The sequence below is a fragment of the Suncus etruscus genome, chromosome 12, assembly GCF_024139225.1.
Source record: "Suncus etruscus isolate mSunEtr1 chromosome 12, mSunEtr1.pri.cur, whole genome shotgun sequence".
In the NCBI taxonomy this organism is placed as follows: Eukaryota; Metazoa; Chordata; class Mammalia; order Eulipotyphla; family Soricidae; genus Suncus; species Suncus etruscus.
The window spans coordinates 59,636,840-59,708,928 of record NC_064859.1 but is presented as its reverse complement, the minus strand read 5'-3'; the positions used below and the strand labels follow the sequence as shown (position 1 = coordinate 59,708,928).

At 38.3% G+C, this 72,089-nt stretch overlaps 2 non-coding genes across 2 annotated transcripts; both read right to left on the bottom strand.

Moving 5' to 3' along the window:
• Positions 1 to 38,127: 38,127 nt before the first annotated feature.
• On the bottom strand, positions 38,128 to 38,341 carry LOC126024982 (small nucleolar RNA U3). The gene has a single exon (XR_007501042.1). It is a non-coding gene; the product is annotated as a small nucleolar RNA U3 (small nucleolar RNA).
• A 16,809-nt stretch (positions 38,342 to 55,150) lies between these two features.
• LOC126025228 (U6 spliceosomal RNA) lies at positions 55,151 to 55,255 on the bottom strand. The gene has a single exon (XR_007501270.1). It is a non-coding gene; the product is annotated as a U6 spliceosomal RNA (small nuclear RNA).
• Positions 55,256 to 72,089: the final 16,834 nt, after the last annotated feature.

Sequence of the window (72,089 nt, the reverse complement as noted above, 5' to 3'; positions counted from 1 at the left end):
ATAGACTCGGTGCTGTGGAAGATGAGATACATAACAATTCCATACAGCAGGAGAGATTGGACAAAAAACTTAAAGCAAATGAACAGACAATGGAAAAATTAGTCAAAGAATGGGAACAGACGAAAATAGAAGTCTATGATAAGATCAACAGAAACAACTTAAGAATCATTGGAGTCCCAGAGACCCAGGAAGAAAATTTCCAGGAAGAATCAATGGTCAAGAACATCATTAAAGAGAAACTTCCAGAGCTAAAGAAAATATGTGATCAAATCCTGCATGCCCGAAGAGTACCAACCAAAAGAGACCCCAGAAAAACCACCCCAAGACACATCCTAGTCACAATGACAAATCCCACAGATAGAGACAGAATTCTGAAAACAGCAAGATCAAAAGGGGAAATCATGTTCAAGCAAGCTTCCCTGAGATTTACAGCAGACCTGTCACCAGAAACGCTCAATGCCAGAAAGCAGTGGTGGGATATTGTGACAAGACTGAATGAAATGAATGCTTCACCCAGAATACTATACCCAGCAAAACTCACTTTCCGGTTTGATGGAAGAATACATGGTTTCACAGACAAAAAACAGCTCAGAAACTTCACAGACACAAAACCAGTCTTAAGAGAAAAACTGAAAGACCTAATCTAAGACAAGACTACCCAAAAGACACACCAAATTTTGAAATAAAGATGGCGTTAAATCCCAGGACAATTCTTTCTCTCAACGTCAATGGACTAAATGCACCAGTTAAGAGACACAGAGTGGCTAAATGGATCAAAAAACTCAATCCAACCTTCTGCTGCCTACAAGAAACGCACCTGAATAGTCAGAACAAACATAGACTCAAAATAAAAGGCTGGAGAAAAGTTATCCAAGCAAACAACACCCATAAAAAAGCTGGAGTGGCCATACTAATATCAGATAATGCAAACTTTATACTCAGGAAGGTTGTAAGGGACAAAGACGGACATTTTATATTAATCAAGGGGTACGTAGAGCAGGAAGAATTCACTCTCCTAAACATATATGCACCGAATGAGGGGCCAGTAAAATATTTAATACAACTGTTGACAAATCTGAAAAATAATATCAACAACAACACAATAATTGTGGGGGACCTTAACACGGCTTTGTCAACACTGGACAGGTCAACCAGACTGAAACCCAACAAGAATATACTAGACCTGAGGAGAGAAATGGAAGAAAGAGGCCTAGTGGATATATATAGGACACTCCATCCCCAGAAACCTGGATACACATTCTTCTCCAATGTACATGGGACATTCTCCAGGATAGACTACATGCTGGCACATAAAACATATCTCCATAATATCAAGAGGATAGAAATTTTGCAGACTACCTTTGCTGACCACAAGGCTCTGAAATTATTTGTGAACTCCAAAGGGACTCAGAAGAAACACTTTAACACCTGGAAGTTAAACAGCCTCATGCTCAATAACCAGTGGGTCCGAGATGAAATCAAGGAGGAAATAAAAAGGTTCCTGGAAACAAATGACAATCAAGACACAAACTCTCAGAACTTATGGGACACAGCAAAAGCAGTACTGAGAGGAAAATTTATAGCTTTGCAAGCACACATCAGGAAGGAAGAAGGAGCTTACCTGAGTAGCTTAATGACACAGCTAATAGAACTAGAAAATGCTCAACAAAAGGACCCAAGAATAGGAAGACAGAAGGAAATAACAAAGCTGAGAGCAGAAATCAACGAAGTGGAAACTCAAAAAACAATCCGAAAGATCAACGAAAGCAGAAGTTGGTTCTTTGAAAAAATAAACAAGATTGATAGACCACTGGCAAACCTAACAACAGAAAGAGAGAGAGAGAAACTTGATAACTCGTATCAGGAATGAAAAAGGAGAGATCACTACTGATATGACAGAGATTCAAAGGGTAATCAGAAACTACTTTGAAAAACTCTACGCCACTAAAAATGAGAACCTGGAAGAAATGGATAAATTCTTGGACTCTTATAATCTTCCACGGTTGAAGGAAGAGGATGTAGCATATCTAAACACCCCCATCACCATTGATGAAATTAAAACAGTAATCAAATGTCTGCCGAAAAACAAAAGCCCAGGTCCAGATGGATTCACTAATGAATTCTATCAAACTTTCCAAGAGGAACTACTGCCAATCTTGGCAAGACTCTTTCATGAAATTGAACAAACAGAAACACTTCCAAATAGCTTTTATGAAGCCAACATCACCTTGATACCTAAACCAGACAGAGACGCTACCAAAAAAGAAAATTACAGACCAATATCACTGATGAATGCAGATGCAAAGATCCTCAACAAAATCCTGGCAAATAGGATTCAATGCCTCGTTAAGAAGATCATCCACTACGATCAAGTAGGTTTCATCCCAGGAATGCAAGGCTGGTTTAACATCCGTAAATCTATCAACATAATACACAACATCAATAACAAGAAAAATAAAAACCACATGATCATATCAATAGATGCAGAGAAAGCATTTGATAAGGTCCAACACCCATTCTTGATCAAAACTCTCAGCAAGATGGGAATGGAGGGAACCTTTCTCAATATAGTGAAGGCCATCTACCACAAGCCAGTGGCAAATATTATCCTCAATGGAGAAAAACTGAAAGCCTTCCCTCTAAATTCTGGCACAAGACAAGGCTGTCCTCTCTCACCACTCCTATTCAACATAGCACTGGAAGTACTTGCTATAGCGATTAGGCAAGAAAAGGATATCAAGGGAATCCAGATAGGAAAGGAAGAAGTCAAGCTCTCACTGTTTGCAGATGACATGATACTCTACTTAGAAAACCCTAAAGACTCTATCAAAAAGCTTCTAGAAACAATAGACTCATATAGCAAGGTGGCAGGCTACAAAATTAACACACAAAAATCAATGGCCTTTCTATATACCAATAGTAATAAGGATGAAATGGACATTAAGAAAACAACCCCATTCACAATAGTACCACACAAACTCAAATATCTTGGAATCAACTTGACTAAATATGTGAAGGACCTATACAAAGAAAACTATAAAACTCTGCTCCAAGAAATAAGAGAGGACACACGGAAATGAAACACATACCCTGCTCATGGATTGGCAGGATTAACATCATCAAAATGTCAATACTCCCCAAGGCATTATACAGATTTAATGCCATCCCTCTAAAGATACCCATGACATTCTTCAAAGAAGTGGATCAGACACTTTTGAAATTCATTTGGAACAATAAACACCCTCGAATAGCTAAAGCAATCATTGGGAAAAAGAATATGGGAGGAATTACTTTTCCCAACTTTAAACTGTACTACAAAGCAACAGTTATCAAAACAGCATGGTATTGGAATAAGGATAGGTCCTCAGATCAGTGGAATAGGCTTGAATACTCAGAAAATGTTCCCCAGAGATACAACCATCTAATTTTTGATAAAGGAGCAGGAAATCCTAAATGGAGCAGGGAAAGCCTCTTCAACAAGTGGTGTTGGCACAATTGGATAGCCACTTGCAAAAAATTAAACTTAGACCCCCAGCTAACATCATGTACAAAGGTAAAATCCCAATGGATTAAAGACCTCGATATCAGCCCCAAAACCATAAGATATATAGAACAGCACATAGGCAAAACACTCCAGGACATTACAGGCATCTTCAAGGAGGAAACTGCACTCTCCAAGCAAGTGAAAGCAGAGATTAACAGATGGGAATATATTAAGCTGAGAAGCTTCTGCACCTCAAAGGAAATAGTGCCCAGGATACAAGAGCCACCCACTGAGTGGGAGAAACTATTCACCCAATACCCATCAGATAAGGGGCTAATCTCCAAAATATACAAGGCACTGACAGAACTTTACAAGAAAAAAACATCTAACCCCATCAAAAAATGGGGAGAAGAAATGAACAGACACTTTGACAAAGAAGAAATACGCATGGCCAAAAGACACATGAAAAAATGTTCCACATCACTAATCATCAGGGAGATGCAAATCAAAACAACGATGAGATACCACCTCACACCCCAGAGAATGGCACACATCACAAAGAATGAGAATAAACAGTGTTGGCGGGGATGTGGAGAGAAAGGAACTCTTATCCACTGCTGGTGGGAATGCTGTCTAGTTCAACCTTTATGGAAAGCGATATGGAGATTCCTCCAAAAACTGGAAATCGAGCTCCCATACGATCCAGCTATACCACTCCTAGGAATATACCCTAGGAACACAAAAATACAATACAAAAACCCCTTCCTTACACCTATATTCATTGCAGCTCTATTTACCATAGCAAGACTCTGGAAACAACCAAGATGCCCTTCAACAGACGAATGGCTAAAGAAACTGTGGTACATATACACAATGGAATATTATGCAGCTGTCAGGAAAGATGAAGTCATGAAATTTTCCTATACATGGATGTACATGGAATCTATTATGCTGAGTGAAATAAGTCAGAGAGAGAGAGAAAAACGCAGAATGGTCTCACTCATCTATGGGTTTTAAGAAAAATGAAAGACACCCTTGTAATAATAATTTTCAGACACAAAAGAGAAAAGAGCTGGAAGTTCCAGCTCACCTCAGGAAGCTCACCACAAAGAGTGATGAGTTTAGTTAGAGAAATAACTACATTTTGAACTGTCCTAATATTGAGAATGTATGAGGGAAATGTAGAGCCTGTTTAGGGTACAGGCGGGGGTTGGGTGGGGAGGAGGGAGATTTGGGACTTGGGTGATGGGAATGTTGCACTGGTGATGGGTGGTGTTCCTTTTATGACTGAAACCCAAACACAATCATGTATGTAATCAAGGTGTTTAAATAAAAAAAAATATGCATTAAAAAAAAAAAAAAGAAATTAATCCCACCATGGGGTTCACATCCTCCTAACCTCAGCTAACCCTTATCACCTCCTATAAGCTCAACTTCCAAATGCATTTAATCAGAAAGCAGAACTTCTGCATAAGTTTGGGTGAAGGTGCTGTAACTAAAACCCGCAAGTCCCGCAAGTAGATTCATTGATTGCTTCTGCTCCAATGTCTGCTTCTAAGGTGTCCTTTGAAAATAGTGAATTTGTAACCTACTACATATTTAATGTTAATATAAATAAGTTTATGTGTTAATATTTATATTAAACATAACAAAATTACTATCAATTAAAGCATTGATAGCTTTTAATTGGTCAGTTTGGGCATGAAGGAGAATGTGAAATATCCTGCTATCTGTAAATTGATCACTGTGCAGTCTTTGCTGCTTTATAGGTAGAAGGTAATAAAGCCCCTTATCTCCACGCCTATTGCAGAAGCTGCTGCAGAATCTGAGAAGTTCTTGCAGGTTTTTTTTTAAAAGATACATTAGCATTGTCTGTTCATGTCCTGCCCTTCCTTTTCACATGCCTCACACCTGATGTCTAAACCAGGTAGTCCTCTTAGACCTGGAACTTAGGTCCCTGAAATGCAGCAGCCTGTGGTAGCCTTAGAGTTAATTGTGGGGCTACAGAGATAGTATATTGGGCAGCACTTGCCTTGCACTTGCCCAACCCAGTTTGATAACCTGGTGGCATCCCATAGGATCACCAGAGCACCAGCAGTAATTCCAAAGTGCAGAGCCATGAGTTAGCCCTAAGCATTATGGACATGATTGCAAAACTAAAATTAAAAAAAGAGATAGACATATTTGTGCATGTCTGCTATGATCCTGGCCATTCCACCCATGTAGCATCCATTAGCTGAGGCCCACATATTTTTTACTTTCCTACACAAATCACATGTTCAGCAAGCAGCAGGAGTTATAAAAAATGGACTTTTATGAGATAATTATGTTACCCCATAAAAATTATTTTAAAGAAATTATTTATTTGACTGCTTCATATAAGAAAACTCCCAGTTAAGTAATTTTCTCTATAGTATTCATATTAATGGCCACTATACATATTTAACTACTATGAAATTTATTTAACATCAATTTTAATTATTAATTGCAATATATTGCAAAAAAGTCAAAATTCAATAAATTGGCCAATTAAGACTTTCAATCAATATTACCCTTCTTCCTATAATTTAGTAATGACTCCTAAAAACTAATAATTCCAATTCATGATGTAAACATTTGCAATTATATATTGAAAATAAAAGAAAAAGAGGAATAAAGCAGATGTTTCATAATTTACCAAAACAATTATGAAAATGATGATTGCCACGCTCTGCTCAGCACTGCTCTGGATAATGACAATCCATCGTTCCAGGTTCTTAACTGTCACCCTGTGTTGATCTCCAAGAAAAACTGTAAAATCTCTACTTGTTGTCTTAATTCTTCTTCAATCCAAGTTAGTAGACTTGTGTAACAGACTTGAGCTACACGTGGGAGAAATACCTTTAGCTGTCAGAGAACTTAAAGAAAAGTACAGGCACAGTAAATACGTCCCCTCTGAGAATCCAAAATGCTTTGACTTGTATTTTTGTGAATTCAGGTCTTTACTATTTTAACTATCCAGGGGTAACAGTTAACTTCAAACATTCACCCATGCACACAAAAATATCTAACATTCAAAGTGAGCATAGTCTATCTCTTCAGGAAAAAGAGAAGTCTTTCTGACCACTCTGTACTAACATGGCCCACATGACTCAAAATGAAATGTCTACTTCATGAGATTTCACATTATTTTACAAAGCACAGTGCATGGATTATAGTTGAGAATTAATTTGTAAAGAACACAAAGACACAACAGGAGCTTCCAGATATTTTTTGCAAGAACTCACAAAACTGGTAATGGTTGCTCTTCCAGCTGAAATTTTACACACCAGATATAAATAAAATGGTGAAGTTTACACACAAGATATAAATAAAATTGTGAATTTTACACACCAGATATAAATAAAGTGGTGTTCCAAGGAAACCTTGTTTGTTCTTCAAGGGCCAATAGAGTTAAGGGTGTAGCATTTTAGAAACTGTCATGATACAGACAAAATGAGACTATAGCAAACCTTAAAATGGAACAGCCTCTTGAAAAGATGCCAAAGAGAAGTCATAGTGAAGCAAAATGCATAAATAAATAAATTAAGAGATATATAAAGATGGGGCCGAAGCAATAGCGCAGCAGTGGGGCATTTGCCTTTCACACGGCTGATCCAGGACGGACCTCAGTTCTATCCCCAGCGTCCCATATGGTCCCCCAAACCAGGAGCGATTTCTGAGCGCATAGCCAGGAGTAACCTCTGAGTGTCACCAGGTGTGGCCCAAAAAAATAAAACAAACAAACAAACAAAAAAGATAAGAAAATTAGTACAATGGTGTCTATTCACAAGCTGGTCAAGTAACCAGCAGAAAGAGAGCATGTCATGGAACAGGGAGTGAGGGATTATGACATAGTAAGTGGGAAGACACTGGGACTGGGTGGAGGGAAGCTGACACTGGTGGAGGATGTGATGCTGGAATGTATTTATATGAAGCCCTGCCATTATCATCATAGTAAATCTGGCACCTACAAATTAATATTTTTAATTTAAACCTGTCTGATAAATGTTCAATATAAAAGTTAGGAATTTTGTTTTTGGTTTTGGTGTTTGGACCACATCCAGCAGCATTTAGGGGTCAGCCCTGGCTCTATGTTCAGAAATCACTCCTGGAAGGCTCAGAGGACCATATGGGATGCCGGGAACAGAACCCTGGTTCATTCTGGATAGGCCACTTGGAAGGCAAATACCCTACAACTGTGCTATCGCTCCAGCCCTAAAGTTAAAAAAATTTTTGATAGCACAATCTTCTGTCCTTTTCCAACAAAAAAGTCTTTCCTGGTTATATAGTCAATCAGTTAAAAAAAAAAAGAGAAAGAGAGAAGAGATGAGAGGAGAAAAGAAAAGAAACAAAAAGAAGAAAAGGAAAGGAAAAGAAAAGAAAAAAATAGTTAATTTATTCCTACAGATTTGGCCCAGCATAAGGCAGAAATGCAGAGGGCCATTACTCCTGTGAAGCTAGTCTACCTCTTTAGTAGTCAGAGAAATAATAATTAAACTACAGTGGGCACCATTCTGCTCACACTATGTGTTTCAAAATTAAAAGCTGAAGAAAAGTATGTGATAGGGAATACATGGAGAAAGGGAACCCCCAGACATCCCAGCAGGAATGATAATTTGTATAACCACTATAAAACCTATTTAGCATTATATAGTAAAGTATACACACATATTATAATCCAACAATCTCACTCTAATTCATAAACGTTCAGAAGATTTTATCACACAAATACACTAGACCTATATTAGTTGCTAAGTATTTTTGTAATTAATTTGAAAATCAAAATATTGATTACTTATATTTACTTTACTCTAAAGACCTCAGGAATTAGGTCCAGGTATTACTCCTGAATATAATTGACATATACTTGAGATTGTCCTACAAAGACAAACTCATTTTTTCTGAATTGAAGTTTGTCACTAAATAGATCCACATTCATTGCTCTGGAAAGCATTGGTTCATCCAATTAATCCTAGACCCTGCTATGTCTGGAAATCCTGCAGGCTGGCTGAGGTTATGTCATTGACACTCTCAGATACAGAATCACCTTGAAGTTTTGAGGAACCAGAGTTCAACAATGCCCAGCTTTGTTCAAGCTTAGGTGCCACTTCCTTCTTTCAGTAAAACACAGTGCTTGGACAGTGTTAGTTCACTCTCAAACCCCAGATCCCAGACGTAGAACTGAAACAACTCCTTGCAACACCAGGAACTAAGCTCCATTGGGAGATATACTTGTGCCAGTGTTAATATGAGAACGAGGACAGCGAGGAAATGACAATTTGTCCTAAGACCAGGAGGTCCTATCACATCACCTAACACTAAGTGGAAATCAGAAGATATATATATCGTCCTTTGAACTATGAAAAATAAGAGCACTAACTACAGAAAACTGACTTTGACAACCGTAACTGGGCAGAACTTACCTTGAGACCATTAAGGAAAACTCTACCTCTGGTCTCTTACAAAAGTCAAGATTTCTTAGTACAGAGGCCCAATTCTGACAACAGAGACTGAGCAGAACCTTTGGAACCATAATTTCCTAGACTTCAGCTTAAGGAACGAGCAAAACCTTGGAGCACATGATACAGAAAACTGAACACATCACCAATGTTGGAACAGAACCTAGAACCTTAAAGACTCTATTCTAGGCCTTGTCCTAGGACCTGCGCAAATACCAAGATTGCTTGCTACAGTGGCCTGATTTTCTCATCCACAACCGAGAGGAAAGGTTCCTGACACAACAAAAAAAACCCTGGGATATGGCAATGAGAAGATATGGAGCCAGTGGTTGTTCCCATGACAATGCTTCCGGAGTTGAGAAACCCTGAATCTCTTAGGCCACGGGAATTTCCTTCCTTCCCCTATACTTACTGTGCCTATACCAAAAAAAAAAAAAAAAAAAAAAGGTGGAGTAACACCAAACCCTGCCACTCCAGAACTTTTTCTGGTTTTGTTGTGTTTTGTTTTGTTTTGTGATATTTTCTTTCTCTTTTTTATTTCCACTTTTTTCTTTCTTTTTCACTCTTGTGGATATATTTCGGTGATTTTTTTTCTTTTTTTTTTCTTTTTTTTTTTTTTTTTTAGTAGTTGATACCAATTTTTTTTCTCTTTTCCTTAACCTTTTTATCTCCATCAGAATAGCATAACTTGAATCACTCAGCCTCATAAATTGAGGGGGCAAAAGGATGATACCAGGACCAGTCATATGAACATGTAGTGTAAATAAAAAGTGACCAGACTGGAGCACCAAACAGAATAGATACCCAACCTACAACAAGCTGTAAAGTGGAGACCAGTTACACTAGTATTCTGGGGGGGGTGGGCTGGGGTAAAGGAGGGAGATATGGGAGACATGCTGGGAACAGGAGTGGAGAGAGAACAACATTGGTGGTGAGAAAGCCCTTCATTCATTGTCACTATGTACCGTAAATAATTTTGTGTAATGAACTTCAGTCACAATAAAAATTTAAAAAAACATAAGCAAACAAACAAACAAAAAAAGACACAGTGCTAAGCTATGAAAAGCTAACAAGGAATACCTAGTCAAGAAGCTAAAGATTAGAGAAAATATTTTCTAAGAATTCAAAATTAGGAAACAAAAGAATGAGGACTTGACTTAGAGCTCTAACAAATTTTACTTCTTAACAGTAGGGTTTTGACCAGCTAAGAGCAATCAGATGTTTTACTATACCTGAAGGACAGCAAATTTTTCTTTAGTTTTAATTAACAAATCAGGACAGCAATGATAGCATAGTGGTAAGTAGTTTGCCTTGTACATGGACGACCAGGGACAGACCCAGGACCCCAGCATCCTGTATGGTCCCCTGAGCCTACCAGGAGCGATTTCTGAGCTCAAAGCCAGGAGCAATCTCTGGGTGATGCCGGGTGTGGCTCCAAAACAAACAAAAAAACAAAATCAATTAGCTAATCTTCTAAAGATTTGTAATCAGATTTCAAAAACCCAGTGGTGTCTGTCTCGACTTTAGTTGAAATTGATTTGTAGCACCAACGTGTTTACAAAACAAATGCATAGGCTACTAAGTATGAGTGTGTTCAAACATAATAGATAACCTATCAAACTTGACCACGGGCAACTCCCAGTTTCTTAAATAGGATTTTTGTTCATTTAGTTTGCTAAACTGTGTTCAGTGTTTACTACTGGTTCTGCCTTCTTGGATAAGGCTTGGGGTACATATGGGATGCTAAGAAAATAACCCAGGTGATCCTCATGCAAGGCAAATGACCTTCCTGCTGTTTTATGGCTCCAGCCCTGAATAGGATTTAGAAAGGTATGTTATAAACCCAAACAAGTACTATTCTTTTTAAATTTTTATTTTCTTAATGAAGCAGAATAGGTTTAAATTTTTTATTATTTTTTAAAATGTAGTCACCACAAAATTACAGTTATTCATGTTTGGGTTTCAGGCATACAATATACCAACACCAATCCTTTCATCAGTGTCCACTTCTTCCACCACCAGTGCCCTCCACCTCCATTTGCTTCCACTTATCAGTCTGCTTCTATGAAAGGAGTTTACATATAAATATATACATACACATATATGTGTATATGTATAATATATGTATGTATGCATGTTTTGGCACTGTGGTTTACAATACTATTGCTGATACAGTTTCATACATAGCACTTTATCACCTCTCAGCAACATCTTCTCTTCCCCATTGAATGCTAGTGAAGCGAGATAGCTTTTATTGCATAAAATTAACCTAGAAAGAGGTGAAGGGGAGAGAAAAAGAGGAAATACATGTTTAAAAGAGAACATGACTTATTTAGAGATAAGGGTTTAAGAGATAATATGGGCTTTGAAGAGCAAGCCCACAAGTATCATTCTTTAAATGAAAAAAAAATATTTTCAGTGTCTACCTATCAGACATCAAAGATAGAATGCTTGTTACTAAAATTCCACAGACAAATTATCCACTGTAGTAAGCAGAAAGACTACCTCAGCCTGTCTGTTTGGATAGTTCTTTGTTGTGTAGTGGGGCTGCTCTGGATTGAAAAATGGGTAGCTGAATCTTTGGTTTTATCCACTTCATGCCAGTAGTTCAGTCATCTTCTTTTTTTCTGATAATATACAAAAGATATGGGACCTTAGGAGTTGGAGCATAAGTGCATAAAATGTTTGCCTTGTATGCATCAGACAGTGTATAAGATGTTTGCCCTGCACACAGCCAACCTGGCTTCAATCCCCAACATTCCATTAGCCCAGGAGTAATTCCTAACAAAGAGTCAGGAGAAACTCCTGAGCAGCTCCTGAGCAGCAAACAGAGAGAGAGAGAGAGAGAGAGAGAGAGAGAGAGAGAGAGAGAGAGAGAGAGAGAGAGAGAGAGAGAGGAGAGAGAGAGAGAGAGAGAAATATGGCAACATAAATACCTGCCAAACATCACTTGGTAGTAAATTAATGCTGAATGGAAACCACTGGTTTATAAATATGGATAAATGTGATCTAGTTCAAATGGCATGTTTGATGTGTTCAGACAATATGAAATACCAAATTACCAAATTGATAAATATGTCAAATCAACATCGTTTATTGTCAGTAAAAAATTTCCTCACCCCTGAAGATTATTTCAAGCATTTCCTTTTCACTAAGTTCTCTGCATGAATGGTTCCATGGCTGCTGGAAACCTGAACCTCCCCCCCCCCAAAGTCCTCCTGAAACCAACCTTAGCTCACAGGGGCACCTCTATCTACCATGGGGATCTCAAGAACTTTTTAAGGTAGCTCCCAAGGACTATGTCCTCAGACAGGCAAACCCAGTATATAATAGAAACTTCCCCAGCCTTCAAAAGGTAGCCTCTGCAAGCAAGATCTGTGAAAGAATGAGATTAATTAGTCTGGAAGATAAAATGGAGACCATATCAATGCAGTATTAGTTCTCCTGGATTAGCAAAAGTGTGAGGCTGGGATTGTCTAGGGATCTCAGTTCATCTGCTAGGAGTGACAAGCTGTGAGACTTAGCCAAGACTACTTGCTGTAGACAGCCTTCTGCTCCTTCATCTCTCACAAGGATACAGGCTGCCAGGACACACAAGGCACATGTGCTCACATTCTGCACACTGGTCTCTGTGAATTCATGTTAGTGCTGAGTTACTTAGTGAACTTATTATGTGTGTATCTGTAATAACAATGAAACACTAACCAAACATCTTTCCCCTGTGTCCTCAATTGCATCCCAAGCTGTGCAACTTAATACTGATCTCCTCAAACCTTTGCAGACATTATTTCAAATAGCTGAGCCCCTGCCTCATTTCCTTAGAAACTTATTATTTCTGGTATCTCCAAGTCAAGCTGCCCATCATGTTTCTGTGATATTAAGCCTGAATTCCCACAGGTCCTTCCCAGATCAGGCTTCAAACATCTCCACAATACTCACCTTTTAGAAAAGATGCCTGCCCCCAGAACTTTTGGTCTACTATGGGAACCTCTCCTGGCCACATCTCTTTCCTTTCATATTAGCTCATGTCCTTGCAGATTGATCTTACCTTTAATCATAAGCTCATTGGCAAATAAATCCCTGCAGATGCAAAGAAGCACAAGGAATTTCGGGGGACACGGAGGTGATAAACTCAAGCAGTTTTCAGAGGTATTGGGGACAGTCCAGGATTTGGGGGTAAACAGTGAGACAGTTGAATACCAACTCCTACGGCTGCATCACATCTCAGGTCCTGAGATGCCAGGGGCCACCAAGGTTACAGTCAAAAGTGTTTTTCAAAGACTAGATGATTCTGGAAAATAAAGGGCACCTTGAAAGCTAGGCATGAAACCTGATCTGTTCTAGTCCCTATTCCCATCGTGGAAAATTTTTTTTTATCTAATTTGAAGTAGGTACAAATGAAAACATCTGAAGCATAGTTAATATTCCCAAACTGGCAGCAATTTTTGAAGCTCTGCCAGCTTCTTCAGCAGGTACCCCTTTCATATATGTATGAGTAAATAATTCATTTTTTTCCAACTCTTTTTCCGAAATTCAGTAAAGTCTATATGAATCATCAAAAAGGGTTTTGATGTATTCCAATGACAATTAGATGTTAAAGGGGTTGGCCAGGAAAGAGACACATTCCAAAGGCGCTTTCACTAATGATCACTTGGCCACAGTGAGAAGGAGGATTCAGGGCAGAGTCCTGGAATGAAGGCAGACAACTAATTTATCAGCAGGTTGTACCAATAATTGGTGCAATAGATGTTACTGGTCTTAGCTAGAGTAGTGACATGGGACATTAATAGCAATCAAATAATGGTTACACAGCGAGCATTAGGTTAAATATTACAAGATAAACTACTTTGTCACAAAAGTAAGAGAGACTAGCTCAACTACATTTACCCTGCATGAAAGAAGTCAGGGTTTGATCTCTGCAAAACTTTATCCCCTGAGCTGCATAAGACCCTTAAGGTCAGAATCATGAACAACTCCAAAGTCCTACTAAGTGACACCATACACACACACCCACACACACACACCCACACACACACACACACACACACACACACACACACAATTAAAGTAAAGCATTTTACAGAGGGATTAGACACCAGGGCAGATTTCTGTTGAACCAACAGAAAAAGGCCTTGAAATGGTAGTCATTTTCATCATCAACCTACTCTGCCATTTATGAAATAACCTGGCTATTTGTTTATAACTCTTCATCCCTTAGATACTAGACATTGAGGTCAAGAGTAGGTACATGTGAGGGCTGGAATACAATGGATAGGCATTTGACCCAAATTTGATCCTGCCAGGAATCAACCCTGGTACAGAGATAGGAGTATTCCCTGAACACAGCTGAGTGTGACACAAAAACCAAAAAGTAAAATTAAAAAAAGAGTAGTTGTATGTGAATAGGTCACAAAAGCAGTGCTCATTGTCATTCTTATTTTTTATCTTATTATTTCAGCAACCAATGATACTCCAGTCAAGATCTCCAAGATATTTTAGGTGTAGATACCAAAAAGTGGTATCACTAGTGATAGTCAGACAAAATATATTACTTTAAAAGTACATGTTCACACCTATGTTCATTGTTATGCTGAGTATCACAGCCAAAGTATAGAAACAATTCAAATTTCCAACCATAGATGAATGGATCAAGTAGTTAGGGATATTTCACAATGGATGAAAGTATGTAATCTGCCAGGACATGACCTGAACAGGATATGATGGGACTGAAAGGTATAATGAAGCATAAAGTGAGTAAGAAGAAAAGGGATAGATACAGAAGATCTCTCATATATGGGATTGAAAAATATACAGGCAGGTAACAACAAGGAGACAATGATAACAACCGAACTGGAGAGTTTTTCCACTGAACTGATTTGGAATAGGGGGATGGGGGTGCAACAAGGAAGGAGTTGGATAGGAGTGGACTTTTGGACTTTGCATCTGATGGCAGGTACAGAGTTAGAAAGAAGTATTCATGAAACTCATGAATAGTATTGTAAGTCATATTGTAAGCCAAAAACTACAAAGATTTTCAAAATAACAATAGAAAATATATTGCTTTGTTCTTCACAGAATTGTGGTGTGGAGGAATGAAAGACAGCAGTAGACTTCAAATTAGGATCTGAGGTTTCTTCAACAGACTTAGTCATGGCTGGTCTCTTTCTGATATTATAGATTGGTATGGAAGTTTTTCTGCCACACAAGAGATGACATGGCAAAGTCCCTGACAAGAATACAGCTGCTAGAGTTAGATACACTATGCAAGTTAGATGCCAGTGTCTGCCTTTCCAGCAAATGCAGGCTGCTGAACGTTTCCTGAGGAACAAGTTTTCTGGACTCATTTCCTGCAAACGGCACTTCAGATTGAGAGGCCCCCACTTGTAAGTGCTTCCAGCAGTCAACACTCGAGTTTCAAAGATGGACAAATGACTTTTACAAAACTCCTGTCTTATTTTTATTGTCCTTCAGGAGACAACAGAAGCAATTCCACTTCCAAATAAAAAAAATTCTCCAGTTCTTATTCAAACCCCTTGCTTTTGCATCTGGATGCATCTACATCCAGAGCCTTTGAGTTAGAGGAAGTCTGCAAACTCATCTAGTACAAATTCACTTGGCAACAGGAAGGGTAAGAACCCAAAATGCTTTGGTAGCTTCATTGAGACTGCAATTGAGGAAGCAAACTGAATTAGAGGTGGAATTTTTCTATCAGCCAGTCTGCAACAATGAGTCTCTCATCTGGAGAAGGCTGATGAGATGTTGGGCCAGGTGTGCATGACTGAAAATATGTCCCTTCAGATGACTAAGCCTGAGAATGTGAGTTGAAGATTCCTCTGCAGGTGAGAAAACATACAAACTCCACAGGCCTGGGATCAGACTGCAAATGTCTACAACTGTGCTAAAATATTCAAGCTACCCTTTCTCTGACCATCCCTACCTAGATCCCAAATCTGTCCCAAATCCATTAAAATCATTGAAAACATACTGGTAAACTTTCATAACTGTCATGTAATTTTATAGAGTCCCCCAAACTCACACACAGTATCACTGAGCAAACTTGTCAGTATGGCAGCACCTGCTCAGAGCTCATGCGCGCTTCGAAGATCCCTGACCATGAAGGTTCATAACCACAGAAGCAGAAGTTGTGGGTCAGTTATTCTCTGATAAGTCTATAAAGGCCTTACAAGGGCTCCTGGACTTGTAAGAAAAATAGCCCTTTGATGAGTGGAGAGCAGGCTAATTATTGGGAAAAAAGACAGGTGTAGTGATATCTTTGAAGCTTTGTGGTATAAGTGCACCAACTCAGTCAGTTTCAGGTCACTGTGAAAGACACAGCTGAAGTTAATACAGGCAGTTCTTATTCCAGCAAGAAAACAGTTTATCTTCTCCCACTTCAGGTCATTACAATTCAGAACAATCTGGTACCAATTAACAGATACCGATTAACACTTTCATTTTGATTAAAATATCGATTAGATTACAACTTTATATTTATTAGCAGATGCTGGATACTCTATTTTAAAGTGTCAACTTTTATTAGAAAGAATTCCATTCTTTGGTAAAGAATCCATAAGAGAGGGGCCTGGCTTGCAAGCGCTAGCCAAGGAAGGACCGTGGTTCGATCCCCCGGTGGTGTCCCATATGGTCCCCCCAAGCCAGGGGTAATTTCTGAGCACTTAGCCGGGAGTAATCCCTGAGCAGCAAATGGGTGTGGCCTGAAGAAAAAAAAAAGAATCCATAAGAGAAATGCAAAAGTTCCCCTCCCTTGTTCAATCCCTTTCTAAATCCAAGAAGGAATCCTTAAAATTTTGAAGTCATTTATTCTCTGGAAAGGATTTCTGGCATTCAGTAGAATATTAGTTGAATCTTCAGGGCAGAGACAATCATAATAATTAAGCTAACGTTTGGTGACCTTAAGATGGACTATCTCTGGTCTTGAGCTGCTGACCTTTACCACTTTTTGAAGTTCTGGGCTAGAACACAGGAGGGCAGCAGAGCCTATTCTGCCCCCCATCCAAATCTTACATTGGACCTGGAACTTCAGAAGTGCTGCTCAACTTTAGAGCAATGAATGCACAGGAAAAAATAAAACCAGGAACTTCTGTAGGTGTGACTATGTATTAAATTCAATCAGGCTCATGATGTAAATAAAATCTTAAGGCTTGAGTCCTGTCCTTTTCCACTTTATATAAATATAACATTCTCTATCAATAGATCTCTGCTTATCCATATAGATTTAGATACAGATATAAACTTGATTATATAAAAAAAGAGTATGTGCAGTATATACTGATATAATTGTATGTCATTATTATGTACATATATATCCCTTACTCTTCTAGACTGTTTGAAGTGCCTTGAATAGATATGCATCTGTTGAACAATCCAAAAATGTAGATAGGCTCAACAATCTTAAAATGGAAGGACAAGCTACAGTGCAGGAAAATTTTAACAGATATGTTGATTAGAGTATTACTTCACAAAGATTCATTTATTTATAAAAATAATTGGTAATGTGAGTGCCTTCTGTGCTCATAAACTTACTTTGCATGTATTGAGCATCTAATATGTGCAAGGCACTTTGACAGGTTCCAGATAAGTAATCTTATCTGGGAAGATAAGTAAGACACAGTCGCTGCCCAATGAGATCACCATAGAAAGCCATGAAGAGTGCCATGAAGACATCAGAGCTGGAGGCTGAGAACTCTACAAGAGGCAGAGGACCACAGGCCCCACCATCAATCTGAAACTTGAGGCATATCTGCAGGCTTCAACAGGAACAGACTTGTGAACTAGTCTTCTAGGACTAATTAGCACTTCTTTTAAATAAGAAATATTTCAAGATTTTCAAATCAATAATAAAAATAAAAATTTCTCACAAAGGTTGAATTTCAATAAAAGAATTATTTTTAAAACTTATCTTGACACTACATAATTAAGAGACAGTAATAAGTGTTTGGGTTTTTTTATTTAAAATTCTAAGGGCTGGAGCTATAAGTCAGTGGGCAAGGCTCTTGTCTTTCAAGTGGTTAACCCAGGTTCAATATCTGTTACCCAAGATGGTCCCCCAAATCCAGAATGATCCTGAATGCAGAGCCAGTAGTAAGCCCTGAGCACTGACAGATATGGCTAAAACACAATAAAATTGATATACCATACTCTGAGAAGTTCTTTCTTTGATAATTAAAGCCATCATTTTCTCTTTTCATCATTAAGAAAACATTTCACATTTTTAAAAATTGAATTTTCTTTAAACCATAAAGTTATTAAAAGATTATGTTCAGCCTAACTGCTCTATATACATTTAAACGTATAATTTCTATTCAAACTAAGCTACCAATTTAAACAAGCAAAGCATTAAACCAATATTACTTAATGCTTACCAAGAAATTATTTTAATATCTGAAAACCCCAAGAGAAAAAGTCAAGTAGTAGAGACTAGAATAGTAATGGAATTGACCAGAATGCTCATGACATGAGAATAAACTTTATTTTTTTTCATGTGGCAAAGCTTTTAAGTCTAAGATCCTAATTTTATATTATCCAAAGAAAGCTGACTAATTATATGTTATCACCCTAAGAATACTGATCAATTTTCAAACCTTCATCTACTAAGAAATTGAAATTGAGAAAAACACCATTGCTCTCAAATATAAAACAGTGCTTCTGTCTGAAAAGCTTTTCAAGAAATTTTATACAAATGCAGTTTAAGAAAGCTGATTTAGCGCAGCATTGTGAACAGGGACTGATATTTCAGGTGAAAAAATTAATGAAAAAATTATAATCTGGGGAGCAATACAATTTCTAAGCAGCTTACAATAGAACAAATACTTTGGAACAAAAAACAAGAGAGTGAACCGAGTTGAAGGCTGAATTGTGCAGGAGAAATTATTCCAGTTAGTATTCACTTTCCACACATCACCTAATTTTATTTTCACTAAGACGAAGTGACTCTATGATTATTCATATCAGTTTGGGGAGATGTTGTTTGTTTTTGTTTTTGGGGGTTTGGGCCACACATAGCGGTGCTGAGGGGTTACTCCTGGTTCTGCATATAGAAATTGCTCCTAGCAGGGATACCATATGGTATGCTGGGAATTGAACCCGGGTCATCCTGGGTCGTCTGCATACAAAGCAAACGCCCTACCTCTGTGCTATCGTTCTGGCCCCAGTTTTTGTTGTTTTTATTTTTTTATTTTTTTATTTTATTTATTTATTTATTTATTTATTTATTTATTTTTTGGTTTTTGGGCCACACCCGGCGGTGCTCAGGGGTTACTCCTGGCTGTCTGCTCAGAAATAGCTCCTGGCAGGCATGGGGGGGAACCATGTGGGACACCGGGATTCGAACCAACCACCTTTCGTTCTGGATTGACTGCTTGCAAGGCAAACACCGCTGTGCTATCTCTCCGGGCCCTGTTTTTATTTTTTTAATTGAGGTGGAGACCCTGAAGAAGGAACAAAGCTGCTCAGTATTAGCATTTGGAGAAGGAAGGACAAAAGCAGGATGGGAACCTAAGGCTGCAGAGGAAGCTACAGGAAATGGAGAGACAAGAAGCCAAGGGCAGCAACCGTCCGAGCGAGTCCAGTTTGGAAATGAATGTTGAAAAGTAATTTAATGATGTGTATACACATGGGATGAGCTCTGGCACTGTGTCAGTACAATACTTTACATACCTTTTCCCAGTTCAGACAGGCCTAGCTAACTGCTCATATGCAAGTCACATGTTTGGTCTCACACTTGGCTTTACATTCTAAAGTTGGAATGTTTACTCCACCACCTTAGGACAGCTTGACAGAGGTGCCAGGCCTTTAGGAAGTATTCAGCTGGGGGTAGCAACTGTCTTTATAAATTCAAACAGTCCTCAAAGAGTGATGAGTTCAGTAAGAGAAATAACTACACTGACAATTACCATGACAATGATAGTGAGTGAGAGAAATAGAATGCCTGTCTTAAATACAGGCAGGGGGTGGGGGAGGAGGGAGAAAGGGGTATTGGTGGTAGAAATGTTGCACTGGTGAAGGGGGGTGATCTTTTTTATAACTGATACCCAACTATAAACATGTTTGTAATCATGGTACTTAAATAAAAATATTTATTTAAAAAGTTAAAAACAAATTAAACAGTCCCTCCCACCAATATCTCACAACACTAGATCTCAGCTGGGTCACCTCCAACTTTTCCTCCTCTACCATTATAGTCCCCTCTAAACTCACCTTGTAGTGCACCCCTTGTGACATTTGGTGACAACTCCTCTCTTTGCTTAGTCTGAGCCTCATGTTGAGACTTTTTTAGTGGTGCCAGCATCCTTTCAATATCAAAAACCTCCTTCCCTGGCATAATTAGACCTAATTTATTACCCCCAAAGTTATCCAAGCTGTATTCTTAATTGTTTTATAAGTGTTTATCAGAATCAAAGCTGTGGGTCTCCAACTTCTCCCATGTATGTTTTATTTGATTCTTTCTGTGCACTCATTCCCCAGGTGGAGCTTTCATTGTTCAGTGTTGGATGATTCAGCGGACATGCTCAAAATCATTTGTATATTTTTTTCAAAAATTTGTAGAATGTTACAGAGATATGTTATCCACCACCCACTTCCATATTACCAAACATACTAATAATTCAACACTACAACTCAGACCTTTAGAAATACAGTTTTTAGTATAGAAAGAAAATTTAGGGGATTAATGCTTAGAAAAATATACTGTTTAAAAGAACCTTCTAAGATACACTTTTAATAGGTTATTATCAATATATCTCAACATTCATCTCTCAGCTGAAACAGAAAGTCTAAAGTGATAGATCACATGGTTATACTTTCCCAAGTACATGTGACAGATTCTAGTTAACATTTATCTGTAATGTTAATCAATCCAAACCTGTTCCTTTGATATGAGCTGGTCAGTGTTGTTTGTCCTGCTCATAGGTGACCAGGAATGCTGATTAGAATCTACCATTTGATTTTTACTGCATGAAGCAATGGAATTGTTAAAAAAAAAAAAAAAAAAAAAAAAAAAACTCCATAGCCTTAACCTTTTTATTATTTGTGTTCTTTTAATTTTGTTTTTTTGTTTTTGATTTTTGGGCCACACCCGGTGACGCTCAGGGGTTACTCCTGGCTATGCACACAGAAATAGCTCCTGGCTTGGGTTACCATATGGGACGCCAAGGGATTGAACTGTGGTCTGTGCTAGGTTAGCGCTTGTAGGGCAGACGCCTTACCACTAGAACCACTGTTCTGGCCCATACTTGTATTCTCTTAAAATAAAGTTTTAATTGTAGAACACTTGTCTTGCATGTGTGAGACTTTGGGATCTAATCCTGAAGTTGTATCATCCTTTGAGCACCACCGGGGTGACTTATGACCACTAAACAAAGAGTAGTGCCTGAAAATAACTGGATATAGCCCCCAAACAAAAAAATTACTAGTTGAGATAAATGTTATAAGCATATCTTAGCCACAAGATTCTATCAAGTTTAATGGCTTGATATTATAGAGGTAAAAAGATACAGGAACACATTAGCATTGACTACCGCTTATCTCACTCAGTGCAAAATGTGCTGGAATATGTTGTTCCCATTCACTTAGCCACTCCAGACAGCAAGAGATATGCTGAAGATAGTGCAAACTATCTAACCTAACACTTACCTACCTAACTAGTGCAGGAGGAAGACCAGCTCGCCCCTATAACCAGCTGCATTCAGCTTTACCTGAATATAACAGATGTGTCAGAGGTCATGTATGAACACTTGCACGCTGCCAGGCGCCATGCCAATGACCACACAGTCTCACAGGTAAACAACAATACTCTGTCCAAGTTTTTGGAGAACATAATGGAGGCAAAGAGAGTTCAAAGCAAACATCCAATCTGCTGAAGGCTGAAAGTGGTAGGGAGGTCCTCAGGGAAGCCCAAGACAAGGCAGTTGGTTGGGCAGTACACATGATATAAGCATAGCAAAAGGGCCAGATTAAACTCTGAGACAGAGAATTGGTCTTTGTAATTATGTGACTAAAAGTGCGTGGACAAAAGCCCATTCTTTCAGAAGGAACAGGCAAGGGAGAATTGGGAGGTGCTGTTCATAAGAATTCCTGCTCAGCAGTCAACAATGCAAAGGTGAGTTTCTAAATATAAGTGAACTTTTAGAATGACCAACCTGCTCACAAATACACCGTCATGATAATGATGATCATGATTATGATGCAATGTCTCTAATCACACAAACAGTGGGTACCCTGGTTTAGGGACCCTGTGCCATGAATCAGTAAAGCTATTTCTGATGAATATCAATGAAATAAAAAGAGGGGAAATCAGGGCATTGGTTAAAACAAAGAGCAGCAAGATGAATATTCCTCATCTGGATATCATGGGCACAGATGCAGGTTGTTTCAAATTCCACTTTATTCTGCCAAACGTAGTCCTGTCCCAACTATCTATACCAATCTTCTTGCCTTTAAATTTTTCTGCTAAGTACAGTTTAGTAATTGTGTTCTACTAATTAATTCCATGCTGCCAACCAAGAAGCTTGCAAATCTTCTGTGATGCAGATGAAAAGATTTATACTTCTGGTGCCCAGGAGAACCAGTTGGCATATTCAGACATGTAACCATTCCAGGAATCTAGGGTCTATGGACTCCAAGAACTTTGAGTTACTGGTAGTTCTCTGGAGAATCAGGCTTCAGAGAAAATAAAATTAGTCTCAGAAATTTTTCATTTATGGTAGACTCACTTACCCTGCCATTTTCCAAAGTGAGCTGCTCAGAACATGATCTAAATATGAGCAGGCATGTTCATTGCCCCTCTACTGTTTCAGGCATTCTATGTTCCAATACCAGTCACACACCAGTGTAACTAACCTTCTCCCCACGATTGTGTTCAGTCTCCACCCCCAGCCTACTCTTTGTTTTTACAATAAAATGTCTAATTGAATTATGGAAAATACTCCAATAAAAGATAATTTGTGAAAATTGCTATATCTCACCATGAGTCATTAAAAGTCATTGTCTGAGGTTTTATTAAGCTGTTTTTGCTAGTTGAGCCTTCTGAGTTATTGGTTTTTTTTGTTTATAGAGCTCAGTTGTTTTCTATGCTACTTTCCCATAATTGTTTTACAAAACAATTCAGTGTGTTCCTACTGGGTTATTAGTATTGTGGAATTGGAGGTGTCATGCTCTAGGCAGACCAGGATCTGTAGAACTGGGCCAATGAATTTCAGCAGTTTGTCTTGGCTTGCATCGATTTCAAGATTAGCTCTGAAGTGGAACCATTGTTTATGTGACTGAGCCTGTGGGATATGGTGTGATTGCTGAATTTACCAGCAGTATGGGGGTTGAGGCAAAACTGCTCACCCCACTTTGAGCAGACCCCAGAGTTTTTAGCCAAAAATCTGTTATACTAGAATTTTTATCGGCTTGTTGTCACTGCAGAGATTAGTTGTGATTCTGTGAAATTGCATGGTGGCAGCTATGGAGGTATGGCTACTGCTGCTGCTGCTGAGACTTGGTGGACTTTGCCCAACTTCCCCTCCTTAGGATGCCCCAGAGTTTCCAGCAAGAAGACTAGTATACCATGAGTTTAAGTACCCTGGCTTGCATCTATTTATAGTTGAGTAGTGAAGCTGGGCTGTTGTTCATATGGCAATGGCTGCGGGATGGGGATCTCAAAAGTATTTGAAATACATCTCAAGAGAAAAGGGATAAGAAGATGTGGGTGACATACGGAGTGCGTGCTGAAAGGAATAACTTGACTTGCGATCAGTGTATGTTTAGGGTTCCTGTCCCCCACCTCTGTCTCCTCTACTGAGCTGGCACAATAGGAGTTGGGGAAGGGAATGGAAACAGGACAGACAGTATCTGGAGCCAATATGCATAACTGTCCTCCTAGAGAAATGCAGTTGCTTGCCCACTTGATCACCTGTTCCACCTGCAGGTTGCCACTTCACCTTGCACAGCAGTGAAATCATACTCTGCTATCCTGGGCAGGCTGAGGGTGGCAGATCTGTCAGCAGAGGATGACATGACTTTCTCCATCCCATCATTTCTCTATCCCTTTCCTTCTGCCCTTTTACTCTATGTCCTCCAAAATTCCCCTAAAGCTTTCAGCATGTCTTCCTGATTACTCACTCACCATCTGTATTTTATACATTTATAAAAAGCTATTCCTATCTCATAAGTTTGTGCATCTTTCAAGCCTTGCATACCTTTTGAGATTCTTTTATATCTCATGAGGAACTAGCTCACTTACTATCTGTGCCAAATAGTCCCTTGACCTTCATCCCTCACAGTTGTCTCCTTGCTCATTAAGACAAAATTACATATTCTTAATGTAGCAAATCTATCACAGGTAAAATCTAAGGTTCAATGTTTGCATTGAATATGTTCAGCAGCACATAGACTAAATTCTAAGGTTCATTTGAAATAAGTTTTGAGAACTATTTCCCATCAAATGCCTGTTTAAATAGGACCCAGTATATTAAAGTTTTCCCCAGATTTTCGTTAAACTAGAATCAAAATAATGATGATCTTCAAGTCATAACTTGGAAGAACATCTCCTTTTCATCAGAGAAAATGAGGGAAGTAGTATTTATCAATGTAAAAATAATATATATGTAAATTGTAACAAGGAAGCACATAAGAATTTTTAAATTGTATCACAATAGTAAAATTAAGGCTAAAATTTGCTGATTTATAAATTTTGCTAAATTTATAAATTTAGCACCTATGATGCACCTCCCAGTCAAACACTTTCAATCTTCTATACAAAGCTTTTCTCTAAGAACACACTATTTATATTTGCCATAATATACATAGAACAACACGTAGGTAAAACACTCCAGGACATTGAGACTAAAGGCATCATCAAGGAGTAAACTGCACTCTCCAAGCAAGTGAAAGCAGAGATTAACAGATGGGAATATATTAAACTGAGAAGCTTCTGCACCTCAAAAAGAAATAGCGCCCAGGATACAAGAGCCCCCCACTGAGTGGGAGAAACTATCCACCCAATACCCATCAGATAAGGGGCTAATCTCCAAAATATACAAGGCACTGACAGAAATTTACAAGAAAAAAAAAACATCTAATCCCATCAAAAATGGGGAGAAGAAATGGACAGACTCTTTGACAAAGAAGGAATACAAATGGCCAAAAGACACATGAAAAAATGCTCCACATCACTAATCATCAGGGAGATGCAAATCAAAACAACTATGAGGTACCACCTCACACCCCAGAGATTGGCACACATCACAAAGAATGAGAACAATCAGTGTTGGCGGGGATGTGGAGAGAAAGGAACTCTTATCCACTGCTGGTGGGAATGCCGTCTAGTTCAACCTTTATGTAAAGCAATATGGAGAGTCCTCCAAAAACTGGAAATCGAGCTCCCATACGACCCAGCTATACCACTCCTAGGATCACAAAAATACAATACAAAAATCCCTTCATTACACCTATATTCATTGCAGCACTATTTACCATAGCAAGACTCTGGAAACAGCCAAGATACCCTTCAACAGATGAATGGCTAAAGAAAGTGTGGTACATATACACAATGGAATATTATGCAGCTGTCAGGAGAGAAGAAGTCATGAAATTTTCCTATACATGAATGTACATGAAATCTATTATGCTGAGGGAAATAAGTCAGAGAGAGAGAGAGAGAGAGAGAGAGAGAGAGAGAGAGAGAGAGAGACGCAGAATGGTCTCACTCATCTGTGGGTTTTAAGAAAAATGAAAGACATTCTTGCAATAATAACTTTCAGACACGAAAGAGAAAAGAGCTGGAAGTTACAGCTCACCTCATGAAGCTCACCACAAACAGGGATGAGTTTAGTTAGAGAAATAACTACGTTTTGAACTATCCTAATAATGAGAATGTACGAGGGAAATAGAAAGCCTGTCTAGAGTACAGGCTGGGGTTGGGTAGGGAGGAGGGAGATTTGGGACATTGGTGATGGGAATGTTGCACTGGTGATGGGTGGTGTTCTTTACATGACTGAAACCCAAACACAATCATGCATGTAATAAAGTTGTTTAAATAAAACAATTAAAAAATATTTGCCATAATACTATTTTTATAGTGATCTTTTTCTCTAGGCGATGACACTCTGTCCTTAGCAAACACAGCCCTCATGCCTGGCCTCTTTGATGGAATGTGTGTCAACAGCCTGGAATTTGAATTTGAATTGTGTTTGTATTACCATCTAACATGTCCCCTAAATGACAGTCCTTAGTGAAAAGTCTGAGCACTGTGAATACTACAGATGGAAAGAAAGGCTAAAGCATTTTTTGAAAAGATGATTAAATCATATCCTAGCTGGGGCAACAATGAGTGCATAAGGTCACTTTTGCTTTAACTATGATGACAAATTACTATTAATACCACTTCAGTTAGAGATTTATTTTCAGTTTTTGTTGATGTTGATTCTTTTTCATTTTGGAGGATGGATTATTTATTTATGGTTATTGGATCATACCCAGCTATGTTCAGGAGTTACTTTTGCCTTTGCACTCAGGAAACACTCTTGGCAGTAATCAGGGGATCAAAGGGGATATTGGAAATGAAACTTGAGTCAGCTGTATGCAAGGCAAGTGCTGTACTATTGCCCTGGCCCCACAGAAAAGTTTTCGATCAATTTTGCTCCTTGAGCAAAGACTTCTAAAAATAGAGCCTGTTGTGCTGTTGGGGTGGGTATGTTCACCTGTTTGCTTGGTTTTCTCCAAATCTCCGGATTCCCAAGGGACTGTACCCTTTGAATATATACAATATATTCCATGGATCAGACCATTTTCTAGTCAGACCATTTGTTTTGGAAATATCAGTACCTAAGACTTGAAATCTAGCAATTTGTCCTTCTAGAAAGACAACATGTCCTTCAGAATTCAAGGTCCAGAGTCAGAACATCTTTTTAAAAAATGTAGAAATATATTCTTTATAAATGCTGAATCTGGGAAGAATTTTTGGAAGCGCATTTTGTAAGTGGGAGCATTTTGAGTGTACTCACTCAATCAAATTGTATAGAGCAGACTTTTAGATCAGGCTCCAAATAGACTGAATTCCACAGTGTATGCAGCTGGACAGAAAGTTACCATTTCAATGGGTGTCCAATTCATCTCCAGTCTAAAACTTAGCTTGTGAAAAGTGACATCAAAAGACCTTGCATTCCAGTATATAATGAAGTGAAGAAAATCAAAGACCTGGGGAGATAGAAATGTTGTACTAGACATTTTTGTTCTGCCCACATATTCACATTTGTTCTGCAAAACAGTGCCCTTCACCTCTGCCTTACCCAGAGGTTAGAGATATTGGAGACATCTTAAAGGATTTGTTCTCTGGAGACTGGAAAACTCAGGGGAGAGGCAACCTCTGAGTGAGTTTCAAGATCACACAGGAAAGAATAGGAATAGGAAGCAGCAGGAATCATCAGTAAGTGGATGTGATCATCTTCTAATGGCTAATAACATACATCTACTTTTCCGGGTCCTAACCAGACCTCAGGGACTTTCTGTACTTCAGTTGTGGTGCTTCACTGTGGTCACTACAGGAACATTATCAGGACTGAAGATCCTGAGACTGGAATGGCAAGTTTCTAAAACCCCTAGATGAACAACTCTGTAAAAGACAAAAGATACCATGAAATGAAAGCACTGATGGATTAGTTTTCGAAGTTCTGAATTTATTACTTATTGGAATATTTTCTCCAAAGTGAAAGTAGGGGTATCACTTTTTTGCTCAGTCACCAAGGAGAACCCTCAACATTTTTAGAATTTTGGAGACAATTATTGACTTGAGCAGTGCAAGCTAAATTCCTTTCTAGGTGACCCACAAAATTTACCTAACATAAACAATAGAGCAAATTCTGCTACTTAGTACTTTTGATATTAGGCAAAGATTTTCCATTACTTGGATGTAAGTCGTAAATTAAAATGACTAAAGTACTGCAATTTCAAATGCCAAGGCCCTCCCTCAGATTTTTGGGATTGTTCAAAGATAGTGTATTCACTGACTCTTCCCAACCCCTGTTACTTATTTAAAACTGAAATACTTGCTTACTCCTCTAATGCTTTGAGAAGCACAATTATCCTCCCCTTGGCAGCAAGTTCTGGCCTTATGAGTAACTTCTCTTCACATCACCCTTTAAGTTTGTCATCTACAGAATTTCTTATCTGACAGGTAGATAGCCACATGTTAAATAATTAGCTGTAGAGTAGCTAATGTCTTACTCAAAACTTAATTCGAAATAGAAACAGACCTAAATATAGAATACAACTCAAAAATACATGAAAATGCACAATATTTTAAACTTTGGTTTAGGCAAGGACTTATTTGATGTGATATTAAAAGTTTTAAAAAAGAGGAAGAAGAAAAAGGGGAAGGAAAGAAAGGGCAAAGAAAGAAGGAAGGAAATGCAAGGAAAAACAGAAAGAGGAGGGAAGAAAGAAAGTAAGAGTGAAGAAGGGGGTAGAAAAATAAGTGAGGAAGGAAGTGAGGAAGGAAGGAAGGAAGGAAGGAAGGAAGGAAGGAAGGAAGGAAGGAAGGAAGGAAGGAAGGAAGGAAGGAAGGAAGGAAGGAAGGAAGGAAGGAAGGAAGGAAGAGAAAGACAATTAAGAAATAGAAATGCAAGGGAGACAAGAAGGAAGAAAATGACTTAATTAAAATTAAAAATGTGCTTCAAAGATACCATCAAGAAAATGATAACAGGACTAGAAAGATAGCACAGCTGTAGGGTATTTTTGCCTTGCATGTGGTTGACTCAGAATGGACCTTGGTTTGATCCCTAGTGTCCCATATGGTCCCCCGAGCCAGGAGCAATTTCTGAGTGCATAACCTGAGAGTCACCGGCTGTGCCCCCCCCCAAGAAAAAGAAAAGAAAAGAAAAGAAAAAAAAAGAAAATTATAACATAGTACACAAAATAGGAGATGATATTTTTAAGTTATATATAAAAGACTTGAATCAAGAATATATAGATAGCTCTTATAAGTCAACAATAATATATTATATATTATATATATCATATATATACTATATATATATTATATATAATATATGATATATTTTAAAATGCTTAAAAGATTGAATAACTTTTCTCCAGAGGAGAAATATTAATGTTCCTTTAATGCATGAAAATATGTGTATTATATTCATTTACTACTCTGGGGTTGCCTGCATCTAAACTTGGAATGCGCAATTTCTTTGCCTTTAGGGTTCCCTATGTTATTTCCCCTCTGAAGAAGCCAATAGAAAGAACAAGCTACTTTCCCCTCCCTCTCTTTCTCATATTTTTTGAATAAAACTACTTTACTTCCGAGAGAAAACAGAAGAATCCTACAATGAAATACTCCTTTATACTTACTCCAAGTTCTGTCCTGTAATGAAAAAATACAGATAACAAGTATTGACAAGAACATGCAAATATTTTAACCCTCAAGAATTAATGGCAATAAAGCAAACTTATGTCTTTACTTTGGAAAACAATTTGGTGTAAATAAAAATGTGGAGTTATCAGTTCATCCAGGAATCCAACTTCTAGATAGTTATCTGAGACAAATGAAAACATATTTACATACAAAAAAATCTGTGTTACTGTTCTTGGTAATATTATTCATAGATTTTCCTTAATATAAATGATCCATTGTCCATTTACTGAGAAGATAAATTAAATGAAGTACATTAAAAATCCATCACTAAAATGAAATGGTAGCCTAGTTAATGGAAGAAAATACTTGTAAATTATGTATCTGATAAGGGGTTAAGAAAAAATAAGGGCCCGGAGAGATAGCACAGTGGTGTTTGCCTTGCAAGCAGCCAATCCAGGACCAAAGGGTGGTTGGGTTCAAATCCCGGTGTCCCATATGGTCCCCCGTGCCTGCCAGGAGCTATTTTCTAAGCAGACAGCCAGGAGTAACCCCTGAGCACTGCCGGGTGTGACCCCAATAAACAAAAAACAACAACAAAAACAAACAAACAAAAAAAACAAAAAATAAAAAGAATTCACACCACTTTACAGCAAAAAGATAAAAGTCCAAGTAAAAATAAGCAGATATCTGTACAGATAATACAGGTGAGCAACCAGTACATGGAACATTCTCATTGACATTCATCATCAATGAAATGCAAATCAAAAACATACTGTCACTTCTCACATGTTAGGAAAGGTGTTAACAAAAAGGCAAGAAACAACTGTTGACAAAGTTAGGGGGATAAAAGAAACATTTCTGTACTGATGTTGGGAACATAGCTTAGAAGAGTCTCCAAAATCAAAAATAAAACTACCATATACTTTAGTAAGTTCACTTCTGGTATTTACTAAAGGAAACGAAACTACTCATTCAAAAAGAGATCTGAATGCCCATGTGCTTGCAGCATTATTATAATAGAGATGCCTGTTGATGGATGAATGGGTAAAGAAAACATAATGTAGAAGACTACAATGAAACCTTATTTAGCCATAAGAAGAATGAAATCTCGCAGCTTGTGATGGCATTGAAGGACCTTCAGAGTGTAATGCGGAGTGAAATAAATCTGACAGAATTGCAAGTGCTTTATAATCTCACTTAGCAATCCTCTCTGAAAGGAAAAAATACTTGGAAATAGAGAACAGATGGTAGTTATGTCAATCAAAATGTGTGTGAATTACATTGGTAAAAGGGGTCAAAAGTTACAAAGTTTGATTTATGAACTAATTTCTGGAGATGTAGAGTACAACGTGTGATGCTGCTTCACCTTTATCATAGCTAAATGTTATTCCATTGGACAAACATACCACATCTTTATCCACTCATTCAGCAACAGCATTTTGCATGTTTCCACATTTTAGCTTTTGGAAATAATGCAATATGCTCGGATGGGATCTTTGTGTTGATATTTTCATATTCTTTGTATCAAAACTCAAAAGTAAAATTGCTGGATCAGGGGGCCAAAGAGATAGCACATCGTTAGGGCGTTTGACTTGCAAGCAGCCGACCCAGGACCAAAGGTAGTTCAAATCCCGGCATCCCATATGGTCCCCTGTGCCTGCCAGGAGCGATTTCTAAGCAGATAGACAGGAGTAATCCCTGAGAGCCACCGGTGTGCCACCCCTCCCCTCCAAAAAATTGCTGGATCATAGAGTAGCTCATTCCTTAACATCTTAACAAAGTTCCATGTCATTTTCCCAAAAGTTTCTATCAATTTACATTTCCAGGTACTCACAGTTAAAACATAATTGAAAATCAAAGGTTGGAAGTAAAAGTGTAATAAGTGTAGAAGTGGTTGTATTGCATACTGAACATCAATGCCTCTTCCTCTGGGAGACAGTGACTGTTGTAAGATAGACCTAAGTAAAAATGGCAGGCTTCTTTGTCCTCAAGAGATCTTTAGCAGAGAGTATGTACGAGTGAATTACCATAAGGCAATTTAACTTCTACAGAGAACCTCCCAGTAAATTTAAATCAAACCAAACAGGCAGATGATTGAGAGATGGACTCACAGACTCCATTGTTGTTGCTGAAATCCTCCATTTACCTTTGTCACAAATTACATGAATCTAAAAATTACCTTTTTGCTTACACCACTTTGGTTTGGATTTTTGCTGTCTATGCTTGGAAAACTATTGACAAGTAGAGGTCAAATATTATTGTTTACAATAAAATCCAATGTTGGAAGCTGATGATGATGCTAAGTCACTCAGATAAAGCCTCTTTGCAGCCTGTGCTCTTCAGAAGATGAAATGCTGGTATGGAACTGGAGTTATGAATGACTCATCACTCCAGGTCTGTACCTCTGAGGTGGACCTCTCCTCAATATCTGGGAGGGATTCGAGAGTCTCCTAACAAGCAAGATAGGCACTTGTGAGCAAAATGTGTTATGCTTTTAGTTGTGAGGGCCCAGATGTCTGGAGATCATTGTCTCTATTGTACTCTACAAGGATAACTCATGTCTCCTTAAATCAGTCTTTCAGTCTATCTTTGGAGGAAATTAGACCAAACCTTCATTTAAGAGAACTGACAGACAGCACAGTACTGGTGGCTCCAAGAATCTGAGTGCTTTGTATTATGTATATACACTTCACAATTTCTAATAATATTACTTTCCAGAAAGTGAAATTTGTTATGTTCTAGTTTTAAGGGTGAAATATATATAAATTTTATAAATTTTTTAAAAATAGTTTTCCTATTGAAAAAATATTTTCCTATGGAAAATTAGTTTTACATGAGCTAAGAATAGTAAAATCAAGGGAATGGGAAGAGCTAAAAGGCTAGACACATGCTTTGCATGTTGGAACCCCAGGGTTTCATCCCCAGTACCATATGGTTCTCTAAGGTAGCTACTCTGGAATACCATTTATGTGGTCCAAAACAAAAGAAGTAAAATTAAAAAGCCATATCAAGGGCTGTAGCAATTGTACAAGTGGAGCACATACCTGTACATGGACAATCCAGTTTCAGCATCCTATATGGTCCCCTAAGCCCATCAGGAGTGATCCCTCAGTGCAAATCCAGAGGTAACACGTATGCACCAATAGATATGACCCCAAAATACAAAAAAAAATTAATAAAAAACCATTTCAGTTGTACCTACCAAAAATAATATTTCAAACACCTTGGCAGATATAATAAATTATATGCTTGAAGACATCACTTTCTTTTTTATTTTATATTTTTAATCCATATTTTCTTTACTTCTTTTCATGTATTTATTTATTTTTGGCCTCTAAACTCCTACTAACATCTCCTAACTCCTGGTTAAGAGAAGGCTTTTTAAACCATTTGGATCACCACTACCAATATGTGATACAAGCAATGTGTTCTGTTTACCTGATAAAGCGTGAATTGCAAATATTATCATCTGCTCTTTGTCTTTCCTCTTACCTTGTGTAAGGCACATGAAGAATGTTGCCTCACATTCAAATATACTGGACCCACACCAGACCCCACTAAGAATCAAAAAAAAAATCCAAAGATAAGACTTCTGTCTTACATACCAGCATCAGAGAAGATATATTTTCCTTTCTGAATCACTTTTCCAGATCTAACAAATGTTGAAATTATTTAATAAACACACTGTCTAGTGGGGCCAAGCAGTGGCACAAGCAGTAGGGTGTTTGCCTTGCACATGCTAGCCTAGGATGGACTGCGGTTCAATTCCCCGGTGTTCCATATGGTTCCCCAAGCCAGGAGTAATTTCTGAGTGCATATCCAGGAGTAAACTGAGTGTCACTAGGTGTGACCCAAAAAAAAACAAGCAAACAAACAAATAAATACACTGTCTGGAGTTTAAACTTTACTTTCTTAGATTTACCGTGTGCTCATTCCTTTTTGCTCATCTTCCAATTTCAGATCTTTTTCCAACTACCAATCTAAATACTTAATATGAGTTATCATGCAGCAATCAAAGACTCATTGCTTTAGTTTTTTTAAATTTATATTTCTTTCTCAGAAAAGTTGAACTCTTGAGAATGACTGGAGTTGGATAGACTGTTATGCCTGGAACCCAGAGTCTGTCTTATGCCAATAAACTTCTGGAGTGAGGCCTTTTTGTAATCAGGTCAAGGACTTTTTTTCCATTTTCTCCATTTTTCTGGACCTATGCAAACATTGGTGATTGCCACTATCACACCTTTACTATATTTTTTTTTACTCTTATCCTTTAAGGAAAAAAAATAAAACTTACTGAACTTAAAAACAAATTACTGTAGTAGAGTGCCTGTCTTGAATGCAGGTAGGGGATGGGAAGGGGGGAGGGGGTAATGTTGCACTGGTGAAGGGGGGTGTTCTGGTTATGACTGTAACCCAAATATGATCATGTTACTTAAATAAAAAAATATATTTAAAAAAAAAGTTGAACTCAGTCACCAAACATACTCTCTGATCCTCCTAGTCAACAGCAGGTTTATTCAGGAATCTACTTTTTAAGGACTAGGAATATTAATTCCTTCTCTATCTCTGTCTGTCAATGATAGATACTGATTAGCCAAGCAAAACTGCACAGAAAATAGTTGACATATTTGTCATAATGCATTTGTTCGAGATTAGTGAAAGCTAAGTTATTGAAAAAATGGAAAGAACAAATAAAACATAAAATATAAGAGAAAAGAGAGAAAAAAGAAAAAACCGCAAGCTCATTTGTGAAAATTATTGTATTACCATTAATTGATGAAGAAGTCATTAATACAGTGGCAACTGATTAGTAAATTCTTAGGTCCAGTCCATTAAATTGGGGTGTTCCTTTAAGGATGACAATATCAAACAAATGAAGTTGGCCAGAAATTCAAAACTAAGATACTACAAGTTTTAGGAGCATATACTCACCTTCAGGGCTTGTTTGAACATGTTCAAACATGGCAGCTGACTTTGTGGGCACAGTTACAGCTACCAGGCTTTCCTGGAAGAAGAGAGATACAAAGGAGGGTGCCCATACTTGCATCAAAAAAAACCCTACTAGTATCAGCCCAATGACCAGCATGCCTGAAGTGTAATCAGATCGGCATCCCCATGGGAAATCATATATGGTCATTGATGAGGCAAAGCCATTGGAGAAATGGTGACTCTGGATGATGGAGGCAGCAAGCATGGAGGACAGCAAGCTTTGGCAAGGTGGGGGCTTATCACACCCTCTCCTTCTGAGATGGTCATCTTTGTGTTGCGTTTCACGAACTCTGTTTACATCTCATTCAAGAAAAGAGTGAGTCTATCTAGCTGACCCGTTTGAACATGGTGACTACATTTGTGGGTTACAGCTGAATTGAATTTTTAAAAGATTCTTTTTATATTCACTCAAACAATTCAGCAATATAAAAGCAAAAAAGCTCCTAGTTGTGGGACCAGAGCGATAGCACAGCAAGTAGGACATTTGCATTGCATGCTGTTGACCTGCTTTCAATTCCTGGCATTCCATATGGTCCTGAGACTGCCAGGAGCGATTTCTGAGCACAGAAACAGAGAAAAAACCTGAGAGCCACCAGCTGTGGCACAAAAACCAAAAATCAGTGAATTAAAAAAAAAAAAAAACAACTTCTACTTTCATCTTATGTTTTCCATCCAGGTTCAGTATGGAAATTTCCATGGAAGCCACACTGTGTTTGCTACAGAACACTGGCACAGGATGCCATCTTGGCCTGGGAAGTGGCAGGTCCAGAAAGCATTCCGCTGGGCCTTTCTTTAAAATAAATAAATAAATAAATAAATAAATAAACAATAAATAAATAAATAACGGCTACCACTTACCTGAAAACAAATGTCTATTTGTAATACATGGCCTTTTTTTAATACATGGTCTTTTAATAAAATAAAAGATACTGTGCTAAGGAAAATAAATCAGACACAAAAATTTCACCTGTGTATGGTACTATTATGAGAAATGCCCACTTCCTCCTTTTTGTTTTGAATTATAATCAAATCCAGGAAAGGCCAGAGAGCTCACAGGGCTTGTTAACTGCTCCTAAGAACTGCCCCAATGTTCTCAGTTGGTTCTGATTGTGTAAATGACTTTAGATGTACTCTTGTGTTCTTTTTTTTTTTTTTTTTTTTTTGGTTTTTGGGCCACACCAGGTGGTGCTCAGGGGTTACTCCTGGCTGTCTGCTCAGAAATAGCTCCTGGCAGGCACGGGGGACCATATGGGACACCGAGATTCGAACCAACCACCTTTGGTCCTGGATCGACTGCTTGCAAGGCAAACACCGCTGTGCTATCTCTCCGGGCCCTACTCTTGTGTTCTTAATTCTCAGAATCCATGTGGCAGCTTTACCCACTGAAGTGGTACCCATTGAAATAACAAGCAAATGAAAAGGAATACTTATGATGGAAAGAAAAGGCCCTCTTCCCCCATGCTTGAAAATATTGCAAGCCCAAAGTTCAGTTAAAAGTTAAAGCAACTGACTCCCAGAATAGCTTTTATTCAGGTGAGGAAGGAGCTGAAAAAGCTGGACTAGCATAGCTCTCAGAGTGATAGTGCTTCATCTCTTCCCGCCATGAAGTGTTGCATTTGCCATCACAGTGCTAACAGTTTTAGCAGGAGGAAAAGGAAGAAAAGATCTGCTTTTAAGTTCTTGGCAACTTCATTTGTTGTCCCTTCCTACTGAGAGAAGGAAAGTGAACCTGATTTTTTTTTAAATCTAATGGTTTTTGCTGTATCTGTGGCTCACCCCATCTGACCCAATAACAGACAGGCCCTTATTCATCTCTAGATTTGCCTCTAGACTGCAAGAAATGTAAGTCCAGCACAGAGACACCATTTTCAAGAATCTCAGGGTGCCTAAAAGGTTTGGGTTCCTTTGGCTTGAAGAAATAATAATCAACTTTCAAAATCCAGCTCAATCATGTCAAAGGCAAGAGCCTACTAGCTAGAAAATGATTCCACTGAGTGTAGCAGAGAAGAGCCTAAAACAACAGAAAGGTAACTTCCACTGGAACAAAAAGATCTGCTTCAAGAGGAAAGTTTCTATACTAAAAATAGAACCAGCTATGCAATGAAAGGTAGAATTCCAATGAGATAAAGACATCAATATAAGATGTATATATCAATTGACGAGTTGCAGTCTATCTGTTCTCAAATAAAGAGAGGTATTTGGGAGATCAGAAAAACTTAAAAATGGGGAGTATGAAAGATTATTCACCCATTCAGGAAGTCGGAAACAACTGTTTCAACTGAGGACCGGACAGTTACACCAAGTAATGGCAGATGATGCCATAAGATCAACAAGAACTACAAGTGACATTGAAGGGAATTGGTATGTGTAGAAAAGGGTGGTCATGGCCCAAATGTCTATCAATGGGAGAACAAATTGATAAATGTGGAATATCTACAAAATGTAATGTTATTCTTTCTTAATGAAAACTAAAGCTCTGAGGTATGCATCTAATTTAATAAACCTGAGAGATATTGTGTGAAGGAAAAGAAATCAGAGCCAAAAGATCACTTTGTGTGTGTTACTATTATAAGAAATGTCCAAATTGACATCACCAAGACTCCTTTGGAGTGAGTGAAGGCACCCCTTCTTCTCATATTCCTGAAAGGCCTGGGAGCCAAAAAACTTCCCATGAAAGCCACAGTATCAGCCACAAGGCTTAGTATTCCTATACTGCACAGCCACATATGCAGCCAAACAATGCTAAATCTTTTTTGTACTGTCACCCCAGTAGTGGCCCAAAAAACAAAAGCACAAACAAACAAACAAAAAAAACTGCTTAGGGCTAAAACAATGGCACAAGGTAGGGCGTTTGCCTTGCTAGCAGCTGACCCAGGATGGAACACGGTTCAATCCCCCAACATCCCATATGGTCCCCCAAGCCAGGAACAATTTCTGAGCACATAGCCAGGAGTAACCCCTGAATGTCACTGGGTGTGGCCCCAAAACCAAAAACCAAAAACTAACAAAACAAAACAAACAAACAAGTATGCTTAAAGGGCACAAGATTTTCTTTAAAAATAATAAAGAATGGGGCCAGAGAGAGAGAGAGCACGGAGGTAAGGTGTTTGCCTTGCATGTAGAAGGACAGTGGTTTGAATCTTGGCTTCCCATCTGGTCCCCTGAGCCTACCAGGATGGATTTCTGAGCGTGGAGCCAGGAGTGGCCGCTGAGCGCTGCTGGGTGTGACCCCCCCCCCCCAAAAAAAAAAAGATAAAAAAAAGTTCTTTTATTAGACAGTGGTGATGTTCACACAACCCAGTGAAAACTTACATAAAAAATATGTAAAAGTAAAAACTTGATGAGGTAGAGAACATGCTCTCTTCCAGTCAAAAAGGAAGGTCAGGCGGGTCAGAAAAAAATCACTGATCTAACTGAGGTGCATAAGAAGGTTCTACGGAGGGGGGAAAAATGGTTCTACAGAACTTTTACTTTTGCTCACATGTGGTAAGGAAGATGGGCATATCCTCAGATTCTGTGTCAATGGACCATGGGGTCTGGAATTGGAGGCATGCTCCCACATTATGGTGGGTATTCCAGGAAAGAGAAAGATGAAGAAGCTTTTGAAAAATGAATAACGCTAAGCTAGGGAGAATGCCACAGGCATAGAGTGTCCCCTAACCCCATACCTGGGAAGAGCTGGCCTCCAGGATCAAGGCACCGGAAGCCAGCTATCTGCCCGGCCCCTCCTTCTGATCCTCCTCCCTAGAGTGGTGGGGGAAGCCTACAGACCCCTAATAGAGTCCACCTGGAACCCACAGCAGGCCTATTCTTTTACCACTCAGACTGCATTCTCTCCCTTTACCCCTTCCTAAGGAAGGTAAGAACGATCATCAATGGCAAAAGGCAGTCGCAGAAGCAACACCTAGAGTCGGCTTCACGCTCAGGAGAGGACTCTCTGACTCCTCCTCGTGGTTTCGGGTTCTCTACATGATCAGAGAAACTTCTCTAGTTACATACTATAGAAATGATTCCTGAAAGTATAGTCTTACGCCCTACCACTGTGCTATCGCTCTGGCCCCAACTGTTTTATTAAATCTCTCTAGAAAACGTACAACAACAAAAACCAAACAAACAAAAAACCAAAACCCAAAAAGATGAATCCCAGAGCCGCTGCCAACTGCAGGCCCAGGGTAGAAGCCACCGCCCAGTGGGGACCAGACTTTCCCTGAGAAGAGAAACTGGCCACAAAGGGGAAGATGCCTGAGAAGAAAGAAAGAAAGAAAGAAAGAAAGAAAGAAAGAAAGAAAGAAAGAAAGAAAGAAAGAAAGAAAGAAAGAAAGAAAGAAAGAAAGAAAGAAAGAAAGAAAGAAAGAAAGAAAGAAAGAAAGAAAGAAAGAAAGAAAGAAGAAAGAAAGAAAGAAGAAAGAAAGAAAGAAAGAAAGAAAGAAAGAAAGAAAGAAAGAAAGAAAGAAAGAAAGAAAGAAAGAAAGAAAGAAAGAAAGACAGAAAGAAAGAAAGAAAGAAAGAAAGAAAGAAAGAAAGAAAGAAAGAAAGAAAGAAAGAAAGAAAGAAAGAAAGAAAGAAAGAAAGAAAGAAAGAAGGAAAGAAGGAGAGAGGAAGGGAGGAAGGAAGGAAAGAAGGAAGAGAGGAAGGAAAATGGGAGGGAGGGAGAAAGGGAGGAAGGAAAAAAGAAGTATAATGGAATATAAGTTTATTCTCCAAGTATAATGAGAAAACATAATAAATGGTTGCATTTATCCCATAGCTAAATTTTGAATTAGAAACTTTATTTTCAAATTTAATTATATAAAACTGGAAGTAGACAAAATGATACTTAATGTCCTGCTTTTAAACAACATATTGAATTAATAACAAAACTATGTCTCAATTTCTTTTAGGTGGTATCTTGGAAGCTAATTGGAGCTTTCGTGATCATTAATACTCATAGAATAAATAATCATATTTTTCAAAATCTCTTAAACTAAGGGATGATATGACTTACATTGATGATAAATAGTGGATCCAATTCACTTAAACTGCATGTATAATAATCAATAAAATCGTCTAATTTATTCTAAAAGGCCTGCTTTGCTGATTTTTTTCTACTTGTAACAGCCCTGGCATAGCTCCTGCCAAGGGGAATATAAGAAACCAAGCTTTTCAGCATGGAAAGTTTAATTTCTCATTGTCTCACAAGTCTGAAAGATAAACTTAATTTATTTAGATTCCATTCCCACCAATGGTTTTTTATTTGTTTGTTTGGGGCCACACCCAGCAGTGCTCAGGGGTTACTCCTTATGCTCGAGTAAGGCAAGAGTCCTACCCATTGTGCTATCCCTCCTGTCCACTTTGTTGATTTTGAAAGTTGAGGCCAGCACTTATTATGACTTGGGTCATATGGTGTTTGTGTTTGAGAGAAGCAGGTATCAATTCGGAAGAAGTTGTAAACACTTCTTTTAGTACCACATGTCATCCAATTCTCAAAGCCCTTGAAACAAACACATTATGCAACCTTAGGGGAGCCATCTGTCAGCTGTGCATGGAACAGACTGGAGACAGAAATGCCATCCTCAGGGAGCTGTAAACTTCTGTGTTGGAGAGCTGAAACCAAGGACAGCTGGGTGAGCTGCTGTTGAATTAAGGGAAATGTCCCAGAAGGTTGTTGATGGAAAGATGTCTCACACAGGCAAAGGACTGCTTTTTCTGGACCAACTTTCCAGAATGAACAAGTCAATGGCCCTTGGTGATGAGTGACAGGGTCGACCTAAGTCACCCAAATGAACACACTCACAAGCTCTAGGTGCCAGAAATCAGTGATGGTCATCCCTGTGTCCCTAAGCTGGCGATTCAGCCTTCCCAAAGATGCTGTTCTCTGGGTGGCAGCCCTTCACACTTATTAGTGTTCAGATCCAGGAAAATGTTGTGCAAGGGCTGGTCCTCAACCATCTGCTCTTGTGTTGGCCAGAGAAAGTAGGATCACTGCTCTCTTCCAGAAGTTCTGTCAGGGCAAGCAGCTACAAATAACTGGCACTGAGAACTCATATAAACAGCTCTCACTTGTCCCTATTCTCATTTACAAAACTGTCAGCTTTCACTTTTACCCAGCTTTTTCTCTTTTCTTTTATTTTTTTTCCACTGATTTTTAAGTGCTGCCTAACTATGTGTCTAGGTGTGAGATCAATTAAACATTTTAGTGATTCTTAGCATAAACGAGTTGACTACATTGTTTTCAAAACAGAGCCTCACATTCAAATATTTAGGACAGGGACAGATAAGTGATGTGAAGGAAAGGTGCCGAGAATCCAAAGATTCTAGGAAAGAATGTGCTTCTCTGGGTTCCCAATTCTTCACCAAAAAATCTGAAATTTTTTGGTGTAAAATTTGAAATTTTACCTGGCCCTGCCATAAAAAAATCTGGCCAAAGCCACCAGGAGCTTAGACTTAAAATACTGAAGATAGAAAGTCATTATCCAGAGAAATTTTAGCTTTTCCTAGATCATTCCCACCTAGTAATTAATTATTTTATTTGTATTAATATGTAAACTTTCTAAGTTTATAAGTTCTATTCACACAGAAGAAATACTTAGGTTTTTTTTCAAGTGATCTTAATCTTCAAACTATCAGATTCACCTCTTTTTTTTTTTTTTTTTTTTTGGTTTTTGGGCAACACCCAGTGATGCTCAGGGATTACTCCTGGCTATGCGCTCAGAAATCGCTCCTGGTTTGGGGGACCATATGGGATGCCAGGGGATGAAACCACGAACCATCCTAGGTTAGTGTGTGCAAGGCAAACGCCCTACCAATTGTGCCATCACTCCAGTCCCTCACCTCTTCTTTACAGAGCTTATATATGTGTGTATATATATAATGACACAATTTACTGATATGTTTTTTTGTGATATATACAATATACTATAGAACATGCTATATATTCATTTTGATTCTAGGAGACATATCCTAAGCTTTGTCTTATTTCTCTTTATTTCTTGAACTACTTTTTAGTTATTTTTTATGCCTTTACATTTCAAATGCATGAGAAACCATTATAAACAGTAGTGTAAACAAAGAATCTCAATCAGTAAAAAAAAAAAAGATTAGAAGGTTTTGTTTGGGGGCCACAGCTGATAGTGCCTAGGCTTACCCTTGGCTCTGTGCTCAGGCGTCACTCCTGGCAAGTCTCAGGGGAATGTATGGGGTGCTAGCAATTGAACCCGAGTTAACCATGTGCAAGGCAAGTGTCCTGCACCTAACTTTCTTTCCAGTTCCTCAAAAAAAATTATTTGGGTATTTATACTTTGTGAGCATGTGGCAACATTTTAGAAAAAAATTAAACCCCCAAATTAGTGTATGATAAGTCTGATCATTATTAAATCATTTTCTTTCTGCAGTTTTAAGGTAAAAATTTAATGTCATTTGAAGACACACAAACTTAGGACAATAGATAATATGTACCTTAAAATAGCATTTTTTATTTTTTTAAAACCCTTAAGTTTTTTTAAATGTAGTCATCATGATTTACAGAGCAGTTTTATTTACTTTTTTATTTAAAGCACCATGATTTATAATGCTATTAACAGTAAAATTAGAAAACTTGTAGAATTTAATACATAGAACACTCCAATGCTACATCCCCCACCAGAGTGTCTACTTCCCTCTATTGCTTCCTCAGGATCATCTCTCACTGCTCCCCAACCCCCTTACCCACCTTTGGTAAGGTATTCTGAAAAAAAGTTTTCAGGTTCTATTATCTTGACCATTCTTTTATTCCCATACAAAATTTTTGTAAACCACATATGAGAGAGATCATTCTATGTCTGTCTCTCTCCTAGCTAACTTAACTCAATATGAAACCCTACAGTTTTATCCCATCTATAGTGATTAATCACATGATTTTCTTTTTTATAGTCAAGTAATATTCCATTGTGTATATACGCCAATTTTTTTTCATGCAGTCAGGATGGAGGGTTGATCACATGCAAGACATTTCCTCAAAGAAGAAATATAGATTGCCAAAAGTCACATTAAAAAGTGTTCCGCATCACTAATCATCAGAGAGATGCAAATCAAAATAACAATATGATTCATCTCACATTACACAGACTGTTAAACATCACACAGGCAAAAAAAATAAGAACAATCAGTTCTGGCATGGATGTAGGGGAAAAGAAACTCTCATTCACTGCTGATGATAATGCTGTCAAGTCCAGTCTTTCTAGAAAACAATCTGGAGATTCCTCAATAACTGGAAATTGAGCTTCCATATGACCCAGCAATGCTTCTCCTAGGGCTATATCCTAGGAACACAAAAACACAATACAAAAATGCTCTCTGCACTCCTATGTTCATTGCAATACTGTTTACAAAAGCCGAATCTGGAAACAACTCAGGTGTCCAACAACAAATGAGTGGCTAAAGAAACTATGGTACATCTACACAATGGAATATTATGCAACTGTTAGAAAAATGAAGTCATGAAATTTGTCTATACATGAATGACATAAAGGCTACTATGATGAGTGAAATAAGTCAGAGAGAGGGATACAGACATAGAATAATCGCATTTATCTGTAGGATATAATAAAAATAAAAGATAGGATGGTAATAATATCCAGAAACAATAGAGATGAGGGCTGAAAAGACCAGCCTATAATATATGCTTACGATGAAGAGTGGTGAGCATAGTTAGAGCACTAACTGCACTGACAACTATCATGACAATGATATTGAGAGAGAAGTAGAATACCTGTCCCAAAGACAGGCAGGAGATGTTGGAGGAGGGAACAGGGGAACATTGGGGGTGGAAAGTTACACTCACGAAGGGTGATGTACATTCAATGACTGAAACCCAACTACAAACATTTCTGTCACCATCTTGTTTATATAAAGAATTTATTAATGATTAATTACAAAATAAACTGAAAGTATTGCTGTTTAAATTTCCTGGAAAAGCCTGAAAAAGATTGGCAGTAGATCTTCTTGAAATGCCTAAAAAAATTCACTAGTAAATCTGTCTTGGCTTGGGCTTTTGTTTGGGGAAAGACTTTGATAACCATTTTAATTCCCTCAATAGTGATATCTATGTCTGTTCAGGTACTCCAGATCATCTTTAGTCAAACTTGAGACATTATATAAGTCCAAGAATTTATCCCTTTTTTTTAGGTTTTGTTTTTGGAATAAGGATTTTCAAAGTAATCTCTGATTATCCTTTGAATTTCTGTAGAATATGACACCTCCTTACATTTCTGATTTGGTTTATTAGGGTTCTTTCTCTTTTGTGAGTCTTTCTTATGGTTTGTCGATCTTGTTCATTTTTTTCAAAGAACCAAATCATTGCTTTCATTTATCTTTTGGATTGTTGCCAGTTTATTAATTTCTGCTCTAAGTTTTATTATTTCCTTCCTCCTGCCTGCTTTTGACCCATTTTATTATCATTTTCCAATTTCTTAAGCTGTGCAGTTAAGTATTTTAGTTGGCCCCTTTTACCTTCCTGTTGAATGTTTGCAGAGCTATAAATTTTTCTCTTAATATCATTGTTAGTATGTCCCACAAATTCTAATATTTCATGTCCTTATTCTCATTTGTTTCCAGGAATCTTTTGATTTCCCCTATAACTCACTCACTGAACAAGTGAACTGTTTAATTTCCAGGTGTTAAAATTATTTCTCTGTTTTTGTTTATAATTTGCTTTTTATTTTCAATGCATCATGGTCTTAGAAGACAGTTGATATAATTTCTATCCTTGATTATATGGGGGCATATTTTGTGCTACCATGTGTAGTTTATCTTGGAGAATATTCCATGTACCCTACTTAAAAACATGTATCTGGTTTTTAGGGGATGAAGTGACCTATATATCTACCTACTCTCCCCACACCTTCAATTTATTCCTTCAAAGCCATTGTTTTCCTCCTAGATTTAGACTGGTTGATTTATCAAGAGATGACAATGTATTGAAGTCTCAAACTACTATTGTGTGGTTATTGATATCTTCAAGTCCATTAGCAGCTATTTTTTCTATCCTCCTCATGGGGGGCATAAAAGTTCAGTTACTTTCTGATGTTCATATTTTTATTATAAAAAAATGACCCTCACTGTTATAACTTATTTTAGCCTAAAGTCTATGGTGTCTAATTTTAGTACCTTTATTCCAGCCTTTTAAGGGAGTTGTTTGCCTGAAGTATTGTCATCCAACCTTTTATTATTTAAAATTTACTTTATTTAAAAGCCAAGATATCACAGCCAGATTGATAGCACAGCAGTAGGGCATTTGCCTTGCACGTGGCTGCCCAGGATGGACCTGAGTTCCATCCCCGGCATCCCATATGGTCTCCCGAACCAGGAGCCAGTTTGAGCGCATAGCCAGGAGTAACCCCAGAGCATCACTGGTTGTGGCCCCAAAACAAAAAAATTAAAATATTAAAAAATAATTTAAAAATAAAACCCACATATCACATAGTTGAAAGAGTTGATAATACTACATTTATTTCCAGGTAATTGAGATGAATTATTTTAAAAAAGAAATGAAAGGGGAAAAAGAATGTGAAAAGAAAGAGTAAAGTAATAAACAAAATTGTGAAGTTATTGTATCTCCATTGAGTTCATTAAGTCACTGTCAAACTTTCGTAAGCTCTCATTGATAGTTGATCATTATGTTACTTTATTTTTTTCTGCATATTAGATGTCTTCAAATACACATTGATGTCTAAATTGATGTGTTTCTACAGGAATAACAAATATGGAGTTGTACACAGTTGGTCCAGAAATTCCAAGCACTATTGCATATACTGCAACTTTTGTGGGGCAAAAGTTTCAGCTTCCAGGTCTTCCAGAAGTATGAGACAGAGGAAAGGGGGTATGCCCAAACTGACTCCAAAAATAGTTCTAGTGCTATCAGTCCAAACATTGCCATACCTCTGTCTCGAATACAGACTGAGGGTGGAGAAGGAGGGAGATGGGGTTATTGGTGGTGGGAATGTACTGGTGAAGAGGGTGTTCTTTTTATGACTGAAAAACAACTACAATTATATATGTAATCATGGTGCTTAAATAAAGAAAAAAATTAAGAAAAATACTGGCATACCTAAAGTTTTAGATAGATTTATACGTCTGCAAAGAACCATAGAAAAGTGGGGAAGCAGGGCCATTGGTGAAGCTAAAATTATGAGTGATGGGTGCAGCAGGAGTGGCTTTAACAAAGCAGAAATTTGGCCCACCCTCTTCTCCTGAGATTTCCAGCTTTAAGCTGTGTGGCTGGTGTATACATCATTTTTCATAGCTTGCTTTACAACTTCTTCAAGAACAGAGTGTGTCTATGAATCTGGCTGGGTGTAATGATAGAACACTGTTTATACCAGCTTTTGCTTTTGAGGCTGTGTTTGCTCTGTCTATTTATATATGTTTCTTGCAGGAAGTAGAATGTTGGGTTCAATTTTCTGATCCATCTTGCCACTCAGTGCCACTCTTTTTCAATGCCACTCTGCATCTCTCAATTGGTACATTTATTGACATTGAGAGTAATTATTGTCATGGAATTTTGTGCCATCTCTTTGCAAAAGACAAAGTGGGTTTTGTCTTGCCTTAAAGTATCCCCTTCAGTTCTTTTACGGTTGGTTTTGAGTTGGTAAAGTTCCTGAACTATTGTTTATTCATGAAGTTATGGGTGTTGTTTGCTTGGATAATTTTCCTCCAGCCTTTTATTTTGAGTCAATGTTTGTTCTGACTATTCAGGTACATTTCTTGTAGGCAGCAGAGGGTTGGATTGAGTTTTTTTTTTTTTTTTAACCATTCTGTGTCTCTTAACTGGTGCATTTAGTCCATTGACATTGAGAGAAAGAATTGTCCTGGGATTTAATGCCATCTTTATATCAAAATTTGGTGTGTCTTTTGGTCAGTCTTGTCTTAAATTAGGTCTTTCAGTATTTCTCTTAAGATTGGTTTTGAGTCTGCAACGTTTCTGAGCTGTTGTTCGTGAAACCATGTGTTTTTCCGTCTAACCTGAAAGTGAGTTTTGCTGGGTGCAGTATTCTAGGTGAAGCATTTATTTCATTAAGTTTTGTCACTATGTCCCACCACTGCCTTCTGGCCTTGAGTGTTTCTGGTGACAGATCTGCAGTAAATCTCAGGGATGTTCCCTTGAATGTAATTTCCCTTTTTGATCTTGCTGCTTTCAGAATTCTGTCTCTATCTGTGGGATTCGCCATTATGACTACAATGTGTCTTGGGTATTTTTTCTGGGGTCTCTTTTGGTTGGTACTCTTCGGACATGCAGGATTTGATTGCATATATTCTTTAGCTCTGGAAGTTTCTCTTTAATGATGTTCTTGACCATTGATTCTTCCTGGGTCTCTGGGACTCCAATGATTCTTAAGTTGTTTCTGTTGAGTTTATCATAGACTTCTATTTTCATCTGTTCTCATTCTTTGACTAATTTTTCCATTGTCTGTTCATTTGCTTTAATTTTTTTTCCAATCTCTCCCGCTGTATGGTGTTGTTATTTATCTCATCATCCACAGCACCAATTCTATTCTCAGCTTCTGTTAGCCTGTTGGAGAGCACATACATTTTGCCATTCAATTCGTTTACTGAGTTTTCCAGGCCTGTTATTTGACCTATTATTTCAGTTTGAAGTTTTGTGATTTCTGTCTTCATATTTTCTTGGTTCTTATTAGTGTTCTGTTCAACTCGATCCATGGTTTCTTTGAGTTCTTTGAGCATCTTCCATATTTCTTGTCTACACCCCTTATCTGAGAGATTGATTAGTTGGTTGGCTGTTTTCTGGTCATCAGAATTGTCATCTTCATTCTCTATGTCTGATGCCGGCCTGCATTGTTTCCCCATTGTCACACTTGTATTGTGGGTTTTTCTACGTGTTGTGGTGGTATTCATTGGCTAAATGATGTGCAGGGCAACGCTCTTCTGGCTCCACCCTCTCTGGGTTGGTCGACTTGCCTCCAAGGAAGGGGAGCCCTCCATGGATGAAGCCTCACACGGGATCAAATCTTAGGACCGAGCACGCAGCAGAGAAGACAGTCCAGGGAGAGATGCTGGGCTTCAGTGATCCAGCTCAGTTCTTAGAGTGACTTTTTCTTCTTGTGGCAGTGGCTAGAAAGCGGAGCGGCCATGCTCTTCTGGAGCCTCTGGGAGAGCGAATTTTCTGGGCTCTTTTTGGCTTACTCCCAAGAGGTTTAGGAGACAGGACAGGAGACAAACACACACAGGCAGCACTCACAGTTTCTCACCGAAGTTATGAATCATTCCTTCAAACCTGAATGAAAGTCTGGCTGGGCAAAGTATTTTTATTAACATTTTCATTTTGTTGGATTTTTCACTATATTTCACCACTGTTCTAGGGCCTGGAGGATTGCTTTTAATAAATCTGCTGTAAATCTTGAAGATGCTCTTTTGTATGTTATTTTCTTCTTTTGTTAATCTTGTTACTTTCAGTATTCTATATTTATGGCTCCCACCATTGTGACTAGGGTGTGCCTTGAGGTGTTTTACATTTGGTTTTCTTTTAGCTGTTACTCCTTGGGCATCCAGAATATGGGTGCATGCACTCTTCAGCTGTGGAAACTGCTCAGCAATGATATCAATGGCAGTTTCTTTTACATAAGGATTTTCTTCTTGGCTCTCTGGGGCCCCAATGATTCTTACGTTGTTTCTGTAGAATTTATCCCAACATTTTATTGTCATCTGTTCATTTATTTTGATAATCTATTCATCTATTTTATTCTGAAGCATTTTACCATCTTCTGTTTATGTCTGTATATGCACTCCATCTTAAAGCTCATTTGTTGTCATACACATGTAAAATCCTTTAGTTTTTCCCTTCACCTTTTCTAAGTTAATTATCACAAATATCCTTAATTTTGTCAACCCTGATCCTTAGGTGGTTTATGTTAAACTTCAACTAAGAAAAGTGGCAGGGAAGCAGCAGAAAGGAAACTTAGCTGACTCATTAAAATCTATGATGCTGCTCAACACCCCTGGACAAAAATGCAATTTTGACCTTATCTGATTTCTTATGTGAAACTGCAAGCTGAGATCCCACAGAATTACTGCCACACTAAATGTTTCTGTCCTCAGCAGCTGTTACCCTGCTAGTGAGGCCTAGTGAATTTTTCATTTCACAAGTTTTTAGTTCTGACATTTCTGTTTGCATTTTTCTCATTTCTGCTTTCATATCCTCCTGTGTTTTATTGGCACTACATTCCATTGTTTCTTTAAGTTTGTTGAATATCCTATGCATTTTCACTCTGAAATGGAAGTTCAGAGAGGTTATATAGGGAATTAGTAATGATAGGGTCTTCATATACAAGGATTGGTGAGGGTTTTGCACTGCTTTAACATAGCTCCTTTTATAGTCTCAAGGTGCTTCTTTCCTATGTTCTTCCACACAGCTAAGGAGGTCAGGGTGAGATTATGTGGGTGGAGATTATTTTGTAGCCCAGCATAACTCTTTGCCTTCCTCTCCCCTCCTATTCCTCTCTCTCCCCTCCCTTTACCTCTATGTGACTTCTTCCTGGGTGGTCTGACCAAAGTTCTTTTTTTTTCTCATAGATTGGACCCAGCAAACAGCTGACATGTGCTGGTCTCATGCTTAAGGTTCCCTAAATCTTTAGCTCTACTGTTCACCTCCATTTTGTGTAGCTACCATATCTCACTGTATATCCTCAAAACTTAGCACATTTCTGCTTAAACACTAGTAGCTAGCTGTACTTGTTTCCATTGGGAAGTTCAGTTATTTTGATTTTTGTCTGACACATCCTATTTTTATATAGAATCTAGTCATATAAGGGGAGATTGTTCCTGTTATTTAGTTTGTACTGACATTTCCAAGAAATGTCTAAACAGTCTTTAATCCTGCACTATAAAAATGACCACTTCATCTCATCAGCAAGACAGGTCAGATTTTGTTAATACAGGTTCAGTCAGCATTTGTTAATACTGTTTTTCTGCCTCATGTGCTAAGTGAGCCAAGTAGGAGACAAAGATAGACACAGTCCATGTCCTTTTAATATCAGAATTCAGAACATAGGAGTTAGAAAAGGAAATAAACACAGGAAAAATGTTGGCCTTCAACTAAGGAAGTTGGAGCCTCAAGAGGATCAGAAATTAGTTCAAAAGACGAGATTTTCCTCTTTTCAAAGCAGCCAAGACTTCCCTTATGTGCACTAGCCTTGGGGATCTATACATTCCTTTCAAATAAAATTGTTTTGAAAAGTGACATAGTTCAGTTCTTTAGACTTTCCCACTCCACTAACACCAAAAGTTCAATTGCCTTGGCTCACAGATTTCAGGAAAATTTTAGGAAGCAAACTTCCTTGCATTAATCTATTTTAATGTAGTAATGAATGTATTAAAATATTTTGGATATAGCAATTTAGGAGTCCTTTACTATCGCATTTTGCTTCTTAAATTCTGAGCTATTTAAAAAAATTGATCTTGAATTTTATTGATCCTCTGAAGAAGGATGGAGGATAGCAAAGCCATGTAGGAAGAAAGGGAGAAGAACATGAAAGATTTGCCTTTGCCAGCAGAACTAATGAGTAGCTTCATCCTTGCCATCTCTCTGTTTACATAATAGTGTAGCTTGTAAAATATAATTGGACTTATAACACATTCTTAGCAGTCAAGTCAAGTCATTCCATGGGGCTGAGTCAGTGAATTAATTATAAACATGAAAATTCTTCAGTCTCTCAAATAAGGTAATAATGTAAAGAAAAGCAATGGATTTCAGACATGTGTGCAGTTTTTATTTGTTTCTACTTATATACAGATTAATGCTGTGTGAAAGAGAATCATACAATCAAGATTTTTGAATTTCTTAAGAAAGTTATTCTCCTTTCTCTTTTTTTTTTTTGAAATATTTCATTATTGCTCTCCCAATAAAGTGTTAAGATTTTCAGGACTTAAAATATATGCAGAGTGGTGGCACAGGCTATAGGGAGTTTGCCTTGCACGCGCTAACCTAGGACCACGGTTCGATCCCCACAGTGTCCCATATGGTCCCCCAAGCTGGAGCGATTTCTGAGCGCATAGTCAGGAGTAACCCCTGAGCGTCACTGGGTGTGACCCAAAAACCAATATAAAAATATATATAAAATATATATAAAAACCAATATGTATATCTTTTTAATTTAAATATATATATTAAATATAAATATATATTTTATATATATCTTTTTTAAGTTATATATAATATATATTTATATATATTATATATATATATCTTTTTTAATTTAAAAAATACAGTAGAATGGAATTTTGAATTTATTTTGAACTCACTGGAAACAAATGCCCTTTTTAGGACAATACATCACTATGAAAATTTAATACTCACTTCAGATAAGCATGAGGTCAAAACCAATTAACAGACCAGCGATATGGTTCAGTGGGTAAGGTATGTATCTTGAATACAGCTGACCTGTGTTGAGTTCACAGCACTATATATGATTCTATGAGCACTGTGAAGGGTAATCTCTAATCATAGAGCAAGGAATAAACCCTGAGCACCACTGAGCATACTCCAAATGTTTTTTTTAAAATGTTTATATATTAATTTTCTTTCTCCATAGAATATGTGTTCATCCAATTTTCTCTTAACCTAAAATATGGAGAACATTTATAGACCTGAATATATATATATATATATATATATATATATATATATATATATATATATATATATATATATATATATATATAGCTAGTTAGGGCAGAGTTTGAATAAGATTAGCCCCAGACCAGAGCTTCAACTATATCCTCAACTGCCTCTGGCTTGCACAAATTTTGTTTCTGTTCTTCCTTTCTCCAAAGTGAGAGAAGATGAGATGCAGAATAAGGTATTATTAACATGTTCACAGAACATTTTCATTTCTCCTACATGCATTGCATTGTTATGCTTTTTCACTTAACTCACAATCATATTCTGGGGCCTGCTAGACAGATGCTGTGCATGACACTGCCTTACTCCCCAGGACAGGTGACAGGTGCTGTCCTGTAAAAGTCAATGACTAAATGTGGAAAGAGAATTAAAAGGAGTACAAAAAGATCCAGAAGCTTCTGGTAAAGGAAATTTTGAGTAAAACGTGTTATAAGTAGGGGCCGGAGAGACAGCACAGCAGTAGGGTGTTGGCCTTGCATGTGGCCAACCTGGGACAGACCCAGGTTCAATTCCTGGCATCTCATATGGTTCCCCCAGCCTGTCAAGAGTGATTTCAGAGTGCAAAGCCAGGAATAACCCCTGAAGGCAGTAGGTGTGGCACAAAAACAAACAAACAAAAAAAAGTGTTATGAGTAAATCAGAAGATTAAGTACATTTTTAATTAGGAAAAAATATATAAAGGTCAAATATGAAGAAAAAGATCCTTTTTAATTTACAATCAGAAACTTCAAATGGAATGTGTATTGTGTCAGTAACCTAAAGTCTTTGAAAACAAACAAATCTAGATTTCCACACATCTACTTAGAGCCTGTATCAATATAGAATTTTTAGAGTATTCCAAAAAGGTACACTCTAAGAGGGGAGAGGGTATTCCTCCTTTAAAACAATAACCAATCAAATTAATGTATCTTCTCTGAAATTCCCCTCCTTGGAAGAGGATGACACAGACCAATTCCTCTTCTTGCACTCATAGAACCAACCACAAAAGTGCTTCAGCTTCTTGGCCTCAGAAAAATGATTTCTCTTAAAACTTGAAGATCCAAAGACCTTCGCTTATGAGAGTGCAGCTATTAACGATCAAATGTAAAAACTAATCAAGTACGTATAAGTTTATTTTTTTTGCAATGAAAAACATCAGAGGGCCAGGAGATAGCTCAAAGATATAGTGTACATATTATACATGAGGAAGGCCTAAGTTCAGTCCATGCACCCTACTCCTGATCCCTTGAACACTAAACCAGGAGTAGCCCCTAAGTAATGCTGACTTTGGCCTAAAAACAAAACAAAACAAAATTTTAATAAAATGGAATAGCCTACTAGAAAATTTTACATATGGGGGGGGGGGGGCTGGAGCGGTGACACAAGCGGTAGGGCATTTGCTTTGCATGCACTAACCTAGGGCGAACCACAGTTTGATCCCCCGGTGTCCCATATGGTCCCCCAAGCCAGGTTTGTTTTCTGAGCATACAGCCAGGAATAACCCCTGAGCGTCACCAGGTGTGGCCCCAAAACAAACAAACAAGCAAACAAAAAGATCTGTTTGGGAGCTGAGGGTGTGGTTCAGTAGTAGAGAGAATGCCTTGCATGAGAGGGGACCTGGCCTATGAAGAACAGCACTGTTTCATAAGTCTAGAAATCTTTTAGCTATCTGCTTTTTAATCAACTTCTTCATTTAATTTGTGTTAATATATTTTGGTTGAATATATATGAAAGTAGTAAATACAATCAAGGTTGACAGAAACATGTTTGAATAATGTTAATAGTCTTTTGAAGTATTGGTGGATATTCTTTCATGATGCTATATCTAAAACTCAGGAAATGATATTATTATTCTACATTATATTATTCAGATGAAAGCTGAACTGGTGTCGCTGAATGTATATTCTGTGAGATTAAAATTAATCCCTACCTTACATTTTGAACAGATCTTTCAGCCATGCCTGATTTTTATAGCATCATGTTTCAATTATTAGAAAAATATTGGTTCATCAAATTATGCAGATATAATTTTTTCTTTATTTTACATCAAAAATGATTATGTGTTAATATTGCCACTGAACTCATTTAAGAAAATTGTAAACATTATGTAGAACTGTCCATGTTTTCCAAACTTTTATTTTTAATTTAAGAGTTTGAATGTCATTATTGGCAGCAAATACTGCCACTTGCTTCTTTTTATTTTTGAAATTATAGACTCAATGCTTATTAGTGAGGAAATATTTGCCACATACTTAAGTTTGAAAAGCCATTAGCTACTTTTTGAGATAACTTTGAAGACCTTATAATTTATTAAATCTAAGTTAATAAATCAATCTCACAAATTATTCCCAATGTTCTACAAGGAAGTTGAATGTTTTTGCTGTGATCTGTCCCAAGATTGCAGCAGTTTTAACCCACTACTACTTTTGAAATAAAAAAAAAAGGGCAATGTCAACACAGTTTTAAAAACAGCAATCACAATTTAAAAACTATTGTGATCTCTTACTGCTATATCACACTCAAAAGAGCAGAGGTACAACACACTAGAATTCAGCTTTGTAAATCTTTTACTGTCTCTTGGGAGAGTACTCTCACACAATTAAATTTTGATCTATGAATTCAGTCTAGTTTTGTATTCTCTAAAACTAGAATTTGACTTACTTCTAGTAAAAATTTTGACATGGGAAGAAAAACCCAAGTCCTGACATATCTGTATATACATATTTGATGTTTAATATTCTGGGCAAGAGTATAGGAAGCACATAAATCTTAGCCCCTGTCCTTAAGCCAGCTACCTACAAGTAAAAGGGTAAAAATGAGAGCCTGGGAGATGATATTACAGTAGGTAGGGTGTTTGCCTTGCATGCAACAGACCCAGGTTCAATTTCTGGCATCCCTGAGCTCCACCCAGAGTAATTTCTGAGTGCAGACCGGGGAGTAATCCTTGAGCATCACTGGGTATAGTCCCCTCCCCACAAAAGAGCAGGATGATGCAGAAACACAGAATATACTTCTGAATAACACAGTATAAATTAAAAATACAGCTGCTTCAGAGAGATCACTAAATTCTGGCACTTACACAAACTCTTCAACAGGTTTACAGAAGACTTACTGTGTACTAGATACAAGGAGTACAATGAGAAACAAAATAAACTCCTGACCTCATGGAATATACTTTCCAGGGCTACAGGCTAGCAATAAACAAAACAAGCTCAACTGACCTTTGAACAACATGGTTTTGAGCTAAACTGTCTACCTACATAAAGATTTTATTTTCAATAAAATTTTAGTTCACCATGCACAAAGGTCAAATCAAAATAAATGAAAAACCTTAAAATCAGATCTGAAACTATAAAGTATATAGAAGAAAACAAACAAAACACCCCATAACATTGAGACCAAAGACATTTTCAAGGAGGAAATGCCACTGTTCAAACAAGTGGAAGCTGAGGTAAACAAATGGAATTGCATCAAACTGAGAAGCTTCTGCACTTCAAAGGAAACAGTGACTAAAAGTAAACAGGTCAAGAAAAAAGAAAAAAAATAAAGTAAACAGGTCACCAAGAAATGGGAGAAACTATTCACACAACACCCATCAGATAAGGGGCTAATATCAAAGCATACAAGGTATAAACAGAACTTAACAAGAAAAAAGTCTAGCCCTATCAAAATTATAAAGAAGAAATTAATAGACATTTCCTCAAAGAAGAAATACAGATAGCCAAAGACACATGAAAAATGCTCCACATCACTAATCATCAGGGAGTTGCAAATCGAAACAACAATGAGGTATCACCTCATGCCACAGAGACTGGCACACATTACAAAGAACAAGAATAACTACTGCTAAAGTGGATGTGGGGAAAAAGGAACTTTCATTTACTGCTGGTAGGAATGCCATCTAGTCCAATCTTTCTGGAAAACAATATGGATATTCCTTAAAATACTGGCCACTGAGCTCCTATATGATCCAGCAATATTACTTCTAGGGATATACCTAGGAACACAAAGATACAATACAATAATGTCCTTTACACCCCTATGTTCATAGCAATGCTATTTATAACAGCCAGAATCTGGAAATAAACCAGATGCTCTACAACACATGAGTGGCTAAAGAAACTGTGGTACATCTATGCAATGGAATAATATGCAGCTGTTATAAAAAAATAAAGTCATGAAATTTGCCTATACATGGATGGATAATGAAGACTGTTATTGAATGCTTTACAAATATGCGTGTCAACCTTGTGCAGGGGCCATGCTAATCTTCTCTATAGTTTCAATTTTAGTATATGTGCTGCCGAACTGAACACAATGGAGACTATTATGCTGAGTGAAATAAGTCATAGGAAGAGAGATAAATACAGAATAGTCTCTTTCATTTGCAGGATTTAAGAAAAATAAAAGACAGTATGGCAATAATACCCAGAGACAAGAAAGATGAGGGCTAGAAGAACCAGAACATGATATGAAGCTTATCACAAAGAATGTTAAGTGCAATTAGAGAAATAACTGCACTAACGATTACCATGACAATGATATAGAGAGAAATACAATGCCATCTCAAAGATAGGCAGGGGATGGAGAGAGAAGGAAATGGGGACAATGGTGTTAGGAAATTTGCACTGGTGAAAAGGAGTGTGCATTTTATGGCTGAAACCCAATTATGAACATGTTAGTAATCATGGTGCTTAAATTGAAAGAAAGAAACTAAAAAGGCCTGTGTACAAAAAAAAAAAAAAAAAAAAAAAAAAGAATTTGCAGTTCTTCCTTGAATCCTAATAGTAAAAATGGCTCTATAGACAGAGTTCAAAGCCCTAAAGTGCATGCGATGTATGAGAAAGAACAGAGGTTGAGACCTGGTAGTACATGGTCCACTAAGTATCTCTAGAGCAATCCCTAAATACTGACTTGGGAGTAACCTCTGAGCACCTCAAATTATAACCCCATAACAACAAAATTGTATAAATATATTTCTCTTTCTTATTACCTTCCTCAAATATTTTCTACTCCCTTACTTTTGATTATAAAACATGGTAAATAGAAACCATATCAATAGTATAGTGCAGTGGTTGGCAAGCTGCGGCTTGCGAGCCACATGTGGCTCTTTACACTCTTAATGTGGCTCTTCTGTGTGCTGGGCAGCTGCTCCAGGAGTCAGGACTCTGCTCCTAGCCTCTGTCAGTGCCCGCCCTGTGTGCAGATCCGGCAGCCAGCCCCACACAGCAGCCGGCCCCACACAAAGCTCCAGTCTGGTCATGTGGTATGGGGGGGCATGACTTTCTGTGTGGTGCCATACAGTTAGGTCATGTGGTATGGGGGGGCGTGACTTTCTGTCTGGCACTATGGCGTTTGAGGCAATATCCTCTCTGCACTACAGACTAAGGAGCAACAGAGGAGAGAGCCGTGTGTGGGTCAGTGGCTGCATCGTTGTGCCTCGTGAGTCACTGTCCAGCCTGGACCCTGCCCATCCCCTCCCCTGTGGGACAATATTTGTATTGGAGCCCTGTGAGCCAGAGCTTCATGCATTTTTTTAAATCTAGGAGCCAGCAAAATAAGTTAGTGGCCAGGTTCTGAGGTCAATATATAATAGTACTAGTGAGGATTATTTGAGTCAACCCTGCTTAAAATATCCATGATGAGCCCCACTAATTTTATAATACTATTTACACACACACACACAAGATGCCATATGTGATTCATCCACAGATCCCCTCCATAACAGTGCAACATCCTCACTTTTGCTTCCTTATTATCAGAAATCAAAGCATTTTTTATTGAGAAGGATGTTCACTACCCAGAATTAACAAACGATCAGTGGATTCAAAAAATGTATTTCGGGCCGGGCGGTGGCGCTCGAGGTAAGGTGCCTGCCTTACCTGCGCTAGCCTAGGAGACGGACCGCGGTTCGATCCCCCGGCGCCCCATATGGTCCCCCAAGCCAGGAGCGACTTCTGAGCGCATAGCCAGGAGTAACCCCTGAGCGTCACCGGGTGTGGCCCAAAAACCAAAAAAAAAAAAAAAAAAAATGTATTTCATGGTGGATGTTACTTCACATCTAAATCAGCTTAATAATAAACTACAGGGGAAAGGAAACACAGTTTTTTTCAATGTTAGAAGAAGTTATTTCGTTTGAAAACAAATTATCTGCTTTTGCTCAAGATTTTGACAGAGAAACTTCAATTCACTTTCCAAGCCTGTTGAAACATCACCAAGAAAATAATTCTGATATTGACATTACCTATTTTAAAACAGCACTTTTAAATATGAGGGAAGCTTTTCTCAAGAGGTTTCAAGATTTCAGAAACAGCAAAGCAACATTGGCCTTTGTTAAAAGAAAACCTCTGGATGCCACTATAACAGAATTAAAATGTTCTCCCTTTAATATCAACATTGGTAACTTTGAAATGTAATTGCTGGATTTAAAAAACAAAGAACTGTAGAGTTCGAAATTTGAAGGTCTTTGTGCTAATTTAGAACGATTGGAGAAACGAAAATGTGAACTTAGTTCACAGCACAAGTGGTCGGCTTTGAAAGACCTAGAGAAGGAAGATATGTTGATTTTTAACACCTGGAAGAGTATTCCTGATTTATAGAATCAACTAATAAAGCAAGCGTTTGCTGTTTTTTCCTTGTTCGGGTCTACATATTTATGTTAACAATCATTTTCAAGCATGAATCTTATCAAGAGTAAATTGAGAAATTGTCTCATCAATGAGAACCTACAATCGTGCCTAAAATTAAAAACAACAACATACAAACCTGACTTACTCAAACTATCCAAGGAAATGCAAAGCCAAAATTCACATTAGTGTTTGTGACTTTGTCAGTCGTTGTCAGGATGTAATTTTCTCTACATTGTAAGGCAAATTTTATAGAATTTAGCATTATCGATAAATAATATCGTTCTAAAGTTTTTGTTTTATTAGTTGTGTTACTTGTATCCTCCCGACCTATGTGGATACTTGTATATTATATAATATTCTCAATAAAAACTTATTAAAACTATGTACCATCCTATGTATTTTTGGTTTTAAAAATGTGGCTCTCAGGGCCTGAGAGATAGCATGGAGGTAAGGTGTTTGCCTCTCATGCAGAAGGTTGGTGGTTCAAATCCGGTGTCTCATACGTCCCCTGAGCCTGCCAGGAGTGATTTCTGTGCATAGAGCCAGAAGTAACCCCTGAGCTCTGTTGGGTGTGTCCCCCCCCCAAAAAAAAGGGCCAGAGAGCGAAGAGATAGCACAGCCGTAAGGCATTTGACTTGCATGCTGAAGGTTGCTGGTTCCAATCCCAGCATCCCATATGGTCCCCGAGCTTTCGGGGAGCGATTTCTGAGCGTAGAGCCAGGAATAACCCCTGAGCATTGCCGGGTGTGACCCAAAAACCAAAAAAAAAAAAAAAAAAGTGGCTCTCAAAATAAATTTTAATCGTGGTTTTGGCGAGATTTGGCTCAGTTGAAAAAAAAGGTTGCCAACCACTGATATAGTGGATAGAGTTTTGCCTTCATGCAGCTGACCCAGGTTCCATTCCCCAGCCCCTCATGTTAGGCACAGTCGGTAATGATCCTTTAGTGCAAAACCAGGAATATGCCTTGTGTGTACCACTAGGTGTGGGCTCCAAACAAAAAAAACAAAAACAAAATAGAATAAATAGTATAAAATTTATGTTAACTGACTATTTTTATAGCAGTACAGCTCCTGGTCCACATACAGCTCTTAATAGCTAAATTTATAGGGAATCAAAAGTTACACACAAATTTTGGGCTGCTTTGGGATTGGTGACACTCACCTCTGATTATTCAGGATTGGTCTATATATAATTAGGTGATAGGCATATGTTCAGTGAAGAAAACTAGATGGAGTAAAGCACAGATTATAGTAGGAGTTGGTATGGTTGGTCCAGAAAACAAGACCTCAAGAAAGAGAGGAGGTGAATACCTATAAGAAGAAAGTTCTCTAGGTAGGTAGGTAAGTAGGTAGGTAGGTAGGTAGGTAGGTAGGAAGGTAGGTAGGTAGAAAGTTCTCCAGTAGGTAGGTAAGTAGGTAGGTAGGTAGGTAAGTAGGTAGAATGTTCTCCAGCTATGTAAATGACCTGAGATTCAATCAAGTCTGGTTGGTTCATTTAAGGAACTATAAAGTTTATTGGACCAACACAGAGGCCTGAAAGGGCAAGACTTTGATTTAATTCTGACTAGGCTGAGAAGCTACTGCAGTTTATAAACTTTTACATCATCTCATTTACATGGGCAGATGCACTTGAGAGGCTGTGGACTGGGAAAACTGACTAAGGACCATTGGAAGCAGTAAAGGCAGCAAAGGATATGGGAGGACCCTGATGTGCATATGGAAGTTCAAATATCCCTGGTGAAAGTGGAGACATTCAGGATTTGCAGATGAACAGGAAAAATCACAGAAAGCAGATTCAAAGATGACTCAGGTCTTCATTTGAAGAGCTGGGCATAGGATAGCACCACTTAGTGTGAGAGAGAAACCTCAAGGAAATAGGTCTAGGACAGGTCCACCATGAGTTCTATTTGGGTTAAATTAAGCTTGCAATGTCTCTTGCCTGTTCAAGTGTATAGAACAAGTTGGATGATTCAGGAAGATCTTGAAGATTTGGACCTTCAACCACAAAGAGCTAACATCCATAGTGAATACCAATAATTAAGATTGTTGATAGGAATTCTGGACATCATTTAATCAGGTTAAGTCCTATCAAATCACTCCAGATCACTCTATACCACATAAATTTGATCAAATTTCAGAGAGGTAGAATATAAAAATATGCTATAACTTGAAAGCATGAACATTTTACACAGGCACACTATGAGAAAAAATTCTGCATGCGTGTAAACATTTGTTTACACGCATGCACAAACATCCTCCTGAAAATACAAAGAGAAATGTGGATCACACAGCATCCACATAAAAACTTGTATCTTCTTTAAAGAGAGATTCAAAGTGCTTTTTTACAGATAATGTGAGTCCTCGAAAGCTTTGATTAATTGATTTGTTTAATTAGTTTACATTTTACCTGAATAACATTCCAAAGCGGGAACAGGAGTATTATATGATTTAGAAAATTTTTTTCAAAGTGAATTATATTTCAGGAAGCAAAGGGCATCCAGAAGCATTTAGAAATTCCTCAGGCCCAGGACCAGAGTGATAACACAATAGGTAAAGTGCTTTGCAGGTGGCCAATTTGGGTTCAGTCCCCAGCACCTGGTTCACAAGCCCTAAAGGAATGATCCTTGAACCCAGAATCAGAATAAGCTCTGAGGAGGGGAGGGGAGAGATGGGGAGAGCAAGGAAGGAAGAAAAGAAGGAAGGGAGGAGGGGAGGAAGGGAGGAAGGGAAGATTTTTTTTCTTGCATTCACAACTCATTTATTTTCATTGCTTTGATGAGCAACAGAGGTAATTCAGTCCTGACTTTCATTCTGATTCCTGGATAGAGAGCATTCATGGGTGTGTCTCAAAAGCAAAACAAAATTAAAATAAATAAAAGATGGTTATCTTCTTTCAACATCTGACTTTCTGATCTTAAAGAACACATCACTCTGGCCTACCTCAGACCACAATGATCTCAGCTAATGGGTTTGTAACCTGTGTTAAACTCTCAAGATCTCTTGAGGAAGGCTGATGTCCCCTGACTTTGTTGGTTCATGCAGAGTCCTGGCAAAGGTACTTTATGCAGGAGGAGCCTGGGAAGTCTGACCACTGGCCAGTGTCAGGTCTGCAATTTGCTTCCAGTCCTTCTGTTAAGGACACATGCTGTTTACTTTGCTGCTGATATGCTGCTGCTATTTTTAACTGAAGACTCAGTGTTCTTTGGAACAATTTGCAAGTCTTTCCTATTTTAAATCTTTTTAGTCAAAGGAGAATCCCATCACACAACTGTACTCCAAACAATTCCATTCTTTTTGATAAATTTCCTCCACATAATAAACATTTCTCTATTTTTCTTTTATCTCTGACTTGTCCCTTTAATTGTTTCATTTTACTTAAACTCTTTTACATTGAGGCCAGAGCAGTAACACAGAAGGTAAGGCATTTTTCTTGCACACGTCCTACCTAGGTTTTATTCCCCCAGCATCCCATATGGTCACCTGTGGCTACCAGGAGTAATTTCTGAGTGATGAACCTGAAGTAATCACTAGAGTCACTGAGTGTGGCAAAAGAAATTCTTTTACATTTATATTAATTTATTTTCTTTCCCCCTCTCCTTTTGATGTTGTTTCAATGACTAGAACTCTCATACACTTGATTGTGAGGCTTGCACACTTATCATTGTGAACTTTTCTTTTGCGGGAGGAGGAGATTTAAACGTGTTTGAATCTTATATGTTTTGATCAATTCTGTATAAAAGTAAGTGTGTAATAAAATTTTATTAACTTACATATTAAGAGTAAAATAAAATGATATGTTAAAAGATTATACTAATGGACTGGAATGACATTAAAATAAGGAAAACACTTGCCTTACATGAATCCCACTTGGGTTTGATCCTTGGTACCCCATATGATCCCCCAGGACTGCCAGGAATGTTTCTTTTTCAAGTGCAGAGCCAAGAGTATGCCCTGAGCATAACTAGTATATTTCCAAACTCCACTCTCATCCCTAATAGAGACTATCTATCCTATTCTGGGTCAGAATTCAGATCAAAGGGTGAAGCACATTACTTGCATGAAAGTGACCAAGGTTCTATTTCTGATCTTGACTACCACCATGAATGACCTCCAAGCTCCTGCAGGTTGGACTCAAATAAAAAAACTCTGTTATCTTTTCTTTTCCCCAGGTCACCCATCTTTATTACTATTTTTTTTATTTTGTTTTAAGGCATTTTGATTTACTATATTATGTCAGATTCTGTGCATAAAACATTTCGACCACATACCATCCACCAGTATTAGCTTCTCTCTACCATGTTCTAATGATTTCCAACTACTGTCTAAATCCCTCCAGTCCCTGACTGTGATATGCTTCTTACTAAACACCAATTCTCATTTATTGTTGCCTTTAAGTTTTTGTTGTTTCCTTGCTAAGTTTCTTTATATCCCATATAGGAGAGAGAAAATTCTGCAACTTTTCTTTCCTTGCAGTCCCTTTCCCTATAGTTCACCAAGATTGATACTGATGCCTATGGAGGTACCCCAGATCCATATGTGAGATTTCTTTCTATACCCGCCTGCCTACTTCAATATTCTCCAGATCTATCCATGTAACAACAAATTACTGATTTCATCTTTTCTTTTCTTTTTCTTTTTCTTTCTCTTTCTTTCTTTCTTTCTTTCTCTTTCTTTCTTTCTTCCTCTTTCTTCCTTCCTTCCTCCCTCCTTCCTTCCTTCCCCCCTCCCTCCTTCCTCCCTCCCTCCTTCCTCCCTCCTTCCTTCCTTCCTCCCTCCCTCCTTCCTCCCTCCTTCCTTCCTTCCCCCCTCCCTCCTTCCTCCCTCCCTCCTTCCTCCTCCCTCCCTCCCTCCCTCCCTCCTTCCTCCCTCTCTCCCTCCCTCCCTCCTCCCTCCCTTCCTCCCTCCCTCCCTCCCTTCCTTCCTTCCTTCCTTCCTTCCTCCCTCCCTCCCTCCCTTCCTTCCTTCCTCCCTCCCTTCCTTCCTTCCTTCCTTCCTTCCTCCCTCCCTCCCTTCCTTCCTTCCTTCCTCCCTCCCTCCCTCCCTTCCTTCCTTCCTTCCTTCCTTCCTCCCTCCCTTCCTTCCTTCCTTCCTTCCTCCCTCCCTCCCTTCCTTCCTTCCTTCCTTCCTCCCTCCCTCCCTCCCTCCTTCTTTCCTTCCTTCCTTCCTTCCTTCCTTTCTTCCTTCCTTCCTTCCTTTCTTCCTTCTCTCTTTCTTTCGTTTGCATCACACCCTCAGAGGTTACTCCTGGTTCTGTGCTCAGAAATTGCTTCTGGCAGGCACGAGGGATCATATGGGATTCCAGGATTCGAACCATCATCTGTCCTGGATTGGCTGCTTTCAAGGCAAATGCCCTATCGCTGTGCTATATCTCTGACCCTCATCTTTTCTTATAGTATTCCACTGGGTAGATGTCCCACCCTTTCTTGATTCTATCTTGAGCTAGGGAGGTGGCTCAACTTTCTGGAGCACATGCTTGACATCAGTAAGCCCCAGGTTCAAGCCAAGCACTATTGGAGTGACCCCAGAGCACTAAGTTAAAGTGCCGAAGTCCTGACCTGACCTGAAGCAGGGATACTGCAAGAATTAAGAAAATAAGAGAGACTTAAGAGAGAAAGCATGGGGCTAGGGGTCTCCCAGCCTCAGGAATAGAGAGCCCTGACTGTCTTTCCAATACAGTATTGATTGTTGAGGGACAATCAGGGGAAGAGCAGATATCACTCTAATGCTAATCAAGCCTAAATAGGTTTTTACAACTCAAAAAGGGGTGTGTATGGAAGAGGAATCTAATATAATGTCTCCAAGGTGGCCCATTCTCTGAGAGTGCCAGCATCCCATTAATTTAGAAATTAAGAGTTCTTAGGATACCTTTTATCTGCCCCTCTCCCCAGATTATCAACTCTTTAATAAATTTAATTTATTTCTTGGATGTCTTCATATACAACACTCAAGCATTGCTCAATGGGACCCAAAATTGAGAGGAAAAAAATGATTCTGCAATTCCAAGTTTATATTCTCTTGTTGTCACAAACAATTTTACAAACCAATGATGCCTATATTAAAATATTACCAATGAAACAATTCTAGAAGTGACTGAGGTGTATCAAATTGAAAATTATCAGGCTTTTATTGAAAATGTATTCAACATGCCTTTTAAAAACACATCTGGCTTTTTTTTCTGTCAGAACATTGAAAAAGAGAAACAGCAAGCACATCAAGCTGGTAGCATGAGCAACTTGACAAGCTCTCCTTATGAAGCAATATTAGCTACCAATTAACCTCTGACAAAGATAGTCATTTTAAAACACTCTGCTCAGCATGTTTCTCTGTTTTCTGAGGGTTTCCAGCTTAATGTGAATAAAGGTACAATTTTGTCTCCAATATTCATCTTCCAAGAAATCTAGAGTGCTTTGTAAGTGTTTTCATATTGATTTTCATAGCTCTGATGCAGTGTTGTGAAGGTACCAGAAGGATGTTGCATGTCCAGAATTTTTCAAAGTCAATGAAGAGACTGTTATATTCTAATGCTCAGTAACAAAATTGGCTCTTCCTTCCCTGAGATTGATACTGTTCTTCTTCACTCCTTACTCCTAAATAAAAGGATTTTGTAAGTTAGGAGGTCAAGCTCCTTATATGGTGCAGGCATTTATATGTCTCCAATTTGTTTGGTTCTTGAATATTTTCAAGTGGCAGTTACTTCTTTGAAGGGTCATTGTAATTAAGGATTTCTCAATTAAAAAAAAGTTTCCCACTATTCAGCTTTCTTTATATTTGTAACACAATAGACAATGGAAGACCTTAATATTCAAAGAGCAATTTAAGGGGTTGAGGAGAAAGTAGAAAAAAAATTAGAAATCCTAAAGGAAATACTTCTTTGTTTTTAAGTTTGCTAGAATTTTTTGGCAATGTGATTGTAACACACACAGACACACACACACACACACACACACACACACATGTACACACATGGTGTGGTGAGGTTTATAATTTCGGAGAAGTATGAAGTTATATTCCAGAAGCTTTACAGCATTGTTTGCCAATAAAAAAAATTGATATAAAGTTTTTAAGAAAAAAAGTTTTTTTTCTTTATGAACAAAGTTCTGAAAAAAAACTTTCCTTATTTATTTCACAGGGTGGGGTGGGGGCTTTGAAGTACACCCTGTGTTTAGGGACCACTCCTGGCATATGGTGCCAATGAAGCTGGCCATAAATCCTGAAGATTTGGACCTGGGTTCTTGATTCATTTACTCTTATCTGAGTCTGCCATTAATTCTGATACCACACATATTTGATTACAATAAAATTTTCTAGCATATTTTAGAGATGGGGAAAGAAAAGCCCCATCTTACCCATTTTCTTTTATTTATAAAATATAATTTTAACTGCAATTTGTTCATGTCCTTTAAAATGCCATGGAGGCACTAGTATGATAGTAGAGCAGATAGGAGGACACTTGCCTTGAACACAGTCCACCTGCATTCCTTCTCCTATCATCATCACCCTGACCCACCAAGAGTAATTCCTGAATGTAGAGCCAGGAGGAACTCCAGAGCACTGCCAGGTGTGACCCCACAAAAGAAATAAAACAAAAATAAAAAAATGTAAATGCCATGGAAATGTTTATTCTATGCATTGAATGGAAAGACTGTATTGAATATATATAGTGATTTGATTAGAATGGTCACTTTAATAATGTTAATATTTCTAATCTATGAACAGATGTGTTTCTATTTCTTTGTTTTCTTTCTTTCTTTTAGTAATGACTTATAGTTTTCTTTATATAGTTCTTTTTATTGATTACCAGATACTTGATCAAATTAAGAAACATCTGCATTGCAAAAGAAATTATGACTAGAATAATAAGACATGGACTGAAGGAAAATATTCATTTATCACATATCTGACTAATTTAATGCAAGATATATATATATGCATATGAAGCACTCAGTATATGTATATACATATGTGTATATACATATATTGAAATGTTGCTCACCTATAAGAATTGCAGGAAGTCATATAACTTACTGCTTATATGAAAGAAAATGGAAGGGGTTATGCTAAGTCAGAGAAGGACAAATGCAGGAAGACTTTTGGTATATGCAAAATATAAACAATATAGGATTAAATATTTGAATAATGGTAAAAAGACCCTGAATATTCAATTACAGAACTGAGGGCACCAAGAGTGTGGGTTAGGGGTGGGTGGGAGGAACCTTGAAACATTAGTAGAGGAAAGTTGATAGTTGATGGTGGATATAATATTGGAACATTAAATTTCTGAAATTCTATTGTCAATAGTATTGTAGAGCAGAGTGCTAAATAAAATCTAAAGGAAAAAAAAGTACCCAAAGTATTTATCTTCTTAACTTGAAAATCACTGTGTTATTCTGAAACTAGTAAGCAATAAGCATCTCCAAGTGGACTGCATTGAGCAAGGAATGGTAAGGCTGGTGAGAACTAATATCAGGACACATCCCCTGCTGCTCAGTTATAATTTAGAGCCTATCACATCCTTACATATTTAGATTATTGTTGGCCTAAGAGACCCAGATTGTCTGTAAAGAAAGTAAAGTACTTGTCAGCCTCCATTCTCTGTATCAGGAAAAGAAATCTCTTTGTTGAGGAACCCTCTAGTGCATTTTAGAATATTATGCAGCTTCTCAGGCATCTCCTCCCAGATTCAGTGGCATCTTCTGAATTATGACTGTCAATAATGTCACGGACATTCCCAGAGGTCTCCAGAGAAAGTAAAGTACTTGTCAGCCTCCATTCTCTGTATCAGGAAAAGAAATCTCTTTGTTGAGGAACCCTCTAGTGCATTTTAGAATATTATGCAGCTTCTCAGGCATCTCCTCCCAGATTCAGTGGCATCTTCTGAATTATGACTGTCAATAATGTCACAGACATTCCCAGAGGTCTCCAGGATAAGCAGTTATCCTGGTTGAGAACCACTTATTTTTTATCAGTCACTTTGAAGAGATTTTCAAAACTAAACATCTTTCCGGGAGTTGACTATTGTCAAATATTGCCAAGAATATGTGGAATGAATCAGAATATAAAAATACAAAAAAAAGTCAACACTTTTGCATCCAACAGAGTCAAGTACTAGCTGCTTTGACAGCCTTTTCCAGGACAAACAGAAGAAGACTTTGCAATACAAACTCCTGCCCATATATTTAAGATTAAGAATATTTCCCATCAAAGAAACAGTTGAGGGACTATAGAGAGAGTACACTTGGTAAGGCACTTTTGTTTTATGCTTCTTCTATGGTATCCTGGACACCAACAGGAGAAATTCCTGAGTGAAAAGACAGGCATAATTCCTGAGCATCACTGGCCATAAACTAAAACAATTTTTTAAAGTAGTTGATATTAGGGAGGGTCTAGGTGGGGGCCCTGAACTTCCGGCCTCCCAGCTTTTTGAAGGTTCTCTTTCCTTCCTGGGAGCCGGGAGTCTCTACCAGCATGGGTTCAGCAGGCCTTCGCCATGCCAGAGGCCTTCTTAACCAAGCCCAGAGGGGGTGCGGGACTTGGGTGACCCCAGCACCTCTCTACCGCCTTGCTCCGGATCTCCAGGGCTTCCCCGGCCACATGCCTTGCCCTCGGCGGAGCTTGAAGGTTGCCCTAGGCTTTACTTGTGGGTTGCACTAAAGCAGTCACTGGTAATCTCTCACCAGTCTATATTTTCAAAACCTCGAGGGGGCGCCCCCCACGCGCACAAGGTACATTAATAGCTCTCACTATCATTGAATTATGTTTATGTGTATGCAGAATGTCCATTTTGTACTCTGCCCTTTCGCATATCCCTACAAAAGATCATTTTTCTCTTGACTCTCTCATTCCCTATTATCATTACTCCACATTTACCCTTTTTAACTTAAGTACTGTAGAATCCCAAGTCACAGACAATAGTTGTGCCCTGGAGTTAACACCTCCCCAACTATTCCAAAAGGCATAGAATGTACACATATGTCTTTTTAACATTTTATGTGTGTTTTCTTTGACGGTTATAACTCTTGCTGAATATTTTCTTATACACTGACAATTTCCCTTTTTTTTTTTTCTTCTCTTTGTGAACTGTTCAATAGGGAATTTGGTGAAAGAGTCCCTCAGTTTAATGCTTATGTCTGAGCCAAGTCATGGGTATTGTTGGACGTGTTCTTACGCCCCCATATACTCCATAACGCCACGTGGCTTTATTTCTTGTTTGCTTAGGCACATTAAAACGGGAAAATACTATGCATACAAATAAGGTCTTATCTAATAGAGATGGGAACACACAAATCTTGTAGTGCAAGAGGACCTTACACCATGAACATTGACATAGTGACCTGGCACAGGCCTCAGAAGAATGGGCATTCTCCCTGATCTAGGGAAGACATCTATGAAACATCCAAGGTTGACTGCTGATTGAGAAATTTATGGTATTTGGGGGACAAAAAGCCAAGTTAACATAATCACATATACATAAAAGAATGTTTCCCTACACTCTAATTACAGATGTCATTAAGAATTAGGTGAAATGGGCCCGGAGAGATAGCACAGTGGTGTTTGCCTTGCAAGCAGCCGATCCAGGACCTGTTGTGTTAAATAATTAACGATGGGGCTGGATGGTGGATGATGCCATCCAGCCCACATGGCTCTGCAACCTCCATGCAGCCGGCGAGTTCCAGGCCCAGGTGAAAGGCGAAATCACTCACACGCAGGCTTCAGGAAGAATCATCTTTATTTATGCCCTAGCCACCACAGGTGTGTGGCCTATGTCAACCTTTCAAGCATTCAGCAATATTTTGCTAGCCCTGCATCTTATCTCCTGTTAGCCATCTTCCCTTTGGGCTCCATGCGGCCCAAAGATCCAAAAGCCAGGAAGCCAAGCCGGGCCAAGAGAGAAACGGCAAAAGGCCGAATCCCCTGGCTCAGAGGTTTATCTATCCTTTTCCAGACCCCTCCCAGAAATGGGAGGTCTTGCAGGTAGTTACACCTATTATCCGGTTCCCAAAACTCCTCCCAGATATGGGTGGGTCTTGGGGTACACCACACATAAAAGAATGTTTCCCTACACTCTAATTACAGATGTCATTAAGAATTAGGTGAAATGGGCCCGGAGAGATAGCACAGTGGCGTTTGCCTTGCAAGCAGCCGATCCAGGACCAAAGGTGGTTGGTTCAAATCCCGGTGTCCCATATGGTCCCCCGTGCCTGCCAGGAGCTATTTCTGAGCAGACAGCCAGGAGTAACCCCTGACCACTGCTGGGTGTGGCCCAAACACCAAAAAAACAAACAAACAAACAATTAGGTGAAATGAGACACTTGCAATCAAGTTGAAGCTAATTGTTTTGTCCTTAAAAATGCTAGCCATAGGACCCTGGGCTGACCACTTTGTCCAGGAGAGCATGATTCCCCCCACACCAGGCGGGTCTTCAGGGCCACGCCTGGTTAATCTGGCCCTGGGGGGAGGGGGTGAGAAATTCCTCCCTAGGCAGCCAAAAACTACAGAGGCTCGGCTGGGCCCAGAACACTCCACATGCCAGGATTTCGTGGGCTTTTGACTGGTATGATGGGGGCTCTGGGCAGGACAGCTAGCCATAGGACCCTGGGCTGACCACTTTGTCCAGGAGAGCATGATTCCCCCCACACCAGGCGGGTCTTCAGGGCCACGCCTGGTTAATCGGGCCTTGGGGGGAGGGGGTGAGAAATTCCTCCCTAGGCATCCAAAAACTACAGAACCGCGCGGGGGCCGCCCCCGCGCGTACTTCATGTATTTCATGTATTCAGAATATTCCTTATTCTTATGTTATGTTTTCTGTATACAGAATGTTTATTTTGTATTCTCCCCTTTCCCACACCCCTACAAAGCTCTTTTTTACTCTTTAACTCTCTAACCCCTTCTCAAACATCACTAACCTAGTTTACTCTTTTTAACTTCAGTAGTGTAGAATCGTTATCACAGTCCAAAGCTGTGCATTGTGTGTGACAACCCCAAACTGTTTCAAGATACATAAAATGGACACGTATTTCTTTAGAATATTTTGTGTTTTTTCTCTGACAGCTATAATTCTTACTAAATGTTGTCTTATACAGTGATGATTCTAACCACTTTTTATCTTCTCTTTTTGAGCTGTTTAACAAGGAATTTTGGTGGAAGAGTCCCCCAGTTTAATGCTTATGATTGAATCATGTCAATGGAATCATTGTAATTGTTCTTATGGCCCCCATATGTGCCAATAACACCATGTGGCATTGCTTCTTATTTGCATAGGCACATTAAAATGGGAAAATAGTATAAATACAAATAAAATCCTATCTAATAGAGATTGGAACACACAAACCTTGTAGTGCAAAGGGACCTTACACCCTGAACATTGACATAACGACCTGGCACAGACCTCAGAAGAAAGGGCATATTCCATTCTCCCCTGAACCAGGAAAGCCATCCACAAAACATCCAGGCTGGTCTATAACATCACCTGGAAGCAATCCTCTACCACGGAAGACCTACACTGCTCAGACTTCGACCTGCTCAAAAGAGACTTCCCTTAACACTAAGAAGACTTAACAACAACAATGACCTGCTTACAGGACAGGGCTCCCTGCATTGCCCTTTGATTGTGAGGTGAAAGGAGAGGATGCTCCACGTCCTGACTTCAATGTAAGATATGCAGATTCCAGGATCTTTAATACAGAAACATGATACCAACAACAGAGACTGTGTGAAAAATAAAAGTGTGTTGGCACTACAGACAATGTATTGGATTGGACGATCTAGCTTGCTTGGAGCCTAGACTTGGTCTTGTGCCAGGAAACTTCAGGGGTCTGGTCTCTTTGTACTTAGGCCAAGGTTATTTCTTTCCATGTCCCTCATATTTTGGTGGGCCTATGCAAACAACAATTGCCACTCTAACACCATTCTTACCGTGCTCCTTTGACTTTAATCCTTAAAAAGAACTCACTTAAAATTTGAGGTTAACTTAAGCTAATATGCATGTATATGGAAATGTAAGAAAATACTATGCCTGTAATGTTTAAGGAGTTACATAAGTTTTATGGCTTTAGATTGCCTTGTGTACTGTTAAGAAATATTATAATATGTTACAATCTGGGGACTTGAGGGACAAAGTAATTGTACATGGATTCTGTCTTATTTATCTTAATGAAAAAAAAATGCTTTATTTAGTATTATAAAATGGATTAGTGATTAATGAAGCAAATTAACACATATTATATATATCAAGTTACCACTACTAATAATTACCTGTTGATGATTAAATTATAGATTTTCAGTTCAAGGAGTAAACTTAAATGTCTTTGCATTCTAATGATTTTGATTGTTGGAAGTTCTTTTAAAAATGAATCACAATTAAGAGGTCTTTTAAACTGACTTAATTTATTTGGTTTACAAGCAAGCCTGGTATCATTAAGTTTGTTATTCTAAGAATTTATTTGTATTTCCTTTCCTTTGAAAGACTCAGCTATGTTAAAAGTGCTGACTCAGTCAATTGAATCAGAAAATTTCATATTATTAATTATTTAGAACAAAACAACAAAGGAGATTTTTTTCTAAGAGAAGTCACCACATGAGACTTGCTGGTACAAATATTTTGATCCTACATTAGTTAGATACATAACTTTGCATACAAGATCAAATATAATCCTCTAAGAAATCATTGGATCACAAAAAACATTTATTGTGCATATAAGAGGATAAAAGAAAAGCTATAGGGGACCAACAGTTGAAGCTGAAAACCTTAAAAGGGAGCATGCATGAGTGAAATGGCAGTTACATGACATTACTGGGCAGAAATCACTGACTCAATTCTTTACTTCTCTATCCACATGCTTTTCAGTTTAGGTATTATTCTAAATCTGAAGTGACACCACACCATGTAGAGAGTATTGGGTTTAGAAAAACAAAACTACTTAAAATAGGAATGCCACTAGCTTTGTGAACCAGTGCCAGGTTCTGTGGGACTTTCGTGTTTTTTTTGTTTTTTCATAAGTGACCTAGAGCTATTTTACTCATGAAATACCAAATCAGCCCTGATATGTATGTGATAATGATTCTGTAAACATATAATGAACGAACATTCTCTACACAGGCTGTTTCAATCCTTATTCTGTTTGGCTTAACAGCTGTGTTGGGCCAGGACCAGCAGGAAATAGATTACACATCCAAGAAATCTAGCTGAAGGGAGTTACCAGAATGGTTCTTTGCAGTGGTGGGAGTTGGGTCAAGGGTCTAAGGGTCATAGATACCATAAAGGGTAGGAACAATAGGAAACTATCACCTCCCCTAAAATACCTGCAATGGTTAAGGAGGAACAGTTACTGTGTGGTATAGAGAGGTAGCCCTCATGGCCTTATCCTGAAAATAAAGGCAAACTATGGGACATAAACGGTCCTGGATTCTGTACAGTCATCCAGGAGTTGGGTCACAGGCAATCTCCTCTAGGAGGACCAGACACAATGGGAAAGTGTGAAGAAGCAAAAAGCAACTAACACAACCACTCTGTAACTCACAGACT